The sequence below is a fragment of the Lacerta agilis genome, chromosome 9, assembly GCF_009819535.1.
Source record: "Lacerta agilis isolate rLacAgi1 chromosome 9, rLacAgi1.pri, whole genome shotgun sequence".
In the NCBI taxonomy this organism is placed as follows: domain Eukaryota; kingdom Metazoa; phylum Chordata; class Lepidosauria; order Squamata; family Lacertidae; genus Lacerta; species Lacerta agilis.
In genome coordinates, this window is record NC_046320.1 from 70,758,196 (window position 1) to 70,829,296 (window position 71,101).

Below are 71,101 nucleotides of genomic sequence, written 5' to 3' on the forward strand. Positions count from 1 at the left end.
GCCCAGCCGGTATAGCCAAAGGTCAGGGATGATGAGGGTTGTAGTCCAACAACATTAGATGAAGCTCTCCACCCCTCATCTAAACAGAACTTGCTGAGGCTCCAGAAACCACCTTTGACAACCCCCTTCCCAGCATCTAAAACTTACAAATGTGCTATTAAACCTCTAGAGCTTTGAAAAATTAAGCATGCCTGTGGTTTGACATTTAATTGTATTCCCTCAGGGCTCTGTGTCTTCTTTAAATAAAACCTTGTGATACAAATGCATCAAAATAATAGAGGGTTGTTTTTTTTTAAAGGGGGTGAAAGAAACAGCACAGAAATGATCTTGTTGCTACCTGTTTGTTTGAGGAGTGGTCATTCTGCCCCCTTCCCAAAATTCATTTTCTACCAGCAGCTCACAGCTGTCTATGGAGTCACAGGCCAATTCTGTGTCCAATGCAGCTGTCTACCAGCTCCATCCGGTACGCCGGCTGAGACCCTCCCTGCCCGCAGACTGTCTCGCCAGAATGGTGCATGCTCTGGTTATCTCCCGCTTGGACTACTGCAACATGCTCTACGCGGGGCTAACTTTGAAGGTGACTCAGAAACTACAATTAAACCAGAATGCGGCAGCTAGACTGGTGACTAGGAGCGGCCGCCGAGACCACGTAACACCCGTCTTGAAAGACCTACATTGGCTCCCAGGACATTTCAAAGTTTTGGTGCTGACCTTGAAAGCCCTAAAAGGCCTCAGCCCAGTATACCTGAAGGAGCGTCTCCACCGCCATTGTTCAGCCCAGACACGGAGGTCCAGCTCCGAGGGCCTTCTGGCAGTTCTCTCACTGCGAGAAGTGAAGTTACAGGGAACCAGGCAGAGGGCCTTCTCAGTAGTGGCACCTGCCCTGTGGAACACCCTCCCATCAGATGCCAAGGAAATAAACAACTATCTGACTTTCAGGAGACAGCCCTGTATAGGGGAATTTTTTAAATGTATAATATAATAATATAATATTTATTATTTGTACCCCGCCCATCTGGCTGGATTTCCCCAGCCACTCTGGGCGGCTTCCAACAGAAATCAAATACAAAAATATCACACATTAAAAACTTCCCTAAAAAGGGCTGCCTTCAGGTATTTTCTGAATGTCAGGTAGTTGTTTATTTCCTTGACCTGTGATGGGAGGGCGTTCCACAGGGCGGGCGCCACTACCGAGAAGGCCCTCTGCCTGGTTCCCTGTAGCTTTGCTTCTCGCAGTGAGGGAACCGACAGAAGGCCCTCAGCGCTGGATCTCAGTGTCCGGGCTGAATGATGGGGGTGGAGACGCTCCTTCAGGTATACTGGGCTGAGGCCGTTTAGGGCTTTAAAGGTCAGCACCAACACTTTGAATTGTGCTCGGAAACGTACTGGGAGCCAATGCAGATCTCTCAGGACCGGTGTTATGTGGTCCCGGCGGCCACTCCCCAGTCACCAGTCTAGCTGCCGCATTCTGGATTAATTGCAGTTTCCGGGTCACCTTCAAAGGTAGCCCCACATAGAGCGCATTGCAGTGGTCAAGCGGGAGATAACCAGAGCATGCACCACTCTGGCGAGACAGTGTGCGGGCAGGTAGGGTCTCAGCCTGTGTACCAGATGGAGCTGGTCGACAGCTGCCCTGGACACAGAATTAACCTGCGCCTCCATGGACAGCTGTGAGTCCAAAATGACTCCCAGGCTGCACACCTGGTCCTTCAGGGGCACAGTTACCCCATTCAGGACCAGGGAATCCTCCACACCTGCCCTCCTCCTGTCCCCCCAAAACAGTACTTCTGTCTTGTCAGGATTCAACCTCAATCTGTTAGCCACCATCCATCCTCCAACTGCCTCCAGGCACTCACACAGGACCTTCACAGCCTTCACTGGTTCTGATTTGAAAGAGAGGTAGAGCTGGGTATCATCAGCATACTGATGAACACCCAGCCCAAACCCAGCCCAAATGTTTGATGTTTTACTGTGTTCTTAGATCTGCTGGAAGCTGCCCATAGTGGCTGCGGCATTGCGGCAACCCAGCCAGATGGGTGGCATATAAATAATAAATTTTTTATTGTATTATTATTAAAGAAGCATCATTTTGCTTCTAAGATTGGGCAGGTATGATGCAGGTAGATCTCTGCTGCAAGTACATCTCTGCCCCTGTCCTTCAGCTGCTTCACTCTGTGCCATTTTCCCTAGACCAGAAATCCAGTCGGATGGGTGGTGGTGGTTGAAATAATAACATTATTATTAGCAATTACTCTGTGGCGGTGAGGGGGGTGTTTCTCGCTGCCCCCCCTTTTCCTTTGCAGAACTGCACACAACCAGCTCACGCCATCCGTTTGATTTGTTTATTTAACTTGCAAGCAAAGATCTGCTGTTTGATCCACCTGCTCTGCGATGTAATCACCTCTACGCAAAAAAAATAAAAATGAAACGGTCAATGACAGGATGGGACGCCAAAGCCACAAAGGTTTGCTGGTGGCCCAGATCCCCGGAAGGGGCTCCCTGGCACATCAAACGTTCTAGGCTGACCCTGTGGGGGGGGGGGGACCTGCAAGGATCCGTCGCTTGGGCAGAAGTCCAAACCTTCCCCGTTTCACACACTTGCCAGAGATTATAGGCAGGCAGAGGATGGGATGCACAGGAGGGAGGCAGACACGGAGACCCTGCAGCCATTTTGGAACGAGGCTGCCGCCATCTTGGATAACAGCATTCGCCTCCGAATCTGCCGGGTCATGTCTCCGTGTTGCGGCCAGCGCTGAGACTTTTAAACTATGGCAGTGGCCGGTGTTTGGGGCAAGGCCCCTGCGCCTCTGGTTAGAAGAATAAAGACGCATGGGATCGCCTTGCTGGAATAGAAGGTCTAGCCAGCAGAGTGGAAGTCCTCCAGCACTCCTGAGAGGAGAGGGGGGACTTGATTTCCCCTGGTTCCAGATAAAGCGCTCTTCTGTGCTTGCTCTAACTCGGCTGTGGCGGCCTGCTTCCCTGGGTGTAGGAGAAGCTGTTTGACGCATCGCCTTCCCAGGCTAGGGAAAAGGGAAACACGGCACGAGACAGCAGAGAGCTAGGGAGGAGAGAAGGCGGTGGGAAGACCAGCACCGAGCTCAGTTTTGCCCTCGAAATGGACCGACGGGCCAAGGCTCCCCCCTCTGGTGTCACCTTGCTGTGGGAGCTTCCTGGCTGAGATCTCCACTGTGTCCTCTGCTGCTGCAAGAGGGGAGGCCGCCACTGGGCTTGGGGGCTCCCCTTCCAGGCGACCCTCAGCTGGGATTCCCGGAAGAGCTGAGAGCCGAGGACAGCCGTTTCCTGGTTTGCTGGGCAAGTCAGGCTCTCCTCCCAGAGAGACGCGCCCAGGAACATCCCGCTCTGGTGCCATGGGCTCTCCTGAGCTGCGGCACCAGTCCCCAGGCGGCACTTCGGGAGGGGGCGGATCCAGCGCTTGGCTGGCGTTTCCTGCGGAGGTGGGCATGCCCGGGTCCCTCTGGGGTGCATCATATCTGGGAACGCTCTCCCCCACCTCTCCCGAGCCGCTGAACGTCTGCTGGTCTTCCGCAGCTGGGCGCCCAGAGAGGGTGCTTTGTTGTTCTGTCCCACCAGCTTTGCCGGCCTCCGCAGTCCTGTCCCCACCGGGGGGCGCCGCGCGGTCGAGAGCAGCGGGCTCTGCGCTTCCGGAAGCCTCCTCCCTCCCCGCCACGGGCTCCGCCTGCCGTGCGCGATCCTCCCCGCGGGCCGAGGGCCTGACCTGCTGGTGGCAGAGGGGGCATGTGTCCTGCACGAAGAACCACTTGCGCAGGCAGCCGTCATGGAAGAAGTGGCCGCACGGCACGACGACAGCCAGGGCCATCTCCTGAAAGGGGGCAGAATGAGGCGGTTAGCAGGGAAGAGCCTGGAGGGGCAACGGGCAGCGCGGCCCTGAGGCAGAGCACCTGCCGTGATTGCAGAACTTCCCTGGCATCACCGGTTAAAATATAGCAGGTGGTATATGGGAAAACTTGCCTGGGACCTGCTACCAAAGTGGAACAGGTAATCCTCAGCCTAGAGTCTTTCCGCCCTCTTCCAAAGCTGGAAAAACTAGGCTGTCAGGGACTCGACTAAGGAGGAATGCTGGCAACCGCCCCCCCTCTTCCTGAACCTTCCTGGGAAGAGGAGGACAGTATGGATTTAGAACAGTGGTTTGCAGAAGGTCAGAGGCTGCAGAGAGGAGAAGCTGGGAAATATTGGGAGAGGAGCAGCAGGAAGAAGCAGCAGCACCAGGGGAGAGACAGCTGACAGAATCAATGTCTTTAGAAAGCATTCCTAGCCGCCCCCCTCTCCCAGGACCCAGCGTGCATTGAAGGTAGTAGAACAGAAAGCTCAGATCAGCTGACGCAGGGATGACGTGTAACAGGAGAGAAGGAGGGGGTGGGACTTTACTCGGAGCAACGCCATTACCTGAGAGAGACGGCACTGCTACGTTCTCTCTGTGTGAATACTGAATAAAATACTTGGTAAGAACTCTTCTTGTTTATCTGCTTCTTGGCTACCACCACGGGAGGGATCGGATTCCCTGAGGGCTTTGAGAAGGAGGAGGGAGGACTCTGCCAGAGCCTTGCCCCTCCTTCCCAAAGCCCAGCGTCTCATTTACCCACCTTTGGGAAGGCAGCGCGAGGGCTGGCGGGCATCAAATGTTGTTGAGGGCCACCAAAAAAGGCCTTGAGGGCCACGTTGGGCCACCCTGCTATGGAGGAAACCGTGTAGGCTACCCACAAGTTAGTGGGGATAGCCTAACGCAGCGCTCCCCAACCTGGTCCAGTATTGACTCCAGATTGAGGAAGGCCCTAACCCAAGCCAGTCCCCCCAACTAAAAATAAACAGGGGGGGGGCACAGACGATCCAGAAGAGGGAACCGGGGGAGGGGGGTTGCAGCTCACTGGTGTTCACCTGGAAGCAAATGGCGCAGACGTCATTGTGGTCCGAGAGTTGCCTGCTGGTGGCCCTTGGCAGCAAGCTGATCTTCTTGGCCGCCTCTCGGCGGAGCAGGAAGCTTCTCCACCCAGAGTGGGCCCTCAGCCAGACGTTGAAGTAGCAGTGGATGATGATGACGGAGGCCCCCAGCCAGCTCCACTCGCCAAAGATGGACTCCCAGGTTCCGTAGGCCACCACGCAGACGGCCACCAGGAACTCCAGGACGCGGCTGACGGCGTTGATGTAGTAGACGATCTCGTCCATCTTCTCCATCGGGGTGTCCTGGAAGAGCTCGATCATGAACAGGGTGTAGATGAAGAGGGTACCCATCACCTGAAAGGAGGAGGAGCAGGAGGAGAACCGTTGGTTTCTCCAGCCAAAGCTGAAGGCCCCAGAGGTCTAGATTGGATCAAGCCCAAAGCTCATTCACCTGCAACCAACGGCTACTAGCTTCAAGTAATAATCATAAATAAATAAGAATAAAAATGTGCACCCCACCACCAAGACCATTCCATTGTAACTATCCAACCACCCAAAATTCCAACACCTCTTGCGACGGTTTGACCCCTTTCCGTTTTAACAGCACAAATTCTACAAACACCCTCCATATCTCCTCAACATCAATTCTCCTGCGTATTCCCCCTCTTACCTTAATGGCACGTGTTAATTTATAATTAATGGCTATATCCCACACCTCTTCGTACCATTCTTCCATTTTATATTCTGCTTGCCCCTTCCACTTCCTAGCTATAATAATTCATGCAACTGTCCATAAATTTGTAAGCAAGTCCTTCATAGCCTGCAAACCTTCCACTCCATCGTAAATTCAAAATAAGGTTTGTAGGAATTATAGTTTAGCCAGGCGCTGGCATACCACGCCTTTCTGTTTAGATAAGAATAATTAATATACAGTGTTGGCATACCACACTAAATTAGGTAAGCTACAGAGCTTCATTTGGCATACCATTTGGCTCTGTGGGCACCAAGTTGGGAAACACATGTTTAGGCAGAGCAGGAGAACAAAGGAATAGGTGGAAAAGTACTGGGGATCATGAGGTGTTTAGAGGAGGGGGTGAGTGATAGAGCTGTAAGCATGCATCTGGTCACGTACTCAATGAAGGGAGGAAAAGGTGTGTTATTAGGAGGGGCTTTCCATATTAGGTATCAGAAGGCACACCTTTCCTTATTTGGTCTTTGGAGTTCTCTGTGTATGTTAATGGTTAACTTAGCTGTGAGTTTTCAATAAAAGGAGCCCCCTAGAATGCTCTGGGCGGCCTTCCCTTCACATCATCCTGTTCATCGCGTCAGTTAATTTCCCACGATCAACAATATCTAATATTGGTTTTAATATCTAATATTCCATAACAACATCTGGTGACCGGCGACGTGATAAGCTGAACACTCACTCAAAGGCAGGGTACAGCCTTTTGGATCCACAGCTCAAGAGCTCCCGGTGAGTATGCAGACATTAGGAAATCAGGTATAGAAGCATGCAGAAAGTTTAGTCATTAAGATTTTTAGTCAGGCAGGAATTCAGGAAGCAGTTCTCATAGCTAAATCTTTTGTTATGGGATGTTTTCATGCAGGGATGTTATTGAGAAGATGGGTCATTCATCCAGTAGATTTCAAGGCACCCCCATCAGATTTCTCACTCCCAGAAAAAGGGGTCTCTCCCCCTTCGCTCTCAAAACTGCAGGCTGCAGCAGCGTTAGAGCCTCAGAGAGAATTTTTGGTCACAGGAGATCGGAAACCTACCCCTCCTACTGTGCCATTAGTCTCCGAGGCAACAGTTTTGCCAGCTAATTCTCCAGGAGCAATTAGAATGGGTTTTAGGACAGAGCAATTGATAGGGACGCTTACTGCTATGGAACTTGTTTCATGGGTTGTAGATGCCCAGGGGCAAATTCAGTATCAGTGGGCTCCTGTATCTTATCAGGTTTTGAGAGAGCAAAGGACTAGCTTCCTGGAAACAGGCTTGCTTTCTTCATTTACACAGGGAGATTCTCTGCTCCCAACAGAAGGGGATGTTAACCCTTCGCTCTCAGATTTGCATGTAATAGCATTTCAGAGAGCTAAGTCATCAGTTTCTTCTCTAAAGGAGTCAATGAGAGCTGAGGCACTGAGATTCAGGAAAGGGTTAAAAGCAGAGCTTCAGGTAGGAGTGTCTTGAAAAGGCAAGGAGGAAGCAGGGCAAGCAGACAGCTGGCAGGAATTGTCTAAAAGAATCTTGTTTATTGGTTTTGATATTATTGCTTTTGTTATTCTTGCTGCTGCCAGAAGCACATGGTAGCCAATCCCCCTTGCTACCTCTGTTTTGTAATACCTGGCCTTTTAAGAAAGTTATTTTGAAAGTCTCTGCTTCAGGCAAGCTTAAAGTAGCTTGGAGTTCTTTTATGCAGAAAGTTTAAACTGGATGCAAGAGAGAGAGGCTGGGTGCCACGTGGGCTCCCCATAAAGGAATTTTATAGGATCATTGAGACAGGAGGAGAACAGGTAATCAGGAAAAAAAACAGTCCATCTCAGATTTAAGAAAGGTTTTTGTTGGGCAATGCAAATGAGGGTCGCTGAGAAACAAAGGCAGCTTCCCCCTCCCCTTGTGTTCAGCGAGTGTGAGTGGGGGGAGGGCTAGTTTTGAAATGGCATGGTTTGGCTTTTCCCACTTGTTTGAATCTCTTTGTTTGAATTTCTCTTAAATTTCTTTTAGACTTCAAGGTTTTTTGATTGTTGCTATTAACTGAAAGGCACATTCAGAGAAATTTTCATTTTAGGGGACCCTGAGGCAAGGCAGAATAAGGTTTGGGAAACCTTCCTTTAAAGAGATTGCAGGATAGGTGAGAATGAGCTTATAGGAATGGTAGTGTAGGAATAGAATTAATTAGGAAGATAGATTTTCCATGGGGTTGTTATTCTTATGCCATCTCTATTAAAGGGACTCTTGCCAAAACATATTTATTAAATGGCAGGTCTTTTTGAGGTATGCTAATCTCTGCCAAGCAGTGGCCCCCAGATTGGCCCATTAAAGACTCAACTTCAGTCTGGGGTATCTGAGGAACTCAAAAAGCACATTGCAGTCCTTCCCATTCATGTTAACTTGTGGGGAAGGGACTTAATGAAGCAATTCAATGAAAAGTTAGTAAAAAGTTATTTATAGATGACTAGAGTTTAGTAAAAAGTTATTTATAGATAATTAGAGAACAACCATAGGTCTTTCTATGCTCACTGCATACCTATAGCATGTTGTTTTACAGACCCTATTTGAGAAAAACAGTTACAATTTATTCAGGAGAAGTAATTAATTCTTTTTTTTTTTTTTTTTTTAATTAATAAATTTTATTGTTCTTTAAAAATATTCTTACATAACTCACATATGTGAATGAATATATACAAAAAAAGAAAACACATTCCAAAACATATGTCTACATTCATTGTCCAAAGAAGAGAGAAAAAAAAAAAGGAGAAAAAAGAAAGGAAAAGAAAAAAAGGAAAAGGAAACAAGAAAGAAAAAAAAAAAGGAGAAAAAAGAAAAGAAAGAAGTCAGAGGGGGAATAGAGAAACTCCAACTGACATACATGGTTAAGCTTCACACACAAAAAGAACTTCCACTGCTTTAACAACGCTTCATATTTTAAATAAATTACCTTGTTCTATCTGTCGTTTGTACATACTTCACAAATTTTATAAATCTTCCAAACATCGCTTCACAAACTTTGCTAACTTTAATTCCTTTCATTATTCTAGACACAACCAATATCTTCTATTCTTATCTTGTTTCCCCAAATATTCATTTATATATTTCCATTGATTTTTAATTATTTCTTTGGAGGCACCTCTAATGTAATTCGTCAGCTTCGCTAGCTCCAGGTATTCTACAATTTTACTGACCCATTCGTCTTTTGATGGTAACTGATCTCCTTTCCAATATTTAGCCACGAGCGTTCTTGCAGCGGTTGTCACGTATAGAAAAATATTTATTCTATCTCTTGGTATTTCATTGGTAATTATTCCCAATAAGTATAGCTCTGGTTTTTTAGTATACGATATTTTGATCAGCTTTTGCACCTCTTCGTGGATCATCGTCCAAAATTCTTTAATTTTGGGGCAAGTCCACCAGATATGGAACAACGTCCCAATCTGGTCTCTACACCTCCAGCACTTATTGTTCTTGGAGTTACGTATCTTGGCTGTTCTTTCTGGTGTTAGATACCATCTATGGTGTACCTTCATGAGATTTTCTTTTATTTGGTAAGAGGCTGTAAATTTAATATTTTTCGTCCAGAATTGCTTCCATTTATCATAATCAATTTCATGCCCAAAATCTTTTTCCCACTTTATCATGTTGCTATTTTTTGTATCTGAGGTCTGCTGTTCACTTTTTATTAATCTATATACTTTGGATAATATTTTCTGTTTGCAAACAATTATTTCATCTATTCTTGTTTCTTTATTTTCGAACCCTCTATTTTTTAAATCCTGTTGAAATATCGCTCTCAATTGAAGATACTCTAGCCAGCTTATGCCAGTAGGTCTCAAGTCTGCATAATTTCTTAATTTTGGATTTTCTTTCTGCTCTTCCACTAATTCCTTATAGATAGGCCATCTCCTTTTAGTCGTGTTCTTAAAAGTTGAGGTGGCCTCCACCGGTGAGATACACCAGGGTGTTTTTTTCACTATTTTTGTTTTAATTCTTTCCCAAATTTCAATCAGCGCTTTCCTTACCAAGTGATTATTGAATCTTCTATGCATTTTTAATTTCTCATAAAAAAGGTACCCGTGCCAGCCGTAGAGCTTGTCCCAGCCTTCCAATTCTAATGTTTCTTTATTTTCTAATGTAATCCAATCTTTGATCCAGATCCACCCAGATGCATCATAATAAGTTAATAAATCCGGAACCCCGAAGCCGCCTACTTCTTTCTCGCTTAACATAATTTCTTGTTTTATTCTCGCTTTTTTCCCCTGCCAAATAAAGTCCGCCAGATCTTTTTGGCAATTCTTTAAGTACCTCGTCCCCACGATTACCGGTGCTATTTGAAAGAGGAATAGGATTTTGGGAAGTACCATCATTTTTATCATTGAAACCCGTCCTAATAAAGATAGCTGTAGTTTCTGCCATTTTTTAAGTGTTTCTTTAACATCTTTCCAGAGTCTGATATAGTTGTCCTTAAATAAATTTGTATTTTTGTTAGATATCCACAGACCTAAGTATTTAGCTTTAGTTTCAATTTTTAATCCCGTTACTTCTTCCAGTCTTTTTTTCTCCCATTCCCCCATATTTTTTGTTAATAATTTAGACTTTTCTTTATTTAGCTTGAAACCTGAATTTTTCCCGAATTCATTAATTTTCACTAATGCTTCTTGCAGACTTTCTATCGGGGATTCCACTGTAATAATTACATCATCTGCGTAAGCTTTCACCTTATAATTATAATTACCCACTTTTATCCCTTCAATTTTCGTGTCATCTCTTAATGTGTTGAGGAGAATTTCCAGGGTTATAATAAATAACAATGGGGAAAGGGGGCAACCTTGCCTGACACCTCTCTCAATTTCGAAGCCTTCCGATAGGTCATTGTTTATGATTAATCTGGCTGTTTGTTTGTTGTAAATACTCTTTATCCCGTTCAAAAAATTTTCTCCAATTTTCCACCTTTCCAGATTTTTCACCATAAAATTCCAGGAAATGCTGTCAAAAGCTTTCTCGGCGTCCACCAACAGCATTGCAATTTTTTTACTAGGGTTTAACTCTGCATATTCCCATAGATTGATTATTGTTCTGGTATTATCTTTAATTTGTCTCTCGGGGAGGAAGCCTACTTGATCTTTATCTATCACCCTTTTTAATAATCTTTTTAATCTGTTTGCCAATACCCCTGTAAAGATTTTATAATCTATATTTAGCAGCGATATCGGTCTGAAGTTTTTTGTTAATTTCAAATCCGCGCCTTGCTTAGGAATTAAAGTTATCAAGGCTTCTTGCCAGGAATTAGGAATCTTCTTTTTTTGCAAGATCTCATCCAATATAACCTTTAACTTTGGAATTATTATCTCTTTAAGTCTTTTGTAATATATTACTGGAATTCCGTCCGGGCCGGGAGATTTTCCTGTTTCCATTTTATTTATTACCTCCTCTATCTCTTCTATCCCGATTTCTGCATTTAACATGTTATATTCCTCATCCTTAATTTCTGGCAATTCTTTCCCCTGTAGATAGTTTTGCATTTCCCTTTCTTCCTCCCCTTTATCCTGATATAAATTTTTATAATACCTCCAGAATTTTGTCTTAATTTGTTCCGGGTCTGTTAACTCCACCTCTCCATCCAATATTTTATTTATCACCCTATTTACTTGTCTTTCTTTCGCTAACCATGATAACATTCTCCCTGGTTTATTAGCCTGTTCGAAATATCTTTGTTTAGTCCAGAGAATCTTCCTTTCTACCTCTTTATTTATCAAATCTGAGAGGTGGGATTGCAAATTCCTGATGCTCGATCTTAATTCTTCACTCTTCGGATTTTTAACCAATTCCAATTCCTTGTCTCTTATTTGCTTATTCATTTCTATAAAGTTGTTATTCTTCTCTTTCCTGATTTCTTTCATCTGTTGAATCCCAAATCCCCTCATATAAGCTTTACTGGTGTCCCAGATCACCATATTATCCGTTATTTGATTTTCGTTTATTGCAAAAAATTCCTTTAGTGTCTCTTTTGCTTTATTCACTCTTGCCTCCTCCCGCCAAAGTTCTTCATTCATCCTCCATCTCCCACTTGTACGTTTCCTAAATTTCATCTCTATCGAGACTGGATTATGATCGGAGATGGATTTATTTAAAATTTCAGTTTTTCCCACATTCAACATTAATTTTTTTGAGACCCAGATAGCGTCAATCCTCCCTCCAGATTTATGTGCTTCCGAGTAGAAGGTGATGTCTCTGGCACATGGGTTTTTGGTTCTCCAGGTATCATGTAAATTTAAATTAGTTACCAAATTAAAAAAAGATAGTGGAAGTTTACCAGAGTTGGTTGTTTTCTCCCTGTCCGTTCTGTCCAGGTCATTAGATATTACACCGTTCTGATCTCCCATAAATATTATATCCTCCCCTGCAAAATCCCAGAGTTTTTCCTCCAGGTTCCTGTAAAATTCCTCTTTCCTATTATTGGGAGCGTAGAAACCGACCAACACAATTTTTCCAGCTTCCGATTGTATCTCTACAATTAATATTCTTCCTTCCTCATCTTTAAATAATAACTGAGGTTGTAACCCTGGATTAATATACATCACTACGCCTCTTTTTTTCTCTACCCCCGCTGCTATAAATTCCTTTCCCAACCTTACATTCTTTAAGACCCTTGTATGAATTTGGGAAATATGGGTTTCTTGTAAGCAAATGATGTCCCATTTTCGCTTTTTCAATATACATTCCACCCTATTCCTCTTTAGCTTACTGTTTAGACCGTTTACGTTCCATGAGACACATTTCAACGACATGACTATAACTCTATCTTTATTCTCCTTTTATGTAATTAATAAAAGAACTCTAAAGAAAAAAGAAAAGGTGGGAGAAAAAAAAATGAAAATTGAAGGAAAAGGAAAAGGGGGGAGAGGGCACAAAAAACAAAACAAGACAGAAAAAAAGAGAATCCACGGCACCCAAATTGCAAAAGGGCGACGCCAGTTTAAAAATAACGCTTTCCCTGGTCCAATTGCGATTTAGTCAGTCGGAAGAAACCAAAGGAGGTCAAGTTGAGCTTGGTCCTCCGTTGTTCCGACCACCGCTTTCCTCGTCGTTTCAGTCGTTTGGGATGCTCTTTTCTGGTCGTTTCTCTCCACCCAGTTCCTCCCAATATTTCCTCCAGAAAATTTCGGTGTCGTCTACAGATTTAAAGAGTCTTCTTCTTTCCTTAAAAGTAAACGAGAGTCCCTCTGGGAACTCCCATCTGAACAGAATTCCATTTTTCCTCAATGCTGATGTTATAAACTTATAATTCTCCCTCTTTTTGAGCAGACGGGTCGGAATTTCTTTCATTATTTCTATCGTATTTCCATACATTTGAAGAGGTTCTGCTCTTCCTTTTAGCAAGAGCTTGTCTCTCAACAGTCTTGAGTTTAGGAAGATGAGGCAGTCCCCTGGACCTTTCCTGATTTTGGTTTTATTCACTTTTATTCTGAAAATTTTTTCTATGTCCAATATCAGCTCTTCTTCTGCCACTTTCAACCACTCCGCTATTGCTTTTATGATTATTCCTGAAATATCTTCATCTCGATTTTCTTTAATGCCCCTCAGGCGGAGAATCATCTCCTTCTGCCTCATCTCAAGAACAGCTAAAACGTCCAAAGTTTCTTCATGTATCCTCTTTAATTCATCTAGTTCCAATCTATCTTTTTCTTGGTATCTTTTAATTTCCTTTTGTTCTGACTGTGTCTTTTTAATGTTCTCTTCCTGTTTTTGCAGCTTCTCTTTAACCTCTTGCACCGTTGCATCTAGTTCCGTCTGTTTAGCTGTCATTTGGTTCACTTGGCCTGATAATTCCAGGATTAGGCTTGAGTTCTTCTCAATCTTGCTTCCCATTAGCTCCATCTTTCCATCCAGCGTTTTGATGTTCCCATCCAGCATTGTTAATTTGTCGCCTATATTTTTCTCCATTCTCTCCATAACTGTCATTAGCTCTTTCATCTCCATACTAGTGTCGTTTTCTATAATCGAATTCCTCCGTTGATGACCTAAAGCTGCTGCGTAGCTACTGGATACTGTTGTTTTTTTAGTTCCCATTGGTATATTGCTGCAGCTTATAATTTTTCAGTTCTTTTTTACTTTAACTTTATGATATTAGCCTGCTACAACACCCGTTTCCTTCTTTTTATAGGGAGTTCCCTTTGGGGATATTGCTTAGCAGCTGTCCATATCCACTCCTTATTTTCTTAAGTGTTGATTTCCCCCGTAGTTCTTGGGGCGACCACTGGGTGGCGTAGGTTCAGATAATTGCTTTGTTTCCAGCTGCAGTTTTGTTTATGGCCGCTTGAGGTCGCGCTTCTCTCTCTTTCTCTTGCCTCCCTCCTTCCTTCCCTTACGGTCTGCTTTCCAGCACCTCTTTGTCTCCTCCTTCCGCCTTCTCGTTCGACTCCCTTCCTCCTACGATGGCGGCCCTTCCGCTGACTCAGCTTTCTCGAGATATTCCGGTAATTAAAAAGGTTGTTAATTGTCTCACTCGCTCTTTCTCAGGGTAAAAAAGCTTGAATTTGTATGATTGCACGCTCTTCACCTTCCCGCTCCCCCTTTAGCGGTTTCCTCTCTTTCACTTTATCTTGCGTGCTTTGTTGGTTTCTGTTTATACCCTCCCAATATCGTTCAATCCGCAGGGGGATAGTTTACGATACTTTCGCTACAGTCTTAGTTGTTTTATAACAGGTATTTCACGTTGTATCACAGCCCCCCTTGCTGTTACTGTCCGTTTCCGCCTTGCAAATTCACCACGTCCTCTCCCTCCGATATCGCCCCTTTGTTCCGGGGCTACGCTATTGTTTATTTATGTATTTAGTTCTTCTCTATTCGGGGGAGTTTGTTCTTTGCAGTCTGTATTTTAATGGGGGAAAGTTCGGCGCCGCTTTGCCGAGGTTTGGGGCGTGTGTGTTGCAGAGGGGTTTATGCCCGTTTGCACGGCGGTCTCCCGGTTAAATCTTTCGCGCCCTTACAAGGTTTGTTTTTTGGGCAGGAGACCCCAAATCGTGCCGCCGTGGGCTTCTGCCCCCAGGATCCCCCCCTGGGGTCGGTTGACTCACGCTTCGTCGCCCGTTTTCGCCTCTATGCAACACTGGTCCGCCTCGAGATAGCAGGAGCGCGGATCCCCACCCGGCACTAAGCACGCCGTCCCGGAAGCTCAAGTAATTAATTCTTAAAGCATTGGTAATTAATGATATTTAGCATTTCACTAAATTTTTGTAAATATCAGGCAAGTAAAGATTGTTACAATGTGATTTTTCCTAATCCTGATTTGATTACAAGCAAACTTCCAGGTAATTTTGAGTATTGTTTTTCACCATTCCATTGTGTAAAAAAGTTTTACCACTAGGCATGATTTGGCCCAGGCTTTGAAACGCCATCTAGAGGTTTATCTGGCGCATTACAAGAATTTTGCACCTGGGTGGCTGGAATAAATTTTGAACAATTTGGCTTAATTTTAGTTTGCAAATTACTCCTGAAAAAAGTTCAGCTGCAGAAGTCATTCTTATATTTGGCTTATAAACATATTCTCATTCACAGATACTTCAAATTAAGGTGGCAGATTCTCTTTTCTTATTTTCAGTTATTCTTTTCTTTTGTTTAAAGCTTTGAGATTTAAAAGGAATCCAGCAGAACTGGTTTTCAGCAGACCTTGTTGGTTAACATCAGTAACACAGGCAGTATTTCAAAGGGTTAATGCCAGGATGGCACAGCATTGTCTTTAATCCTCATCTCCATAGCTGGCCAACAACAGGAAATTCAGAAGCACAGGCAGCAAAAGAGAAAAGTTTTTTGCTAATTTAGAATAGATTTCACTAGTGCATATGCTAAGTTTTATTGTTAATATTGTAGTATATTTAAAATTAGAGAGAGTGAGATAAAGTTTTGATATTTAGATTTAGTTGATATAGTGATCCCTCTGCCACTGAGGGAATAGGAGAGAATGGTTTATGCAGTTGCAAACAGCTTCTAACAGATTATGTGGAAAAAAATTCTTATCATAATTCTATCAGATCCTCATCTGTTTGCTTTTGATCTAATTAAGTTTATTCTATAATTGCACAGCATCCTTTGAAAGATGCTCTTATAATTTTTTATTGATCGAGGTACAAGGATTAACTGTAGTAACTTTAGCACTTCAAGAATTCCTAATGCAGGATATTAATATTATTTTAGATAGTATATTTGTCAGGTTATTTGCTTTTCTTTCAGGATCTATATCACACCAAGCATAGCTGAAAATCTTTTATGTTTGTTTCTAACATGGCAACAATTATTACAAGCATGCAGTTGCCAGCTTTATATTGCTCATATTAGATCGCATCAGTCCTTTCCTGGACTTTTATGACAAGGCAATGCTAAGGCTGATGTGGCCACAAAAGAACAGATTTGTGTTATCACACCATGGGACAGTCATGCTATGTTTCACCAACATGCAAAAGAGTTGGAAAAAGTTTCAGCTTCTTTAGAACATGCAACAGCTATCTTAGAGCAGTGTCTTCGGTGTTCTCAGACTGCACCATCATCTTCTACTGGTTTAAATCCCAGAGGGTTTACAAGCAAATGTAATTTGGCAACACAATATTTTCCCTTTGTTTTCGTTTTTTGGACGCATTCTCATTATATTTGGACAACAACTCAAGAAAGGAGAAGCCACAAGGCAAGTTCTCAAAACCTGCTTACTGTAGTCATAATTTTGCAGAGTTTTGTCAAAAAATGGAAATTTATTATTAATTTGGAATATATTGAGAGATTTCACAGCACCTTAAAGGCTGATTTGGTTAAAATTAAAAGGAAAAAAGTGGAAATGGTTTCCCCGCAAATCAGGAATGGTAGCTAAAGTTTCTAAGTTCTAAATTTAAACATTACAAATTTATTTAAACATTACAAATTTATTAATTCAAATTTATTAGCTCCAATTGGAAATCATTTTGGCCAATCCCAAACCACAGGGGAAATGGGCGGGGCTACGTTTTTGTGCTTACTTTTTCAGATTTAGTTTGGTTCCAGCTCACTGTGTGTGAAGAGCTCGCTGCGTGAAACCATGGAAAGATGGATTGGTGTCAGGATCCAATGTTCCACCTGACGCCCAACCTAGCATCACTGCAGATCCAGGATCCAAGACTCGCACTCAAACCCGATGCTCAACCTGGCTGCACTACAAATCCATGACCCCCAGAGGGACCAGAATCGCGTGTTGCTATAGCGTTCCAGATTCAAGACCCACAGAGAGCCACTACAGCATCATTATCAAGGCTCTCTCATCACATCATGGCAGCTTTTACTTGTCTACCACTAACTCGATGCAGACACATGAACATAACAACATTAATGTGTCAACAACACGTTTATAGAAGACACCACCCCTCCGTTGAGGAACAAGTTTATTTTGTTGAACTTTTGACACAGACATTAAGATATTGAGCCCTCACTTTCTGAGAGACTAAAAAGTATTCTTATTGCTAATTGTTTCATTGTTTGATGCAAAGTGTACATAGGTTTTTATATAAAGTTTATGTTTGTATAATGTTTCATATGAAAAGGTTTACAAGGTTAATGCAATTGTTGCACAAGTTTTGCCTCATGACATACATATTATGCCCATAAAAGCGGCATTCCTTACCCTCTCACAGAAGTGACTTTCCACGCTTGACACAGATATGCTGACACCCTTGCTCATCTAACTAATTTGGCCTTTTGCATTTAATAAATTAAAAAGGGGGAGATGTAGGAATTATAGTTTAGCCAGGCGCTGGCATACCATGCCTTTCTGTTTAGATAAGAATAATTAATATACAGTGTTGGCATACCACACTAAATTAGGTAAGCTACAGAGCTTCATTTGGCATACCATTTGGCTCTGTGGGCACCAAGTTGGGAAACACATGTTTAGGCAGAGCAGGAGAACAAAGGAATAGGTGGAAAAGTACTGGGGATCATGAGGTGTTTAGAGGAGGGGGTGAGTGATAGAGCTGTAAGCATGCATCTGGTCACGTACTCAATGAAGGGAGGAAAAGGTGTGTTATTAGGAGGGGCTTTCCATATTAGGTATCAGAAGGCACACCTTTCCTTATTTGGTCTTTGGAGTTCTCTGTGTATGTTAATGGTTAACTTAGCTGTGAGTTTTCAATAAAAGGAGCCCCCTAGAATGCTCTGGGCGGCCTTCCCTTCACATCATCCTGTTCATCGCGTCAGTTAATTTCCCACGATCAACAATATCTAATATTGGTTTTAATATCTAATATTCCATAACAACAAAGGTTACCTCTGGACTTTGGGTCAGCTTTAACCCAGTGATTTCTGTTATCTCCTTAAACACCCTTTGCTAGAAAAATAGTACATATTTACACTCCCACCACATGTGAACATAATTCCCTGTTTCCTGGCATCCCCTCCAACATAACATTGAATATTCCTTGTTTATTTGATTTAATCTGACTGGTGCTAAATACCATCTCCAAACTAATTTATAATAATTTTCTTTTATTCTTATGCCACTTGGGATGCACTAGCAAGCTGATCGGCAGGGCACTACGGAGAAGAAGAGGAGTTTGGATTTGATATCCCGCTTTATCACTACCCGAAGGAGTCTCAAAGCGGCTAACATTCTCCTTTCCCTTCCTCTGTGAGGTGAGTGGGGCTGAGAGACTTCAGAGAAGTGTGACTAGCCCAAGGTCACCCAGCAGCTGCATGTGGAGGAGCGGAGACGCGAACCCGGTTCCCCAGATTACGAGTCTACCGCTCTTAACCACTACACCACACTGGCTCTATGGAGAAAGTCCCCCTTCGATTCTTCCCAGCATCTGGAAAGCAAACGTATACTGCCTCTATACAGAGGGATAATGATGCTCGCCTGACACCACCATTATGTGTCTTTAGAGGCCAGGCAAAAACATTCCTCTTTGGCCATTAATTAATCTATAGCGAAAAAACAGAAAGACAGTCATGGGATATAATAACCAAGGAAAAAAGTACAAAATACTCAGCCGTGACAATCCCTGAAACGAGATGGAGATGTTGTAAAGATATAAACCAAACTTAACTAAACGCAACTCCAAAAAATTGGGGCGAGGGCCCCTAAACAACTAAGTGGAATTAGACAAGAATATATACAACTCAATATATAGCAGTCTTAATCATGTTTTTGTAGCATCTTGTCACAGGAGCCCGTGTGGCTTCGTTTTTTCAAAGTAATGAGTTTTGCTATCAAAATTGTTTAGGTTAGCTAACCTGAGTTCAACTAACATGAAATAGTTTGGGAGGATTCTCCCCCTACTGCTCTTTATTCTTTTGGTTTGACTTCCGTAGCTTTCTGTAGCTTCTATAATTAATTTCCCTCTGAGGAAACAGAATCTATCCAGTGAAACGGGAAAGAGCCGGCATCTCGTTAAGGTTTTTTGTTATGAGGGTTTTCATTTGAGTTGCATATATTCTTGTCTAATTCCACTTAGTTGTTTAGGGGCCCTTGTGGCGGAATAATGCCTGCTGATGATTCAGGTTCATCAGGGGTTAACCTATCACTCCCATTTTAGGTAGGTGTTCCCTGGGAGGCGGAGCTAGTTGGCATTCTAAAAGGAGGGGGAATAACCATTGAAAGGCTGTTTGGGGTTTGGCACTTGGGGGTGGAGGGTTAGAGAGAGAGAGAAAATGAGAGGTTAGGCTTTGGGGAATGGGAGGAAAGGTCATTACCATTGCTAAAGGGATGCAGGAAATATTATAACAAAGCTGAATTACATGAGAAGAAGATTTGTACCAGTAATAACCCGAGACTTCCAAGTTACCTAATAAAGTTAAATGTGCTTAAACATTCGTTGACTCTGGCAGTGTATCCGTACCTTAAGAGGTGTGACTAAGAGGAGAGAGCAAAGCTTTCCTGGGGAAGAGGAAACTGTTTGCTTCTTCTCCGGTCATACAGAGGGCTGGACAGTGAAGCCAAGTGTGCCACTTATTTGCCTAAAGGGGTGGCAAACTGCAGTAGTTGGGAACCCTGGTAGGGAGATCCCATAGGTGGCAAGAGGTTTTCAAACGTAGAGCCCTGAGGTACCCCAGAGACAACTCCCATATGAACACTGAAGGATTCATCCTAGTTGTCAGTGAAACCTAGGGAGAGTCACTGTTGGGGAAGTATTGGGAAGTATCACCCCAATTTTTTGGAGTTGCGTTTAGTTAAGTTTGGTTTATATCTTTACAACATCTCCATCTCGTTTCTGGGATTGTCACGGCTGAGTATTTTATACTTTTTTCATTAATTAATCTATGGCCTCAGGGGCCCCGAGTTATGGGTGCTCAATGGCACCCGTGGCGTAACGTGGCGCTGGCAGCATGGTGGTGCTTCCGAGACCTTGAAGGGGTTCGGAGGTCATGCATTCGAAGGCCTCCGATTCAACTTACAGTCACTTCCGAGGCTTCGCAGGGCCTCGGATGTTGTCTGGGAGCTCGGGTCGGGGCTCCGGCGGGACTTCCAATAGAAACCGGAAGTCTCACTGGATCCCCCGCATTGTGGGTTCTGAGCACCCAACGGAAAAATTTGTGGGGGCCCTAGATGCCCTCACTAGAATTGGCACCTATGTATGGCCTGTTAAGTGTGTGTGTGTGGGGGGGGACTGTTATCATGATTATTTTATTATGCTCTTCATCAACCATCCAGTACCCCATGAAAGCTTAATCCACAGCAGTGACCAGAGGAGGAATAACCACAGAGAGCAGCGTAGAGAGAAGAAATCCGCTCCACTTGCCTGTGGGGAGGAGTTGCGGTGGATCGCGTGGCCGCCCTCTCACTTCCGGGTGGGCGGGGGACTTTGTCCCTCGCCGCCCGGAGGAGTCCCGGCCGCGTCAGCAAACAGCCGGCCAATCGGCCGGCTGGGGGGCGTGGCCGGGACCCCCCTTTAAAAGAGAGGCGCGGTCGGAGGGTTTCCTTTCGGCGCGCTTTCCTCAATCTCCCACCCTCCCTCCCTTCCTTCAATGGCCTTGCTCTGGACTTCGGTTGGTCGCCTGCCCTTGTCAGGGGCCTGGTAGGAATTTTTCCACTTGGCAGATTGGCTTGGCCATGTGGTTTTCGCCTACCGCTTAGCAACTGTCACAACTTTTGTCAGGTGTTGCGGTTAGGCATTGGGTGACCTTATGTTGGGGGAGGGGAGGCCTGGCCATCGCCTGCCCCTCCAAGCTTAAGGGTATTCCGTTAAAGGAATCCGGGGGTGCGGATCTTGTCCGAAGCCCGGGGCGGGGCTAGGGCCATGCCGCGACCCCTTGGGAACCCAGGGGGAACTCGAGTTGGTCTGAATCGACGGGGCTCCCCCTACCCTTACTGGACTCCCTGCTCTGCGGGCAGGAGACAGATATAGTCAGGTCCACTCAATGCCTAAGCCAATTACCGCTCACATTCTGTAACCAATAGAGTTGTGGCCAAATTTTGCCCACTAACATAAACCTTATATCCTGTGTCCCTGTGTTTTATTTCAACCTCGAGGGGGCGGCCGCGGGGTCTCGACACGCAAATGCCCTGGTGCACCTGCAGCAGCGAAACCAGACGCCTTTATCTGCTCCAGTTGCAACGGAACATGTCCCTCCTGCATCAGTCTCTACAGCCAGGGCAGGCGCTATAATTTTCCAATGCTTTGACTTCACCCTCAAAAGGCACACTCCTTTGTGGTCTCCCGAGACAGATGGATCCCAGCCGCCATTACTGTTCTACACAGTGTTTGGAGTGTGTTTTTTAAAGGGAAACCGCTGTGAGCACGGATGCCCTTGTGGGGAAAGCGTCCCAGAAATAAACCAGCTCCGGCTACGGGCAAAAAACGGGATCAAGTGTACCTGCAGCGAGGTCAGCATGCAGCTGGAGACGAGGATCAGGAGCCAGAAGTCCATGTGGAAGAAGTGAGCGATCTTGTACGCCATGAAGCCCGGGAAGACCAGGAGGAAGAGGCACATGCTGACCCCGCGGAAATGCTTCCAGAAACTCCTGAAACAACAGCCAGACAGCTCAGTCGGTGGAGCACAAGGCTGTTAGGGTCGTGGGTTCGAGCCCCACGCTGGGCAACAGATTCCTGCATTGCAGGGGGTTGGACTAGATGACTCTAGGGGTACCTTCCAACTCTACGGTTCTGCGATTCTAAGAGACGGAGGGGCAGTTTGAGAGGCCCACGAAGGCTGCTGCAAAGTCCATCCCGATCAGCCACTTCCTTGGATGGACCAGGGGCCTGGCTGAGCAGAAGGCAGCTTCCTATTTAAATCTCCCAGATTCAGAACACAGCCGTACCTTGGCAGTCAAACGGAATCCGTTCCGGAATTCCGTTCGGCTTCCAAAACGTTCGGAAACCAAAGCGCAGCTTCCGACTGGCTGCAGGAAACTCCTGCAGCCGATCGGAAGCCCCGTCGGACGTTCGGCTTCCAAAAGTACGTTTGAAAACCGGCACACTCACTTCCGAGTTTTGATCGCTCGGGAGCCGAGGCGTTTGAGATCCAAGGTACGACTGTAATGAGGAACAGCATTTTACATTAGGGCAGGGCCGTAGCTCAGCAGCAGAGCATCAGCTTTGGATGCAGAAGGTCCCGCGTTCAACCACGGACAGCATCTCCGAGGTAGTGCTGTAGAAACACTCATTCCTGAAACCCTGCTGCCAGTCAGAGCAGGCAATACTGTGCTAGATGAGCCAGTGGTGTGACTCTGCATAAGTCAGCTTCCTATGAAGACTGTGTGAATAGGGCTTGATGAAGTTTTCAACTTTCAAATTCCCCAAAATGGGGGGTGCTAAAAAGTCATAACATGACGGGAATTTGAAAGGTACAGTATATTCTGGCGTATAAGACTACTTTTTAATCCAGGAAAATCTTCTCAAAAGTCGGGGGTCGTCTTATACGCCGGGTGGAAAATCTGTGGTTGAGTATATCTCAAACTCTATATTTTAACTGGAAAAGTTGGGGGTCGTCTTATACGCCCAGTCGTCTTATACGCCGCAATATACGGTATTTCGGCTAAATTTATATAATTCAGCTTTGCTTGGTACATAAAAGGTGTGTAAAGTTGCACAGAAATGATTTATAAATGATGCCAAGGACATGCAATATTGTTGTTGTTATTTAGCGTTACCTGACATTTTCAGAAGGCAAAATTAAAATCCTTCGGTTTTCTCAAAGCAGTTTATGTGCTTCTTCATCAAACATGGACTTAACAAGCTAAATCTGCACAGCCAAAAGCGTATTTTTAAGACCACTCACTGAAGAAATTTACAAAAACCAAGCTTCACCCTTAAAATGAGGCATACTGCTGTATGACGATTAAAAATGCATATATATTCAGGTGTCCCCCCCCCCCTTACACACACATGGTGTGTAGGAACTGCTATTTGAGAAAGAAAGGGGGATATCAAGCCCCACTGAGAGTATGGGGCCAGGCTGTACAGTACATTCTTCCAGATCTGCCTTCCCCAAATTGGTGTCCCCCCCCAAATCTTTTGGACTACAGCTGCTTTCAGGCCCAGCTAGCAATTGCCACGTCACAGAGCCTAGGGCTTGCCGATCAGAAGGTTGGCGGTTCGAATCCCCGCGACGGGGTGATCTCCCGTTGCTCGGTCCCAGCTCCTGCCCACCTAGCAGTTCGAAAGCACGTCAAAGTGCAAGTAGATAAATAGGTACCACTCTGGCGGGAAGGTAAACGGCATTTCCGTGCGCTGCTCTGGTTCTGCCAGAAGCGGCTTAGTCACGCTGGCCACATGACCCGGAAGATGTACGCCGGCTCCCTCGGCCAGTAAAGCGAGATGAGCTCCGCAACCCCAGAGTCGGACACGACTGGACCTAATGGTCAGGGGTCCCTTCACCTTCACCTTTATTCTTGCTCTCTAAGTTGTGTCGGCCACTTTGTGTTAGCCCACGCCCCCCTCCGCCGCGGCCGCCATTTTGTGACTGGCGCCAACGACACTTCCTCAAGCTTCCGCGTTGGGCCCAAAATGTTGGCGGCTCGTTTCTGAGCGCCCCTCAACAGTGAGGCAGGGCGTGCATGCGTGCAGGGAATGCCCCCAACCCCCCCACCACCTCCAGGCTATGCAGATTTATCACCACGAGGACACGGGTCGCGCCCCCTGTTCCCGTGTGTCCGCGCAGAGGAGAGAGCACTGTCACCTGTTCCGCGTAGCCCCCAGGCCCAACACGATGGGGTCGGCTATTTCAATCATGGACTGCAGGGTGGACGTCACCACGATGAAGAGGATGATGCTGAGGAGGAAGGTTCTTTCCAAGAGCTGTAACCCAAGAAGGCCGGTCTGGAGGGCAAGCAGCAGCAAGGTCACACCCTCCGTCACACCCCTGAAACAAGGGGGAAAGTATGAAGCTGTACATTGGATTTTTTTTTCCCCCTGTGGGGTGGTTCTGTGTTTGGTGTGGAGAAAATAATCTGGCTCTTAATACTGCTAAGACCAAGGAACTGGTGGTGGATTACAGGGGGGGGGGGGAAGGCGGGTATTCAGCCCCTGTATATCGGCAAGGACCGGATGGAGAGGGTGGCAGTATTTAAGTTTTTGGGAGTGATTATCGAGCAGGGTATGACTTGGAGCGCAAATACTACTGCTCTGGTAAAGAAGGCCCAGCAGAGAATTTATTTCCTCAGACTTTTAAAGAAGAACAATCTGAGTGAGAGACTGCTGGTGTCCTTCTACCGAGGCTCCATGGAGAGCGTTCTTACATACTGTATCTGTGCTTGGTTTTCCAGCTGCACAGCCAGGGAGAGGAAGGTTCTACAGAAGGTCATAACCACAGCCCGGAAAATTATTGGTCATCCTTTCCCATCTTTGGAAGAACTATACAGTACCCGTTGCCTTAAAAAAGTAAACAACATTTTACAGGATCCTCCATCTCATCAGGAAAATAGCCTTTTTGCACCACTGCCTTCGGGCAAGAGATATAGAACCATTAGATCAAGAACAAACAGATTGAAGAATAGTTTCTACCCAAGAGCTACAACCATCTTAAATGCTGTAACCAGATAATAGGACCTTGGAGAGTTGTGATGGGTGTGTACGTATGTGCATGTGTGGCTGACAATGTGTTTTCATTTTTTGTTTTTTTTCGTGTGCTGCTTTTTGTTTTGTTTTTATGGGATGGCATCCAATTTCGTTGTACTTGTACAATGACAATAAAGAAATCTTATCTTATCTTATCCAAAAAAATAGGATATGGAGAGAAAATCACCACAGTACACCTCTCTAGACTTAGCGGGTGTTGTTGTTGTTTTTTTAAATGCTCTCTTGTTCTAGATAAATTTGGGGAGTTTTGAGTGTTTTAGAACACCATCCCCAGGGAGGTCCACTGCATATTTTTGGGGCGCCAGGCAAAAACATTCCTCTTTTCTAAGGGATGATCCAGGCAGAAATTCCCAGGTGTCAAAAAAGGTCATTTATGTATGCCACAACTGCGGCCCGTGTTTCGTTATCCCCCAAATGAAAAATGAGCAAGGTAGCATATAGAATAACAGAACAAGAAGAACATACGTTTAAAGAAGATTGGAAAATGTTGGTTGATTATATGGGAGAAAATTGTGTACACTAAGATAAATTGTAAATAAGTTTTGATGGATGTAATAATGGAACACTGAATGGTTAAGTTATGTAAAATGTGCAGGGATTTATGCTATTGAAAAAGAACCATGGAAAGAGAAGAAGGGAAGCCACTGATACTTTCATCTTCTTTGGCAATTCCTCTTAGCCGAGTAAGATTGCCTTCCATTATCACATTTTTAACAATGAGTCTGTAAGTGACTGTGAAGGCCAATTCTGGATCCACACGTCCTTCACGGTGTGGATTTGCCAAGCGTGCCTTCCTCTTAGCACGTTTCTCCCTTGCGTCCTGAGTTCGAGTGTCTTCAAAGCCCAAGACACCTTTGATAAAGGCTGTTCTCCAATTGGAGCGCTCGCAGGCCAGTGTTTTCCAGTTGTCGGTGTTTATACTACATTTTTAAAGATTTGCCTTGAGACAGTCTTTAAACCTCTTTTTTTTAACCACTGATACTTTAGGTTGTTTAAATGAATACTCTAAAATGTAAAACAGAAAATTTAATAAAAATTATAGAAGAAAACAAAACATTCCTTTTTCCCCAGGCCTTGGGTTGATTAACATCCAATACCCTTTTAAGTCAGTCAGTCAGTCAGTCACTCAGTCTCTCTCTAGCGTCATCAGAGACCTACAACCTCTCCTAGACAATGACAGTTCTCTTTCTCAAGCTCTGGGAGGAAGACCCTTCATCGCCTACAGACAGACACCCAATCTTAAACAACTCCTCACCCACAATGATACAATGACAGGACTCAACATGGACACTGGTACCACAGCCTACAATAAACCCAGATGCCAATTTTGCTGCCACATAAACCCGGACAACACCATTACTGGCCCCAACAACATCAAACATACTATCTCAGGACTATTTAATTGCTCATCTTCCAACATTGTGTATGCCATCAAATGCCAACAGTGCCCTTCAGCTCTCTATATTGGACAAACAGGCCAAACCCTACGCCAAAGGATAAATGGACATAAATCTGATATCAGGAATCACAAGACAGAGAAACCAGTAGGAGAAGCGGACACAGGGCAATGGATTCAAACTACAAGAAAGAAGATTCCACCTAAACATTAGGAAGAACTTCCTGACAGTAAGAGCTGTTGGACAGTGGAATTTGCTGCCAAGGAGTGTGGTGGAGTCTCCTTCTTTGGAGGTCTTTAAGCAGAGGCTTGACAGCCATCTGTCAGGAATGCTTTGATGGTGTTTCCTGTTTGGCAGGGGGTTGGACTGGATGGCCCTTGGGGTCTCTTCCAACTCTAGGATTCTAGGATTCTATGATTCTAACACTTCAGTCTCCCAGGACATTCTATAAAAGATCTCAAAGTAGCTGTCTTAATACAAAGGAATTTCAGAAATAGACTGGAAAGAGAAGTTGCTGAATTGCAACTAATCACCAAACTTAAAACCATGGAGAGACCTTGTCAGGAATCCTCTCCCCTTTGATGTTGCTCATGAGAAACGACCAGCTCCAACGGTGAGCTATAAAACTATTTATTGTTCATTAAGAATTACAGTCTTGAAGCATGACTGCTTAATCAGTTTCAGTTTCCCGGACTGCTGAGTCCTCGCGTGCGTGCGCGCCAACAGAGCCAACTTCTCGGCACTCTGATATGACGCCGTCGTCGCCTCCTCCTCCCCCTTGGCTCACTCACTTTTCTGCTACTGACAATGTTTGAAATCTCCCCCTCCTCCGGAGACAATTCCTGATTGGGGCTGGGGGAGGAAGATGAATCTGTTGAAATTATAGGCAACTGCTCTCTGTATCCCAGCGACCCCCTTTTACTGGAAGAATCGCTATCTTTTGTCCCAGCTGCAGCTTGCCCCTCTCTCCCCCCCTGCTCCTCCTGAGCAATCCCTCTTTCCCTGACAGACCTGGTCAGAATAGACATTGGATTCTCATCTCATTATCCATGATAAAGCTATTTTTAGCCATCTCACCCCTTGCTCTTTCCGATAAGACCAATTGCAGTCGTTAACAGTCGTCAACAGGTTTTCCACACCTATCAGCCGATCACCCATTCCCACCACCCTTCTGAGTAATACCCCTCCCCATTCTCTCACTATATATACAGGGGTCTGGTGACTTCCGTTTCAGTGTATCTGAAGAAGTGTGCATGCACACGAAAGCTCATACCAAGAACAAACTTAGTTGGTCTCCAAGGTGCTACCGGAAGGATTTTTTTAATTTTTAATTTTGTTCTATCTCTCTCTCTCTCTCTCTCTCTCTCTCTGATGTGTTTGTTTTATTCTTGCTGTTATTGTGTATACTGTGTTTCTATTTTTATGCTGTGAACTTCCCCGAGATCTTCGGATGAAGGGCAGTGTGCAAAGTTAACAAATAAACCAAAGTGAGTATTAGAGGATCTAGGCAGCTGCTCTTTCGAGCTCTCTCACCTGTGCATCACATTGCCATCCTGGAAAGCGCTGTAACCTGCCAGGTAGAACTTGCAGAGTTTGAGGAGGCCCAGGGCCAGGTAGGAGACAGCGAAGGTGAGCCCAATGAGGGAGTACGGGGTGCTGCAACATTCGGCCACACTGCGGAGAGGGAAAACGTTACGACTCCAGGATCGGACCAAGCGGAGGCCGTCGAGCCCAGTATCCTGTTTCCTAGAGCGGCCAAACAGGGACATGGAGGAGAAAACCCTTCTCCGGCCGCTGAGAGTCAGGAGGCCAGTGCACCAAGCGTTCGCCGAGAGATTTATCCTTTAAGCATCACACTTGCTTGCAAGCCAGCCACAAGGCAGCAAATTCTGCACTGCAGGAAGTTATTAGGTTTCATGGGGCCTGTCTGGACTGCGCCAATGGCTCTGCGATCTTAGGATGAATATAAATTTAATAAACAATGGTAATAATCAAAAATTATCTGGTCCAGCATCCTGTTCTCACAGTGAAGAAGAAGAGACACACATAATAATTGAACTGTAGAGCAGGAAGGGAACCCCGAGGGTCATCTAGTCCAACCCCCTGCAATGCAGGGATCTTTTTGCCCAACGTGGGCAAAATGTTACCATGTTCCAAGAGCCCTTTCCACTCCTCCTGGCTCAACACAGCAATGGGCGTAGCTTGGGCCCTCGGAAGGGCTTTCCCCATGGGGGATGGAACAAGCTTGTTTTCTGCTGTAGAACCCAAACCAGTGGATTTGAATGACAAGGAAGGAGACGCGCAATCAAAATTAGGAAGAGGTTTCTGACGACAAGAGCTGTTGGACCGTGGAATGGACTCCCTTGGAGGGGGTGGACTCTCCTTCTCTGGAGGTTTCCAAGAGGTTGGAGGACCATCTGCCGGGGCTGCATTTGGCTGTGATCCCAGCATTGCAAGGGGCTGGGCTAGATGACCCTTGGAGGTCCCTTCCAACGCTACAATTCGATGACCCTGTGGGAAGTTGCTGCTCGCTTCTCCTCCCCGACCCACCACCTTTCTACCTGCTGAGGAAGATGAAGACCAACCCTTGCTGGGGCAAAGGGTTGCCAGAGGAGGAGGTAGCCAGGGCACAGATCTGCAGAGTGAACAGCGCCAGCCAGAAGACCAGGAACAAGAGCGGGACAGCCAGCTGCCTCCAAAGGGAAATCCCCAGCGCCACCAGGCGATGAACCTCCAGCACCTGCGGACAAAAAAGGGAGTCCAAAGAGGACCCCAAATTAGACTTAGAGGGAATGTTTGCCGGGGGCCCTTCCTGTCCATACAGAACTTTCAATCACATTCGAACCAGATGCTCATGCAATTCTCCAGGATCCTGGAGTATGGGATTGGGAGCCCACTGGATTAATAATAATAATAATAATAATAATAATAATAATAATAATAATAATTTATTATTTCTACCCCGCTGGGTTTTCCTAGCCACTCTGGGGAAGAGTTGGGTGCTTGCTTGGACTCCTGATAGGCTGGGCAGCGATTCCAACTGAACATCAGGAAGAGCTTTCTGATACTAAGAGTTGTTCGCCAGTAGAACTGTCCCCTTGCAGGTTTTTAAGCAGAGGTTTGATGGCCATCTGTCAGGGATGCTTTGGCTGAAATTGCCGCATGCAGGGGGTTGGACCAAATGAGTCCCCTCTAGCTCTACAATTCTATGAGGTAGCTGAACCCAATGGTCTGAGGTTCTTATGTATTCTAAGCTTCCTTAGGACTGCACTATAGGACCGCTGGACGGTTAATTCCAGTCAAAGGCGTCTATGGGGTTGCGGTGATCATTTCGCTTTCAGGCTGAGGGAGGCGGCTTTTGGAGTCCCGGCCAGATGGTCGGGGTATAAGTAATAAATTATATTATTATTATTATTATTATTATTATTATTATTATCCACAGCTTTCCGGGTCATGTGGCCAGCAAGACTAAACCACTTCTGGCGTGATGGAACATCGCAACAGAAACTGGAGGGCACGGAAACACAGTTTACCTTCCCGCCGGAGGGGTACCTATTTATCTATTTGCACTGGTGTGCTTTCGAACTGCTAGGTTGGCAGGAGCTGGGACAAATCAACGGGAGCTCACCCCGCCACGGGGATTTGAACCGCCAACCTCCCGATCGGCAAGCCCAAGAGGCTCAGTGGTTTAGACCACAGCGCCACCCGCATCCCTTCACTGAACTATGGAGGGCGGGTACGCACAAGGACAAGTTGGCAGGGAGCAGCTGCCAACCAGAAACCGATGCGATTCGGAGGAGCGATCCCCTTGGACCTCCCTCGTCACCTGAGCAACCTCCCGGCAGGCGACCGTTGCCCATTGGAGAGGAACCGCCAGGCAGGAAGCCGCGAGGTAAAGAGCCTCCATTGCGGTGAGAGCTGTGGCGAAGCTGTTCACGGCAGGCAAGGCCTGAAGCGGGAGGCAGCAGAGACGGGCGGCCAGAGGGAGGAGTGGAGCCCCAAAGAGCCACACCCGCTTGGTCTTCAGAAGGAGGGCGCAGAGGGTGGCAAGGATGACTTGACCTGGGCAGGAAGGGAGGAGAGAAGCAGGGGGTCAGGGGGGCGTCCCAAATGCAGGAAGGCAGGACAAGTAGCCAAGGAGCTGATAACTCTGAGAGCCAGTGTGGTGTAGTGGTTAAGAGCGGTAGACTCGTAATCTGGTGAACCGGGTTCGCGTCCCCGCTCCTCCACATGCAGCTGCTGGGTGACCTTGGGCTAGTCACACTTCTCTGAAGTCTCTCAGCCCCACTCACCCCACAGAGTGTTTGTTGTGGGGGAAGAGGGGAAAGGAGAATGTAAGCCGCTTTGAGACTCCTTTGGGCAGTGATAAAACGGGATATCAAATCCAAACTCCTCTTCTTCTTCTTCTGATAACACCACCTCCTTGTATGGATGTAGGATGGAGAAGGGTTTGCGAGTGTGTGTCGAAACCAGGCCACAGCACAACGGTAAAATGCACACCCAAGGCTCCACCCACCTTCGCCTCTGGCCCCGCCCACCTGGCCCCTGGAAGGCTGCCCAGTCGGAAATGTGGCCCCCGGGTTAAAAAAAAGTCCCCACCTTTTCTGCATATAAGCAGGTCAAAGAGCAGTAGAGGGGAATGAACAAGCCAGCACCCGCCCGCCCCGTTCCTCACCTGTGAGTGCCGTGGCGAAGTGGCTAAGCGCCACAGGGTCGTTGTACACGGCGCCATGGAAATCCCGCTCCATCTCGTGGCGGATGTAGTCTCTGGAATGGGAGCCCGGGAGACAAGTTTGTAATGCCAAGGAGGACGCAAGCCAGAGGAGGCACCAAGCAAGGACTAGCTCCCTGTTGCTTAATAAAAAAAACCTTGGTACCTCTACCTGTGAACAGTTTCCCTGCCCTCTCTTTCTCCAACAACCAAGGCCCCGTTCACACATGCTGTTGCTTCAATTTTGCAAACTCTGGGCTTGTTTCAACTCCCACCAACAGCGGAGATGGCCGTCCAAGTGTGGGGTGAGGTATCTGAACTGGATCTGAGCTACCAGTGGCAAAGGCCGTCACAGTCCAGGCCAGAAATTAGCAACTGCGACGCATTCTTTCGCCAATGTCAGAAACATTACTCCATCCTTGGCAAGCTGTCCATTTGGGGCTCCATTTTCCAGCCAGTACCCTGGCTGCATTTTTCTGCTGCTCCCAGTGCCCAGAGCTAAGAGTATCCTGCGATTCTGCAACTGAACTATGTGATTACAGAAACGGGAACCTAGCGTAGGACTCAGCTACTTGAGTCTTCCATTTTTACTTAAAAGCAAGTTTCAAGTCTTTAGGACTGCAGAGTGTCCACTGGTCGGGGCGGGGGCTTCAGAGTCTAGCCCAGGGGTCAGCAAACATTTCCAGCAGGGGGCCAGTCCACTGTCCCTCATACCTTGTGGGGGGCCGAACTATATTTTGGGGAAAAAAATATGAACGAATTCCTATGCCCCACTAATAACCCAGAGGTGCATTTTAAATAAAAGGACACATTCTACTCATGTAAAAACACGCTGATTCCCGGATTTAGAAGGATTTAGATTCCCGGATTTAGAAGGCGACTGGGCCGCATCCGGACCCCGGGCCTTAGTTTGAGGACCCCTGATCTAGCCTCTTTCTTTGCTTTCCCCATAAACAACAGAAGCACAACGGTATGCAAACACAGACCCAAGTGAGGGCGGTGCATAATTTAGACAGGTTGCAGAATCCAGCTTCTCTGAACGCAGAATTGTACACCCTTCCTTTTGGAGCCAGGCATACATACACTCCTGCAAGAATATTAGTCCCAGCGGCCCACCATGATTTTTTCGGACCCAGCCACTCTGGGAGGCTTCCAGAAAAATTAAAAACAAAACAAAACACAATAAAACACCAAACATTAAAAACATCCCTATACAGAGCAGCCTTCAGATGTCTCCTAGAAGTCAGATACTTGTTTATTTCCTTGACATCTGATGGGAGAGCGGGTGCCAATACTGAGAAGGCCCTCTGCCTGGTTCCCTGTAACCTCACTTCTCTCAGTGAGGGAACCGCCAGAAGGCCCTCGGAGCTGGACCTCAGTGTCCGGGCTGAATGATGGGGGTGGAGACGCTCCTTCAGGTATACTGGGCCGAGGCCATTTAGGACTTTCAAGGTCAGCACCAACACTTTGAATTGTGCTCGGAAACATACTTCCAAAATTTGACATAGGCCTTGGCATGTGGAAAGCACCACTGGAAACTCCCACCTGCTCCTAGGTAAAGGTAAAGGGGCCCCTGACCGTTAGGTCCAGTCGTGGGTGACTCTGGGATTGCGGTGCTCATCTCGCGTTACTGGCTGAGGGAGCCAGCGTACAGCTTCCAGGTCATGTGGCCGGCATGACTAAGCCGCTTCTGGCGAACCAGAGCAGCACACAGAAACACCATTTACCTTCCTGCCGGAGCGGTACCTATTTATCTACTTGCACTTTGACGTGCTTTTGAACTGCTAGGTGGGCAGGAGCAGGGGCCGAGCAACAGGAGCTCACCCCACCGCTGGGATTCGAACCGCCGACCTTCTGATCAGCAAGCCCTAGGCTCTGCGGTTTAACCCACAGAACCACCTGTGTCCGTCCCACCTGCTCCTAGCAGCCCCCCCAAATGTAGATGCACCTCGCAAAAGATGTAAAAATGGCAAGGACCCATCCATCAGCTCCTGCAGTTTAAAGGCAAAGGACCAGGAGGCTACAGCACTCCTAATTCCTTTTGAGAATGCCATTGCCAGGAACGTTTTTTGGAGAGCAGAGCCTGCTCCACAACCCCTGCTGGCCCCCATGACCTCGAGCCCTTCCTTTCTAGCAAGTCAACTCTATGATCCGCCACTTCCAGTTCGCAGAAGGAGGCGACCGAGTCCTTACCGAGCCGTCTGGTGGCTCACATAAAGCAGCAACGCTGTCAGGATGTAGAGGTACAACTTCACAAGCGTCCGGACTGGGAGCAGCAAAACCACCACACACACCAAGTGACCTAAAGCAACGAGGAAGAGGAGAGAGAAGCCAACATTTAAAACGCTCTTATGTCCACCTGTTTAGTTTTGCGGAAAAGCCCTTAGCTGCCTTCTGTCAAATGCTCAAGAGTCAGGCTGTTGTGCCAAACACTTGCCTGAACCCCTCTCCAAACCTGTGAATATTCTGCCTGGCCATGATTGCAATTGAACAAAACTGAACAACATAGAAGAAGAGAAGAAGAAGCAGAAGAGTTTGGATTTGATATCCCGCTTTATCACTACCCAAAGGAGTCTCAAAGCAGCTCACATTCTCCTTTCCCTTCCTCCTCCACAACAAACACTCTGTGAGGTGAGTGGGGCTGAGAGACTTCAGAGAAGTGTGACTAGCCCAAGGTCACCCAGCAGCTGCATGTGGAAGAGAGGAGATGCGAACCTGGTTCACCAGATTACGAGTCTACCGCTCTCAACCACTACACCACAGGAGAATGTTAGCCGCTTTAAGACTCCTTCGGGTAGTGATAAAGCGGGGTATCAAATCCAAACTCTTCTTCTCCTTTCCCTTCCTCCCCCACAACAAACACTCTGTGAGGTGAGTGGGGCTGAGAGACTTCAGAGAAGTGTGACTAGCCCAAGGTCACCCAGCAGCTGCATGTGGAGGAGCGGAGACACGAACCCGGTGTGGAGAACTAGCCCAGCGCCAGGTAGGGGTTAAATTTTTCTGACAGTTAGAACCCTCGGGGGCGGGCTTAGCCTGGGTATAAAACACCCCTCCCAGTGGACAGTAAGGCAGTTGAAGTTGGTGCTGGAGTTAGAGTTAGTTGGAGTTGGAGTTGGAGAGTTAGAAGGAGAGTGGAGTTAGTTGAGCAGTGTGAGTCAAGAGATAGAGCTGGGAGTTTAGAGTCTGAGGTGGAAGTTAGCAGAGAGGATAAAGAGATTGTGAAACGTGTTGTTATTGATATTTAGTTAACTATTAGAGGTAATAGGCCGGTAACAATTAGAGGTACTAGGCCGGTATAGGACAACTGTTATAAACTTCTTGAACAACCTTTTATTTATCAGCAACCACAAGCTTTGTACTCAATAAACAACTTTTTAGTTCACAATATCCTCGTCTGTGGTGAATGAAGTAAGCAGGATCCAGCTAGTAGTCTGAAGGGCTGCAGCTGGGGACCGTTTGTCGTTGGTGCAGCACTCATAGACCGTAAAACGTCCGGGGTGGGCTGTACAGGGCGAAGGGCCCGCGACACCCGGTTCCCCAGATTACAAGTCTACGGCTCTTAACCACTACACCACAATTGCTCTCTTAAACATGGCAGCAGGCAAAGAACTCGGCATGCCAATGAATCTTAATTATTTTCTGATTGAGAAAAAATGTTGAAAACTCAGATATATAATCTAATCGCCAAATGGCACCTTAAACCTAGGTTACGGTCAACACAATGGAATTTCTAGGCGTCATCCCCCCTCCCCCAAAGGTTGTTGTTGCAAAGCAGTTTACAACACATTTTAAAAATAAAACAAATTCATGCTCCAAGGGAAATATTTCAGATCCTTCTCCAAGTGACGTTCTGCTTTCACCAGTTGCCAACCTAGCACCCAGAGATCTCCCAGTGGTCGCAACGGGCTCCTTGCCAGTTGCAAAACGCACCCGGCGCCTGGCTAATTTCTAACTGCGTATGACAGCAGAAAACATGCGGCAACAGGCAGAGGAAACTTAAAATACCGGCTGATGGGGACTTAGAAAGGCCAGGGGGTTGAGATTGTCTGCAAAGGTCCCACTGGGTAGACAGAGGAGGCAGAAAGAACTGTGTACACATAACTTTGCAATGATTGTATAGCGAAAAATGTCAGTCTTAGCAGAAGATTAATCCAGTCAAAATTGCAACACACCATTTTTTCCACATCTGCAAACATGTTTTCAAACCCACAGGCCTGTCCTAGATTGTTCCGTAGTATCATAAACATAGACGCGTAACAGATAATAATAATAATAATAATAATAATAATAATAATAATAATAATAATTTATTATTTGTACCCCACCCATCTGGCTGGGTCTCCCCAGCCACTCTGGGCGGCTTCCATCAAATATTAAAATACATTTAAAATATTATCATCTTCTCATTGCTTTCTATGTAAGTAATTATTTTTGATCACTGCCACACCCCCGACGTTTAATTTTTTTCCTTCTTCTTCTTTTTAAGCTGAAGGTACATTTGTGACTTTCCAAACTTCTTGCAATAAAAACTTACAACGGCTAGCAACGTGAGCTGAATTATGTCTCATCAAATACATTCCAGCAGACAGACCGACCTCTGGAGCAGCCAGAATTCATAACCTGCCACAGGTATCAATGTCTTCAGCGGACATAATTTATTCCAGGATGTATAATTTCACTTTTTGTGTATGTGTGCGTGAACATTTGAGCATATACACAGATCCTGGAGCACCCAGAAGAGTAATATGCAAAAATGTCCTCAGTTTACACAACTTATTCCAGGTTGCATAATTTCACTTTGTGTGCGTGAGTGGGAAATTTTTAGTTACTTTGATGCAGAATCTGGAAGCTTGATTTTAAACACAGCATGTCGACAGCTCAGGACAGAAAGCAGACTGGGATTTACTGGTATATCAATGGATTATTTGCAGTAGTTTGGCACGTGTTTCTGACATCCAGTTCCTTAGCACTGCTATCAGCAAGGCGACTTTTATCCCCCTAAAAACCTTGATTTGCAATAACTCAGTTGTAATATTATGATGAATAATAATACAGTAATTGCATTTATAACCCACTCTTTTACCCCAAGGAGCTCAAGACGACATACATGCTTCTCCTCCTCATCATTAAATCCCCACAGCAACCCTGTGAGGTAAGTTAGGTTGAACGGCACCAAGGTCACCCAGGGTCGAGTGGAGATTCGAACCCTGGCCTCCGAGGTCCTGGTCCGATACACTGACCAATACACCACACTGCTTCTTAGGCTTGTGGATTCATACTGGCACAGGCAGGTCATCTCACGGTACAGAAGATAACAGAAGATGACCGAAACAAAATAAAAAATTAAAAAAAAGTTCCTTCCAGTAGCACCTTAGAGACCAGCTAAGTTTGTTCTTGGTATGAGCTTTCATGTGCATGCACACTTCTTCCGAAGACGACCGGTAATCGGTTCAATAACTCCCCACCAAAGTAATTTTTTGGGGCACTCTGCACATGCTCAAGTCAAGACCACGAGCGACGCGGCGACTTCCCAGGAGCGCCTCCCCCCCTGCCTGGCCTGCATCACTCACCTGCGTAATAGGCGTTCCACAGGTGATGTCGCCACAGGTAGGCCCCCTCGGTCCTCCTCGGGTGCAGCAGCAGCTCGGCGAAGGCCTGCACATCCCACCGGTAGAGCAGGTCCAGCAGGGCGATGCTGGGCACGCGGAGCGCCACGTTGGCAACCTCTTCCAGGCTGGGCATGGCAGCTCCGAGTTAAGGACACCCCCCCCCCAAAAAAAACCACACATACACACACACACACACCCAACTCCAGCAGGGACCTGAGGCTCTGCTGCCGAGGTCTTCCCTTACCGGTCTAGCAGAGCCCAGCGGGGGGTCTCTCTCCCCAAAAAGGATCTCTCCCCCCCCCCCGCCGCTTACTTCCTTCCAGGTGGGTGGTCTCAAGGGAAGGGCAGCGGCCGAAATAAGAGGGGCAGCAACCCAAAAGAAGAGGCAGAGGAAGGCAGGAGGGAAGGTGGAATGGGACAGGGAGGGAGGGGGGGTCAAATCGCTTTTTTGGGGGTGTTAAGAAGAGGGAGGGGGAAGGTCAAGGGGTGGGGAGAAAATGAGGTGGGGGGAGGGTGCCAGGGGGTGGGGGTGGGGGCGTCAGGCTTTGGGAGAAGAAGCAGGAGTTAGGGGGGGGGTCAAGGAAAGTTAAGGGCAGCTGGGTCTGGGTCAAATAACTCTCGGGGGGGCAGGTTCAGAGAAAGGGGGTGGGGGAGGAAAAGAGTGAGCACCTGGGGAGGGGGCTGCGAAAGAAGGCGCGAGGGGGTCGGGTCTCCTTCCGGGGGGGGCAGCCCCAGTAATGGGGTGCGGGGGCCCTCAAGGCTGGGGACCCTCCCCCGCCGAGGAGGGGGCAGGAAAACCCTCCTCTCCTGGTCAAGCGACGCCCCCCCCACCTTGCCATCGCCGTACTTTCACTTTCCCTCAAGCCCCGCCCCTTGCCCCTTGCCCCGCCCCGCCCCTAGTGAAGGCTCGGCGGCCATCTTGGCTGCGGGCACGCCCTTCCTCCCTGCCGCCCCGCGGGAGCCACGTGGCGCTCCAGGGCCAGGGACGCTAGCGCGCCTGAAGGCCGCGCCGCCATCTTTGGTGAGGGCGCCCGCTTTTTCTCCCCGTTAGGTAGAAAGAAATGCAACTTCGACCGATCCGAAGAGGAGTCACTTCCGGTTCCCATTCGGGTCTCCATCATGCCACTCACCCGCTCCATGTGCGGGGCAAGGACGGTGGGAATGTAGCACAGGGAACCCTGTGGGGGTATAAATATGAATTGCAATACAGTAGAGGGGAAATATCTGCACCAGTGTATTAGGGCAAGGTGAAATCAAGCAAGCAGTCGGCTTGCAATGCTAGCAGCGGCCTACTCCAAAGGGCTGTTATAAGCCATCCTGTCTCAGCTACATCCTCCTGATCTGCAACAAACTTAGTTGGTCTCTAAGGTGCTCCAGGACAATTTTTTTTTTATTGCAACATGTAGGTTAAGGTTTAAGTAATAGTACCACTATATTCTGCTCTGGTCAGACCTCACCTGGAATACTGTGTCCAGTTCTGGGCACCACAGTTCAAGAAGGATACTGACAAGCTGGAACGTGTCCAGAGGAGGGCAACCAAAATGGTCCAAGGCCTGGAAACGATGCCTTATGAGGAACGGCTTAGGGAGCTGGGTATGTTTAGCCTGGAGAAGAGAAGGTTAAGGGGTGATATGATAGCCATGTTCAAATATAGAAAAGGATGTCATATAGAGGAGGGAGAAAGGTTGTTTTCTGCTGCTCCAGAGAAGCAGACACGGAGCAATGGATTCAAACTACAAGAAAGAAGATTCCACCTAAACATTAGGAAGAACTTCCTGACAGTGAGAGCTATTGGACAGTGGAATTTGCTGCCAAGGAGTGTGGTGGAGTCTCCTTCTTTGGAGGTCTTTAAGCGGAGGCTCGACAGCCATCTGTCAGGAATGCTTTGGTGGTGTTTCCTGCTTGGCAGGGGGTTGGACTGGATGGCCCTTGGGGTCTCTTCCAACTCTATGATTCTATGATTGGGATGGTATTGCGGGGCAGTTTTTCTTCTGCAATCGCTGCTGCCTGTGGGTATATTTTCACACTGGAAGTGGAAAGCCTGCCAGTTATCAAGGGTCGGCTGCTCCCTGGCCAAAGTGGTAAAAATAATCCCTGAACCTGGACGATCTTCAAATCTTAGTTCTGAATGATTTAAAATCAAGCCTCTGTTCTTCTTGCTGAGATGGAGTTATTTCTCCCCTGAACCGTTTAACAGACGGGGTTATAATAATAATAATAATTTTTTATTTATACCCGGCGCATCTGGCTGGGTTTCCCCAGCCACTCTGGGCAGCTTCCAACAAAATATTAAAATACAATAGTCTATTAAACATGAAAAGCTTCCCTAAACAGGGCTGCCTTCAGATGTCTTCTAAGAATCTGGTACCGTAGTTGTTTTTCTCTTTGACATCTGGTGGGAGGGCGTTCCACAGGGCGGGTGCCACTACCGAGAAGGCCCTCCGCCTGGTTCCCTGTAGCTTGGCAGGCTTGTTGGGCTCACGGAAGACACCCTTTGGGAATAGTCCCAGCAAAGTCTTGGTTTCAAAGTTCCGTTCACGTGGATCAACTTAGCATCAATGGCAGGAGAATTATTTCCTTCGGGGCCAAAAGTGAACTTTAAAAGCCCAGCAGACAAATGAGAGGTCCCTGCCCCGAGGAGCTTACAGTCTGGAATTTGACATAGAGGAAGGCAGAGCAAGGTGGTGGCTGAATGCTAGCAAGGGTAGGCGTGTTGATGGGCTTCCATTCTGAAGCCATTCTTGCTTTTAAAATGGTTGCTTCGATTTATATTTTTCTTAAGACGAGGAAGAATTCGAGGCGTCAGCAGATCAAATAATCAGCATGGCTTCGTTTAGCCAGCAGGAGGCGCCAAACTCCCAGAAAATTACTGGTGTGTCAGAAACGAGCAAAGAAGATTCACTTCTCTGCGTGTGAGACGGTGCAAAACTCCAAATCACACTGTGGGCCAATTTCTTAGCTGAACTGACTCAAGAGGCTTGCATTGCTACATAAACAACCCCTTTTTTCTTCCCCCGTGTTCTCCTCCTCCAATTATTATTAATCAATTATTAATTATTTTCAATATTTTCCTTGTCTTTATTATGTGTTTTGTGTTTTTATCTTCTATTTTTATGTTGTGAACTGCCCTAAGATCAGATAAAATGTGGTATATAAATAATAATAATAATAATAATAATAATAATAATAATAATAATAATAATAATTTTACTGTTTTTATTGTTATGGTTCCACCTTTCCCCCAGAAATGGGACTCGAAGAATCTCACAAAGAAAGGGTTTTGTAGACTTCTATCCTGTCATCTTTTCTCTAAAATGTCCTGAAGTCTGCATAGGATTTGCTCCATCCCCTCGATTGTTTTGACTGCCCTTTTTGGAACCTTTCCCAATTCTACGATATCCTTTTGGAGGTGAGGCGTCCAGAACGGTGCACAGATTTCCAAATGATGCCGTGCCACCAAACCCTCCAACATTCCTCAGGTGAAAATTGGGGGCATTTCTCAATCCTCCTCACCTGACCCTCCTTGCCCCCCCACCTTTAACTTTGTCCCTCCCTCTACACCAATGGGACTCAGCACACACACTCTCCACCCTGAGAAAACCCCCTTAATCCTGATTTCATTTTATTTTACTGTTTGGTACGGTTACGGTAGATTTACAAAAAGGAAAACCCACACCGATAAATAAATTTTAGGAAGGGGGAAGATGAGATGGGGATGCACAACGCCTTCCCCCTCCTTTTAAATCAAGACTCCTTGCTCTTGGTTTGGCTCCTCCTTCTCCTTGCCCGCTCTTCAGCATCTGCTACAATGCCAATACAGTGGTACCTTCTGGTTACAGACGCTTCAGGTTACAGACTCCGCCAACCCAGAAATAGTACCTCGGTTTAAGAACTTTGCTTCAGGATGAGAACAGAAATCGTGCGGCGGTGACGCGGCAGCAGCGGGAGGCCCCATTAGTTAAAGTGGTGCCTCAGGTTAAGAACAGTTTCAGGTTAAGAACGGACCTCCGGAACAAATTAAGTTCTCAACCGAGGTACCACTGTAAAGACTTTAAACCTACAAAGCAGGGATCACCAACCTACGGCCGGGAGGCTGCATATGGCCTGAGGGACTCGTTTATCAGGCCCGTGGCGACCCCCACTGCCCGCCGCCCGCTCTTACCAGCCCGGCACGGAGCGGTGCAGTGCAGGGACCCACGTCTGGGGCAAAGGAGCACCGGAAATAGCTTGTGCACATGCGCTCGGGCCAACTCCAACCCAGATGTGCACCGGAAATAGCGTTTGCGCACATGTCACACGTGCACAAGCTATTTCTGGCGCTCCTCTGACCTGGAAGTGTGCCGTAAATAGCGCGCGCTCCCCCACCCTCCGGGCCACTGCGCAATCGTCGCTGGAGACACCGGCCTGAGGCTAGGAAAGCTTGGAGACCCCTGCTATAAAGCCTTCAGTGGTTCAGGAATGCCATACCTCAAGGACCACCTATTTCCAAATACACCTACCCAGACCCTGAGATCACCTTCTGAGGCCCTCCTTCATGTGCCTCCTCCCTGAGAGGTCCGGAGGGTGGCAACATGAGAACAGGGTCTTCTCTGCAGTGGCTCCCTGCTTGTGGGATGTTCTCCCCAGGGAGGTTCGGCTGGCGCCTTCATTATACACCTTTAGGCACCAGGCGAAAATGCTCCTCCTTAACCGGGCCTTTGGTTGATTTGATTGACATCCTATGCCCTTTTAAAATGTGTTGGGGGGTGTTATTGGGTTGCTGTTGTTGTTATTTTGATTATGTACATTGTGGTTTTATATTCTAATTTTATCCTGCAAACTGCCCTGGGACCTGTGAGTATAGGGTGGTATATAAATTCTAATAATAATTATTATTATTTATAGTTAAAGCTATGGTTTTCCCAGTAGTGATGTATGGAAGTGAGAGCTGGACCATAAGGAAGGCTGATCGCCGAAGAATTGATGCTTTTGAATTCTGGTGCTGGAGGAGACTCTTGAGAGTCCCATGGACTGCAAGAAGATCAAACCTATCCATTCTGAAGGAAATCAGCCCTGAGTGCTCACTAGAAGGACAGTTCCTGAAGTTGAGGCTCCAATACTTTGGCCACCTCATGAGAAGAGAAGACTCCCTTGAAAAGACCCTGATGTTGGGAAAGATGGAGGGCACAAGGAGAAGGGGATGACAGAGGACGAGATGGTTGGACAGTGTTCTCAAAGCTACCAACATGAGTCTGACCAAACTGCGGGAGGCAGTGGAAGACAGGAGTGCCTGGCGTGCTCTGGTCCATGGGGTCGCGAAGAGTCGGACACAACTAAACAACTCAACAACAACAAATCATCATCATCATCATCATTATTATTATTATTATTATTATTTATAAATAAGGTGCCAAAGGGAAGAGCCTGAGAGGGGCAGCCATGGAAAGGCCATGGGATGCTCTCTTGCAGCTGCCACAGGTGCTCAGGACAATCGGTGTCCCATTCTTCTTCCCCTGGTGGAGAAAATAGGGACATTATGGGATCAGATCAGAAGCAAGATAGCTTTCCTAATTGCAGGACTATCCCTGGAAATTTCATAGAATCCTCGAATCCTAGAGTTGGAAGAGACCACAAGGGCCATCCAGTCCAACCCCCTGCCAAGCAGGAAACACCACCAAAGCATTCCTGACAGATGGCTGTCGAGCCTCCGCTTAAAGACCTCCAAAGAAGGAGACTCCACCACACTCCTTGGCAGCAAATTCCACTGTCCAACAGCTCTCACTGTCAGGAAGTTCTTCCTAATGTTTAGGTGGAATCTTCTTTCTTGTAGTTTGAATCCATTGTCCCGTGTCTGCTTCTCTGGAGCAGCAGAAAACAACCTTTCTCCCTCCTCTACATGACATCCTTTTATATATTTGAACATGGCTATCATATCACCTCTCAACCTTCTCTTCTCTAGGCTAAACATACCCAGCTCCCTAAGCCATTCCTCATAAGGCATCGTTTGGGACCACGCACGACAGGTTTGTACAACGGCATTATGATGCTGACCCATTGTATTTCCGATTCCTTTCCTACGGGTCCCTAGCAAACTGTTTAAAACAGTTAGCTAGCTACAATGGTTTCCAAGAGAGAGAGAGAGAGACAGAGAGAGAGAGAGAGAGGGGGGGGGGGGGGGAGAGGGAAGGAGGGAGGGAGAAACAGACCGACCGACCTACCAACAGACAGACAAAAGCACCGTGCGTGATTTCTCTCTGCAGGGCTGAGGTCCAGTTCACTTTCACACACTGTAAAAGCAGGAGGATGGAAAAGCAGCGATGTGTGCACTGGGGTGACCCCTCTGTGACCCCCGAGAATTAAAGCATGTCTCCCTTGACTGAGCTTCACTGTTGCAATCCATCAGCTCTGGCATCCTGTGAAAAGACAGCGCAAAAGCAATTAACAAGCCTGCAAAGCGGGCAGAGGCTGAGACAAGGGGGCTCAACGCCACGCGGGTGTGTGTGTTTGTGTGTATTGCTTATGACCAACACACTGGCAGCCTGAGAGGGAGCTTGCCCAGCCCTGCATCTCGGTGGTCTTTCAAACCGCTGGCTTTTGGGAGCTGTTGCCTGCCTCGAAGGGCCGTGGCTCAGAGGCAGAGCATCCATTTCGCACGCAGAAGGTCCCAGGTTCAGTTCCCGACAGCATCTCCAGGACCAATGCTCTTGACTCAGGATCTGTCAGCTTCCTTTGTAATGATGGCTGCCTTCCTCCCATAAATTGCAAAGGGGGTGCATTTCCAAAGGGGTGGCAGCTGAGGGGTGGAACTCAGGCTGAAGCGGTGGGACTCAGGCTGCACCAAAACCGAAATCTGTTCCACAGTCATAGCTATTTCATTCAATTTTGCTTTAGAGTTTTAATTGATGCAGGAGGCAGTGCGGAGCAGTGGTTAGAGTGTTGGGCTAGAACCTGGGAGTTGTTGTTGTTGTTCAGTCGTTCAGTCGTGTCCGACTCTTCGTGACCCCATGGACCAGAGTACGCCAGGCACGCCTATCCTTCACTGCCTCTCGCAGTTTGGCCAAACTCATGTTAGTAGCTTCAAAAACACTGTCCAACCATCTCATCCTCTGTCGTCCCCTTCTCCTTGTGCCCTCCATCTTTCCCAACATCAGGGTCTTTTCTAGGGATTCTTCTCTTCTCATGAGGTGGCCAAAGTACTGGAGCCTCAACTTCAGGATCTGTCCTTCTAGTGAGTACTCAGGGCTGATTTCTTTGAGAATGGATAGGTTTGATCTTCTTGCAGTCCACGGGACTCTCAAGAGTCTCCTCCAGCACCATAATTCAAAAGCATCAATTCTACGGCGATCAGCCTTCTTTATGGTCCAGCTCTCACTTCCGTACATTACTACTGGGAAAACCATAGCTTTAACTATACGGACTTTTGTCCGCAAGGTGATGTCTTTGCTTTTTAAGATGCTGTCTAGGTTTGTCATTGCTTTTCTCCCAAGAAGCAGGCGTCTTCTGATTTTGTGACTGCTGTCACCATCTGCAGTGATCATGGAACCCAAGAAAGTGAAATCTCTCACTGCCTCCATTTCTTCCCCTTCTATTTGCCAGGAGGTGATGGGACCAGTGGCCATGATCTTAGTCTTTTTGATGTTGAGCTTCAGACCATATTTTGCGCTCTCTTCTTTCACCCTCATTAAAAGGTTCTTCAATTCTTCCTCACTTTCTGCCATCAAGGTAGTATCATCAGCATATCTGAGGTTGTTGATATTTTTTCCGGCAATCTTAATTCCGGTTGGGGATTCATCCAGTCCAGCCTTTCGCATGATGTATTCTGCATATAAGTTAAATAAGCAGGGAGACAATATACAGCCTTGTCGTACTCCTTTCCCAATTTTGAACCAATCAGTTGTTCCATATCCAGTTCTAACTGTAGCTTCTTGTCCCACATAGAGATTTCTCAGGAGGCAAATGAGGTGATCCGGCACTCCCATTTCTTTAAGAACTTGCCATAGTTTGCTGTGGTCGACACAGTCAAATGCTTTTGCATAATCAATGAAGCAGAAGTAGATGTTTTTCTGGAACTCTCTGGCTTTCTCCATAATCCAGCGCATGTTTGCAATTTGGTCTCTGGTTCCTCTGCCCCTTCGAAATCCGGCTTGCACTTCTGGGAGTTCTCGGTCCACATACTGCTTAAGCCTGCCTTGTAGAATTTTAAGCATAACCTTGCTAGCGTGTGAAATGAGTGCAATTGTGCGGTAGTTGGAGCATTCTTTGGCACTGCCCTTCTTTGGGATTGGGATGTAGACTGATCTTCTCCAATCCTCTGGCCACTGCTGAGTTTTCCAAACTTGCTGGCATATTGAGTGCAGCACCTTAACAGCATCCTCTTTTAAAATTTTAAATAGTTCAGCTGGAATATCATCACTTCCACTGGCCTTGTTGTTAGCAAGGCTTTCTAAGGCCCATTTGACTTCGCTCTCCAGGATGTCTGGCTCAAGGTCAGCAACCACATTTCCTGGGGTGTATGAGACCTCCATATCTTTCTGGTATAATTCCTCTGTGTATTCTTGCCACCTCTTCTTGATGTCTTCTGCTTCTGTTAGGTCCTTTCCACTTTTGTCCTTAATTGTGGTAATCTTTGTACGAAATGTTCCTTTCATATCTCCAATTTTCTTGAATAAGTCTCTGGTTTTTCCCATTCTGTTATTTTCCTCTATTTCTTTGCATTGCTCGTTTAGAAAGGCCCTCTTGTCTCTCCTTGCTATTCTTTGGAAATCTGCATTCAATTTCCTGTATCTTTCACGATCTCCTTCGCATTTTGCTTGTCTTCTTTCCCCCCCTATTTGTAAGGCCTCATTGGTCAGCCACTTTGCTTTCTTGCATTTCTTTTTCATTGGGATGGTTTTCGTTGCTGTCTCCTGTATAATGTTACGAGCCTCCATCCACAGTTCTTCAGGTACTCTATCCACCAAATCTAAATCCTTGAACCTGTTCTTCACTTTAACTGTGTATTCATAAGGAATTTGATTTAGATTGAATCTTACTGGCCCAGTGGTTTTTCCTACTTTCTTCAGTTTAAGCTGGAATTTTGCTATAAGAAGCTGATGATCTGAGCCACAGTCAGCTCCAGGTCTTGTTTTTGCTGAGTGTATAGAGCTTCTCCATCTTTGGCTGCAGAGAATATAATCAATCTGATTTCGATGTTGCCCATCTGGTGATGTCCATGTGTAGAGTCGTCTCTTGTGTTGTTGGAAAAGAGTGTTTGTGATGACCAGCTTGTTCTCTTGACAGAACTCTATTAGCCTTTGCCCTGCTTCATTTTGATCTCCAAGGCCAAACTTGCCAGTTGTTCCTTTTATCTCTTGACTTCCTACTTTAGCATTCCAATCCCCTATAATGAGAAGAACATCCTTCTTTGGTGTCATTTCTATAAGGTGTTGTAAGTCTTCATAGAATTGATCAATTTCGGTTTCTTCAGCACTGGTAGTTGGTGCATAAACTTGGATTACTGTGATGTTAAAAGGACTGCCTTGGATTCGTATCGAGATCATTCTATCATTTTTGAAGTTGCATCCCAGTACAGCTTTCGCCACTCTTTTGTTGACTATGAGGGCCACTCCATTTCTTTTACGGGATTCCTGCCCACAGTAGTAGATATGATAGTCATCCGAACTGAATTCGCCCATTCCTGTCCATTTTAGTTCACTGATGCCTAGGATGTCAATGTTTATTCTTGCCATCTCATTTTTGACCACATCCAGCTCACCAAGGTTCATGGTTCTTACATTCCAGGTTCCTATGCAATACTTTTCTTTACAGCATTGGACTTTCCTTTCGCTTCCAGGCATATCAGCAACTGTGCGTCCTTTCGGCTTTGGCCCAGCCGCTTCATCAGCTCTGGATCTACTTGTACTTGTCCTCCGCTCTTCCCCAGTAGCAAGTTGGACGCCTTCCGACCTGAGGGGCTCATCTTCCAGCGTCATATCTTTTATATGCCTGTTGTCTTTGTCCATGGAGTTTTCTTGGCAGGGATACTGGAGCGGCTTGCCAGTTCCTTCTCCAGGTGGATCACGTTTGGTCCAAACTCTCCGCTATGACCTGTCCATCTTGACCTGTCCATAGCTTGCCTGAGTAATTCAAGCCCCTTCGCCACGACAAGGCAGTGATCCATGAAGGGGAGAACCTGGGAGGCCGGGGTTCAAATCCCCACTGGGGGCTTTTGAGAAACAGCAGAGGGAACTGGGTATGTTTAGTCTGGGGAAGAGAAGGCTGAGAGGTAATATGACAGCCACCAAATATCTGAAGGGCTGCCCCATGGAAGCTAGAGCAAGGAGAATGCAAATGAGAAAGGTGATTCTGACTAAGCATGAGGAAGACCTTTCTGATGGTAAGAAAAATAGAACCATAGAATCGGAAGGGACCACAAGGGTCATCTAGTCCAACCCCCTGCAATACAGGAATATTTTGCCCAGCACAGGGCTTGAATCCATGACCCTGACATTAAGAGTCTCGTGCTTTACCAACTGAGCTAAAGAGCTGTTCGACAGTGGAACAGACTCCCTCAGAAGGTGGTAGGCTCCCCTTCTTTGGAGGTGTGTAAGCAGAGGTTGGCTGGCCACCTATCATGAAGGCTTTAGTTGAGATTCCGGCACTACAGGCGGTTGGACTAGATCATCCTCTGGTGTACCTTCCATCTCTGAAATTCTGTAATTCTATGATTGTGGACAATACTTGGCGGGCCGATGGTTTGACTCAGCGTAAGGCGTAAGCTTCCTGTGTTCCCTTTAGAAGTCACCATGTACACCACTGCTTTCGTTATCATTCAACAAACTGCCTTCGCCTGTGCGATAGAAGCCAAGAGACTATGGTGCAATCCTGCCACCTTGGACCTAGTTTGACTTGCCATCCCATCCCAGCATCTGCTGCCCAAGACTCTTTGCAGAGCAAAAGTGAGAGGTGTGCACGTTGCATTTTGCTGGCCGGACGTTTGAACCGTCACCCCGTTTCCCCTCCATGCCAATGGCCTTATCGGTTTACGGCTAATTACTCATGGCACTGAGGTGCTAAGCAGAGCAGCCGGACGGATAAGGGAGGAACTGACGCAATTGTTGTACCCTTTTCCGTGGGGCTCAATCAGGTACCTGCGACGACAAAACATATTCCCAAGATCCCCCACGACTCCAGTAGAGGACTAATTGTTGAGCATTCATCTTGACTTATCATAGAGTCACAGAACCGCAGAGTTGCAAGGGACCCCAAGGGTCATCTAGTCCAACCCCCTGCAATGCAGGAATCGCAACCTGTCAGGCTGCGCTTGCCTTTGATGTTGCTCGTGAGAAACGGCCGGCTCAAGCGGTGAGCTTAAAAGCTGTTTATTAATCATTAAGAGTTACAGAGTGTTGAAATCATGACTACTCCCTTTCTTTCAGTTTTCCGGACTAGAATCTTCCCGCGCGCGCCAGCAGAGGAAACCTCTCGGCCCCCTAATATGACGTCGACGCCTACGTCTCTCCCTCTGCTCACCCACTTGTCGGCTACTGACAGTGTGTGAAATCTCTCCCTCTTCCTGAGACGTTTGCTGATGAGGGCTGGGAGAGCTAGAGGAATCTGTACTGATTATAGGTAATTGCTCTCGATATCTCAGCACCTCCCCCTTGCTGGCTGAATCACAATCTTTTCTCTCCTCTGCAGTTTCCTCCCTTCTCTCCCCCCCCCCCCGCTCCTCCCAAGCAATCCCTCTATCCCTGACACAACCTAAGAATCCCTGACTGATGGCCAACCAACCAATGGCTCAGAATCGCAATACCTCAAGGACTGCCTCTCCCCATATGAAGAAACCCGGGGCCTGTGATCATCCTCTCAGGCCCTTCTTCATGTGCCTTCTCCATGGGAGGTCCGGAGGGTGGCAACATGAGAACAGGGCCTTTTCTGCACTGGCTCCCCATTTGTGGAATGCTCTCCCCAGGGAGGCTCGCCTGGCGCCTTCATTATACATCTTTAGGCTCCAGGCGAAAACATTCCTCTCAGGGCTTTTTTAAAAGAAAAAATGGTGCCGGTACTCTCCGTGAAGTTTTTATAGTAAGTGCCACACTTTTAACATTTGGAAAAAAATGTTCCAGTACTGCGTACCCCTGGTTCTTCTTCAACCAGGCCTTTGACTGATTAATATTCTGTGGCCTTTTAAGTGTGTTGTATGTGGAGTGTGTATTGTTTCATTTTGTTTATGTTCTAACTATTCATTTGTGCTTCTACCCTGTATTTTTATTGAAAAAGGTAAAAGGTAAGGGACCCCTGGACGGTTAAGTCCAATCAAAGGCAACTCTGGGGTTGCGGCGTTCATCTCGCTTTCAGGCCGAGGGAGCCGGCATTTGTCCACAGACAGCTTTCCGGGCCATGTGGCCAGCAGGACTAAACCGCTTCTGGCGCAACGGGACACCGTGACAGAAACCAGAGCGCACGGAAACGCCAATTACCTTCCCGCTACAGAGGTACCTATTTATCTACTTGCACTGGCGTGCTGCTAGGTTGGCAGGAGCTGGGACAGAGCAACCGGAGCTCATCCCATCGTGGGGATTCGAACCGCCGACCTTCTGATCGGCCAGCCCAAGAGGCTCAGTGGTTTAGACCACAGCGCCACCCGCGTCCCTCATATTTTTGTTATTAGGATGGGGAAGGAGAAGAAGTAAAGAGAAAGGATTACGGGGTGTTCTCCAAAGATCCTGTTCCACCAGCAGAGATTTCTGCTTGTGGACTGGAGCTCCCGCTTCCTCTCCTCTGCACCGCCAACCCTCAAAATCCACCTTGGAGGGCTGGTGGAGCCTCTGGGGCAGATTTGGTGTGTGTGTACAGGGAAGAGGACGAGCAAACCTGGAGTTGAGTGTCAACCATCTTTCCAGGAACCCCCAGCAAGACTTCAGTGACCCAGGATTTGCAAGAGCATCGGAACTGGTCTGGCAAGAATTTTGTCCAGCTGCATTTCTGTGTTAGACTGTTGCTTGTCAGTAAATGATCCACAAAGGTGGGAAGGGACTGACCCTTTCGTCCTTTCCCAACCTGCAATCTGCCCCCACAGGTGCTGCGGTCCAGAGAGCAGGTAAACCGTTGCTTACCAAATGAAGGAAACAAAGGACAGGGTTTGCCATGCCCTCCTTGCGAGCTTCCCAGAAGCCTCTGTTTTGCAGCTGTTGGGAAATGGATGTTGGACCCGACAGAGCTTAGGTCTAATCCAGCCAGGCTCTTCCTCTTAGGTTCTTAATTAGATTGATTGTTCAGTGTCAACACAGCTGACACCTTCCCAGTGGGAACCGGCTGAGGCAGAGAAATGGAAAGAAGTTTTTTGGGGGTTTTTTTCCTGAAGTGAGAAAGTTACAGACTCCGCTAACCCAGAAATAACACTTCAGGTTAAGAACTTTGCTTCAGGATAAAAACAGAAATCGTGCTCTGGCGGCGCAGCTGCAGCAGGAGGTCCCATTAGCGAAAGTGCTGCTTCAGGTTAAGAACAGACCTCCGGAACGAATTACCGGTAAGTACGTAACCAGAGGTACCACTGTAATAGAACTTAAGAGATTCAAACGAATCTAGCAACTAGCTTCCTGCTGTGTAAAAGGGTGTGTGTGTATGAATAAACTCACTAGCGTGAGTTGTTGTTGTTGTTCAGTCGTGTCCGACTCTTCGTGACCCCATGGACCAGAGCACGCCAGGCACGCCTATCCTTCACTGCCTCCCGCAGTTTGGCCAAACTCATGTTAGTAGCTTCGAGAACACTGTCCACCCATCTCATCCTCTGTCGTCCCCTTCTCCTTGTGCCCTCCATCTTTCCCAACATCAGGGTCTTTTCCAGGGAGTCTTCTCTTCTCATGAGGTGGCCAAAGTACTGGAGCCTCAACTTCAGGATCTGTCCTTCTAGTGAGCACTCAGGGCCGATTTCCTTGAGAATGGATCGGTTTGACCTTCTTGCAGTCCATGGGACTCTCAAGAGTCTCCTCCAGCACCATAATTCAAAAGCATCAATTCTTCGGCGATCAGCCTTCTTGATGGTCCAGCTCTCACTTCCGTACATTACTACTGGGAAAACCATAGCTTTAACTATACGGACCTTTGTTGGCAAGGTGATGTCTTTGCTTTTTAAGATGCTGTCTAGGTTTGTCATTGCTTTTCTCCCAAGAAGCAGGCGTCTTCTAATTTCGTGACTGCTGTCACCATCTGCAGTGATCATGGAACCCAAGAAAGTGAAATCTCTCACTGCCGCCATTTCTTCCCCTTCTATTTGCCAGGAGGTGATGGGACCAGTGGCCATGATCTTAGTTTTTTTGATGTTGAGCTTCAGACCCTATTTTGCGCTCTCCTCTTTCACCCTCATTAAAAGGTTCTTCAATTCCTCCTCACTTTCTGCCATCAAGGTTGTATCATCAGCATATCTGAGGTTGTTGATATTTTTTCCAGCAATCTTAATTCCGGTTTGGAATTAAGCGTGAATTAGGAAGCATAATATTTAACCAATATATCCTCTCCTGCTGCCCACAACATTCCCACAGAAGGGAGTCCAGGGTTCACTAGACCATCAACCCCCTGCAATGCAGGGATGATTTTTTTTTTTTAAGGGGGTGGGTGTCCAGGGAAAACGTCTTTGGCAAGCCCGTCTGTCATTGAACCCAATGTGTTTTGACTATCCACAGTTCTCGCTTTTAGTGCAGCTATCCCTGGGATGTGACCCCCTCGTAAGTTGAGAGTCACCTGTACTCAAAAGCTTTCCTTCCTCCAGCCGTGGAAGCGGAGAATAGCCATTATGGCTAGGATGCAAAAGATGCCAGAAGTGAAATCTGCAATGTGTAAAGCTGTCTTCAGAAGCAGCGATGATTTTGAGGGCTGCGGGCATTTGTAGGAAATTTACGTTTCCCATCACCCTTCTCTCCAGGGGTCCTCTAAATCCCATTATTCCTAGGAAGGGTTATAGGGCCTTCCTGAGCCCAAGGTGATACAGCAGAAGCGAGAATCCCATCCCAGGGGGAGAGGGGAGGCCCTGCTAATTTGAATTCCCCTCCACACTCTCCTTCCCTGGGGCAGCTCCTTCTGCTAAACACGGGACAAAAGGTTTTGCCACCGCGCAGCTATTCAATCAGTGCTCACAATTAACAATCCTTTCTGAGTGCTAATAGAAATCCACCACTGCCAGGAGTCCCATTGTTCTACTAGTGCAGTCAAAAGCATGAAAAACGGGGGGGGGCAGTTTGCAGTAGATGGGGACTCAAAAGCTAGCAGGTTTCTTTCTGGGGCTTGGGGGCTCCCTTCAGGCCCAAGGCAAAGGGGGAGAAAAAAGGAGAGCGAGAGAAACTGGGGAAGAAATCAGACATCACAAGGTGTTTTCTTGTCTGTGTGCATGGTTGCCTGCCTTGGAGCCGGTCCTACCATTAGGCAATGTGAGGAGGCAACAGATGCTGGCCCAGCAGCAGTGGCAGGAAGGTAGCAGCCCTGAAGTGCTGGAGGACAGAGATCTTTGTATGATGCAACCTTTCCTAATGAAAAAGGACATTAAAATAGCCCTGCTTGGTCAGGCCAGTGGCCTGTCCTAGCTCAGCATAGAATCACTGAATTGCAGAGTTGGAAGGGACCCAAACGATCCCTTTCTGAGCAGGGCCGTCTCGTCCATTGGGGCTGGTGGCGCGGCGCGCCAGGGCACAATGGCCTGGAGGGCGCCTCCGCCCTTCAGCCCCACTGGCAGCGCCTGCCGGCAGCGCCCTCCACTTGCCCTGAGGAGCAAGGGAGCTGGCCGGCCACGCCATGCCCTCCGGCTGCCCAGCGGAGCGTGGGAACGCGAGCCGGCCGCCCTTGCCTCCCGTCCCGGAAGCACTGGAAGGGCACGCAGAGCCCCGCTCTGCTCCAGCACCACGCCCCTCATCCCTCGCTCACCCACCCCCCTCCCGAGGGGCGGCAAGCGCGGGAGGGAGGTGGCAGAGAGGCGGCACAATTCAAAGTGTTGGTGCTGACCTTTAAAGCCCTAAACGGCCTCGGTCCAGTATATCTGAAGGAGCATCTCCACTGAGGTCCAACGTCAAGGGCCTTCTGGCGGTTCCCTCGCTGCGAGAAATGAGGTTGCAGGGAACCAGGCAGAGGGTCTTCCTGGTAGTGGCGCCCGCCCTGTGGAACGCCCTCCCATCAGATGTCAAAGAGAAAAACAACTACCAGACTTTTAGAAGACAGGCGGCCTTGTTTAGGGAAGCTTTTAATGTTTGATGGATGATTGTGTTTTAATATTTTGTTGGAAGCCACCCACAGTGGCTGGGGACGCCCAGCAAGATGGGCAGGGTATAAATGAATGAATGAATGAATGAATGAATATTATTTAGTCCAACCCCCTGCAATACAGGAATCTCATCTAAGACATCCATGACAATCCAGCGTCTGTTTACGAACCTCCAGGGAAGAATAGTCTGCAGCCTCCAGAGGGAGTCTGTCCCACTGTCAAAGAGCTCTTACTGCCAGAAGATTCTTCCTGATGTTTAGTCAGATTCTCCTTTCTTGTGACTTGAAGCCATAGGTCTGTGTCCTACCCCTCCGGAGCAGGAGAAAACAAGCTTGTTCCCTCTTCCATGTGCCAGCCCTTCACATGGGAAGGGCAGGTTCACATTCCTGCCTCAGTGATGTCTACGCTGGCTTGGTCGTGCCCACAGCATGCAAGATGGCAGGATCCCCAAGGGCGTGCTCTGTGGGGAGCCAGCTTCAGGCATCAGGCCCGTTGTCAGACCAACTCTGCGTGGCAAAGGTGTCTGCAAACATGGCATAGAGGCTGGCAACGTCAACCCTGCTGTCCCTTGCAGTCAACTGCAGTGCCTGAAGACAGACGGTCAGGTCGTGCATCCGTAGCAGTGACCAGAGGACAAATGACCGCTGGAAGGAGCACAGAGTGAAGAAACGCCTTGGTGCATCTGCAGCAGCACAACCAGATGCCTTCATCTGCCCCGGCTGCAACAAAACATGTCTCTCCTCTATTGGTCTCTGCAGCCACAGCAGGCGCTGCGACCTTCCAGTGGTTTGACTTTACCCCGAAGGCACACTCCTCCATTGTCCCCGGAGACAAGTAGGTGCCAACAACAGCGACACTCTCGGGACTGAATTGGGTTGGTGGACACTAAGAAGCACCCCTCCCCCAGGAAACAGTTATGGGACAGTGAGAAAGGGGAGTTACCTTTCCAAATGGAGCAAATTGACTCTTTTATACTGCACACCAGCCAACTTCTAGACTCTCCAAAAGACCGAGACTGAAACACCTTCTTCCCATGGCCTGGAAGCCATCAGACCTCCCCCCCCCCCCTTGCAGGTTAGTCGTGCGAGAAGGGAGTTAAGCAGCTGCCGTTTGCATGGCGTTGAAGGGAGACAGGAGAAAACTGGCATCCTCGGCAACAGAGGAAGGTCCCCGGAGACAGCTTGTCTCAGCTGGAGCCACCACGCGGAGCTAATTTCTGTCTGCAAGCCGGAGTGGGGAGAAAATGAAACGCTGACCTATATTGCAGTCTGGCCTCTAGGATGGGGGCAAGCAGTCTGTAGTGAGATGGATTGGGTAGCAATTGGCTGTTTAACTGTAGAGAGCGGGTGGGGGTGGGGTGGGGAGAGACACCCACCCAGTAGCTCAGGAGCAGAGCATGCAGAAAGTTGGAGTCTTAAGTCCATCTCCAGCTAGGGCTGGGAGGTCCTTGTCTGAAACCCTGGAGAACTGCTGCCAGTCAGTGCACAAATTGCTGAGCAGAATGGCTCAATGGTTTGGCTCAGTATAAGCAGCTATGTTCCCAAGCAAATCCGTTCTGAAACAGACCAGAGATGGTATTCGGTTAAGAGCTGGAGTACCTTAAGATAGCACAGCTGGAGGGACCCCCATTCCTTGCCCATTTTAAGGACCCCCGCTTTCAGCAGCGAGTTTGTCTTTCCCCTGCTCTTCCTTTAGCAGAATTCTTGTTGCTAATTCAAGCAGCAATCCCAGCTCAGCATCAGAGAAACCACCACACAATGCACTCCAAGGCACTTTGTTGCTGTCCACTTAGCTCCAATGCATGGAAGGGACCTGTGACTCTGAAAGTGGTGCAAATGACTGCCAGAGAGCACAGGGGGAGCCAAAGGATCTTAACCAGTGTGCAGAGCATATCCACCCCCCCCCCCAATAAAACCTTAATGACTGCAGGAATATGAGGCACGGTGTGTCTATGCAGATTTCAGTGCTTGCACCTTTTCCCTCTCCTGCTGATCCTCACCGGCAACTTTCGGTTGCACCTGCGCAAGTTGCTCCTGGCTCCTGTTGCCATGGAGATTTTGACAGGCAGTTTTGAACACAAGACGGATGCCTTCCTCTCTCCCTGTATATCCAGGGAGACACTTCACAACATCTGGGCAAGGACTGGAGGAGAAAAACAGGGACAAGGCTGTCCACAGCTTGTGGGAAAAGAACAAAAAGGCAGGTCTTAGCTGCCGCATGGTTTGTGCCACAGGCTGCCAACATTAACCCCACTGTTTATTGGGATCCCTTGCAGATGACCACAGTGCCCGGAGGCAGGCAGGCAGGTCATGCACCCATAGCAGTGACCAGAGGAGGAATGACTGCTGGGAGGACTGCAGAGAGAAGAAACACCCTGGTGCATCTGCAGCAGCCAAACTGGATGCCTTCATCTGCCCCAGCTGCAACAAAACATGTCTCTCCCATATTGGTCTCTGCAGCCACAGCAGGCGCTATAACTCTCCAACGCTTGACTTCACCCCCAAAGGCGCACTCCTCTGTTGTCTCCCGAGACAGATGGATGCCAGAAAGTTAATGCAACTTATTAGCCTTCAAATACCTGACTTTGCAGCAAGTGGAGAGAGCCAGTGTGGGGTGGTGGTAAGAGCACTGAAGTAGGATCTGGGAGACCAGGTGTGTTTCAGATTCCTTCATTGCAAGGGGAAGAGGAGGTGACCCTCAGGGTCCCTTCCAATTCCACAATTCTACGAAATCTATGCTTCTGTGAACACCCTTCTCCCAAGCAAGGAGTTTTGTGGTGCTCAAAGGCTTGCAGAAATTAAGTATCCAAAAGTGTGTGTGCGTGTGCAGCTAGCGCTAGGTTAATGAATTTCATCTTTTCTTCTTTGCATTTCCTGGGAATCTTCACCAGATGTTCTTTGCCTCTAAGAGTGATCCATCTCTCCCTCTCCCTCTCCCTCTCCCTCTCAAGGTAAATCAACCCACATATTAAGATGTCAAGTTTCTACAGATTAATAAAATGATTTTTGATGTTTGAAAAGCTCCTCTGCGCGCCCCCCCCCCATTTCCCTGCAAATTACTGTTTTCAATGCATCTGCTCCCAGAGCTTCTCAATAACGGTAATCAAAGGACATGATTGAGCTTTGGAATTTGCCTGTCAAAGCCAGATGCCCTGAAACGAGGTGTGTGGCACTGCCAAAAGGATGCCACAGGGACCTTGCCTTGCCTTGCCTTCATGGAAAGAACCTGTATTTTGCAGAGGTGTCTCAGTGCAATCTAAGTAGGGTGGGTGGAACTGCCCTGATTATTTTTGTGCATGGCAGCTGTAAGTCAGCCTGACGAGAGTCAATTTTGCATCAATTATAGTTTGTTGTTATTTTTGTTTTTCAGTGAACGGTGATCTTGCAGTCCCACACACCAAACCGGGGAGGATAGCTTCCACTCGGACTGATTCTGTTGTTTTTAATCAGACATGTCTATTAATTTTTTGATTATGCTCTCTCTCTCTCCCCGCCCGCTGCTTTGTGGATTCTCTTGACGTGCTCTATTTTAAATGTGATTTTGTTTTCAGGGACACCTGCAGTTTGAACCCCCCATCCTAATTTTAAATTGGAGTACAGTATATCTTTCCATAATCTTTTTATCCTGGGGTGCTGGATATAGAAGGAACCTCAGTTTGGGGCTGAAGGAACCTCAGTTTGGGGCTGTGTATGCTGGTTTGTTTTATTTATAGCCCATGATACTTTGAGAAATTAAGCAGGGCGTCTCAGAATATCTGCACCCAGCTTGTGATGGCCCGGGACAGGGGCGTACTCAGGATCAAAACTAGGGGGGGGAGGGTAAGCCATGGTCGTTCAGGTTCAAAAACAAAAACAGCTTCAAAAAACAGAAAAACTTCCCCCCCCCCAAACAGAAAGCCCCAAATGGCTGAAAAACTCAGTTTCCCAGGATCCTCAGTCCTCGCAAAGGAACTACTCACTATGCAAGGGAACTCAGTTTCCCAAGCTCCCTTGCAAAGATGAATCCCGGCAAATTCAGAAACTGTTCCTCTCTTGCCAGCACGATGTAGCGTGGATACAAATAGCAGGTAGAAGAGGAAGGATGAGAACCCAGGCTAAGACCATGGTCAGCCCTCGGATTCGCCCCCTGACACTGCCCAAGTCTCAGCCTGCATCCCCATTTGACCAAGCAGGGTGCAGGCTAGGATCCGATCTCTGCTAGGCATGCCAGCTCTTTGTCAGCATGAGGGAGGGGGAAACAGCCGGCGCAACACACACACACACACACACACACACACACACACTAGCCAACTGTGCCTGGCAAGAGGGCAAGAGCTCAATTGTTATTGAGATTTGGGGAGGGGGAGAAAGACCAGTCGTTGAGCTTTTTTTCAGGAGGAGAGGTTTTTTTTTCCTTTTAGGCTGCCGATAACCATTTAAATTTTTTTTTTTGCTTCTGGGGGGGGGGCAGCTGCCCCCCTGGGTACGCCCATGGCCTGGGATTCAGACTCAGATGCTGAACATGAGGAATCCCAGCCTGCACATGATTCCCCGCCTCCAGAACCAGCTGAGCCAGGGCCGGGGCTTCAGCCTGAAGGGTCCTCCTAACCTGTGCTGGATCCCCAGGTGCAGGCATCAGCGGAGTCTGCTCTGGCTCCTGATGGGAGGGAGGACCCATTGCCTGCAGGTGCTCCACTCCCAGCCTTGTCAGAGGAAGCTGAGGTGGCCCCTGGGTCCGGTAGCCCACCGGCCTCTCCTGAGCTGCAGAGGTTCAGGGCAGAGAGGCGAAGGGAACCGAGTGCTTGCAGGAGGAGTACTCGCCTCCAGGCCAGAAGGAGAGGTGAGTCTCCAGAGGATCGGGGCTGCTCTAAGCATCAGGGCAGATAAAAGCCAACCAGCCACAGCCCCAAGTTGCGTGAGCAAACATACTTGCTAACACGCTTCTGACTGTAACCCTGTTCCTGCTCCCTGCTGGACTGACCCCGTTGGACTCCTGGACTTAGGATTGGACTAGACCTTGCTTTGCGGACAAACCCCTGGGGCCAGCACACAGCTTGTGCTCCTCTAACAAGTTTTTAGTGGAGAAGAAGAAGAAGAGTTTGGATTTGATATCCCGCTTTTCACTACCCGAAGGAGTCTCAAAGCGGCTAACATTCTCCTTTCCCTTCCTCCCACACAACAAACACTCTGTGAGGTGAGTGGGGCTGAGAGACTTCAGAGAAGTGTGACTAGCCCAAGGTCACCCAGCAGCTGCATGTGGAGGAGCGGAGATGCTAACCCGGTTCCCCAGATTATGAGTCTACCACTCTTAACCACTACACCACACTGGCTCTCCACACTAGAGACCCATGGTAATGTAATATACTGGTTGGAGTGTTGGAGTAGCACTTGAGAGGCCTGAGGTTTAATCCTTTTCCCCCGAGCCATGACATTCACCACCTCGCAGCTTAATCTACCCGACAGGGTTGTTGTGGGGATAAAAATTGGTTTGGTTTTTTTTTGCAGCTTATCACTCTGAGTTCTCTGATGGAAGGATGGGATATGCATTTCACCAACACTTTGATGACAAAATATGATCTATAACGAAATTTTAAAAAATGTTTAAGATAACCTTTGTTAAAAGACCAAAAGCTTTTTTATTAGGCATTTCAGGTCAAGGTTTGCCAAAAGAGAAGAAGAAACTTTTCACGTCTGCTAAAACTGCGGCTAGGATACTCCTAGCCCAAAGATGCAAAAGCGACGAAATACCAACCAAAGAAGAATGGAGAGAAAAATCTGTGGAATATGCTGAAATGGCGAAGCTAACAGAAATACTTTAAAAAAGATTGGGAACCATTTACGGTATGTTGTATCTACAGAATCAATGCAAAGAAATGGACTCACTGGCAGGGTTTGAGTAAACACTTACAACTAACAAAACAAACATAGAAATTATAAATATGATGTTAAAATTGTGAGAGTATAACAATATTTAATTTAAGGAACTTAAGATCAAGATATAAAGCAAGCAGGAGAAGTTAATATGTTAAAAACCAGAAGAGGAAGTTGAGGGAAGTCAGGGGGGCGCAGCAGGAATTTGGGAATTGTAGTATTTTTTGTTCTATGATATGTTGCTATTATGATAAAAATGTAAAATTCAACAAAATGATTTAAAAAACCACACACTTTGATGAACAAAGAGTTATGGGACACCAGGAGCTACTCAGGGCGTAAAATTGGGCACTATTGAATGATACCAAAAAAACAAACAAAACATGCTAGCCAGGTATCAGAAAGGCCACCTCCTTCCCTTCAAACCCTTAGGGTGCTGAGATTGGCACAGTTTCATAGTTCCTCCTGTGGGGAATAATGATGCAACCAAAATAAAAATTCATGTGTTGCTAGACAAGCAAAGGGTTAAGACATGGAGTTCCCCACTAAATTCCTAAAGAGGGCGCTCTGTGAGGTCATGCCCCCTGTTTGCCCTGGTGGGTAAATTAAGAAAAGCAAGATATCCTCACTACACCCTCCGTGTTCAGAACTGGAGAGAGAGGGTGCTTGTTTTGTGCTCTCCTGAGCACAGACTCCATTTTGATCTCCACCATGTCTTCTGTAATCTAAACGTAGATTCTGCCCGAGTTATTTTCCCTGCTGCTTACTCCTGAATCAATTCCGGAGCTTTTGTGTAAGTAAAAACTATTTTTATTCTTACACTGCAGACTTCTGTGTCCTCCTTTTGTTTAGAGCAGGGGTGGCCAACTCCCAAGAGACTGAGATCTACTCACAGAGTTAAAAACTGGCAGTGATCTACCTCCTTTTGGGGGGTTCAGTTTAGGAAGGAGGAAGGCCCATTGGGGGGGGGGGTTGGGTCAAAGTTGTTGAGTTTTTTCAGGGAGGAGGTAAAATGTTGAGCTTTTTTTAGGGGAGCCACAGTTTTTCAGCTTCTTTGGGGGGGAGCCAATGATCTACCAGTGATCTACCACAGACGTCCAGTGATCTACTGGTAGATCATGATCTACCTGTTGGACATGCCTGGTTTAGAGGGATAAAAAGGAGAAGGTCCAGTCTGCTAAAGCACCCTGGGTAATTACTAATAAGGTTAAGTAACCTTGCCTCAGAAGTTTCCACATTTTATACTGTGAAGGGATCGTAATTTTAAACTCCGCTAACTAGAAATTCTTCTCACACAAGTGAATGAGAGAAAGGATAAATAATAAACAATATTGTATCCTGCTCTCCAAACCCATCCAAAATCTCCACCTTCAGAGTGTCTGGAGGTGGTTGGAGGACGGATGGCGGCTAACAGATTGAGGTTGAATCCTGACAAGACAGAAGTACTGTTTTGGGGGGACAGGAGGCGGGCAGGTGTGGAGGACTCCCTGGTCCTGAATGGGGTAACTGTGCCCCTGAAGGACCAGGTGCGCAGCCTGGGAGTCATTCTGGACTCACAGCTGTCCATGGAGGCGCAGGTTAATTCTGTGTCCAGGGCAGCTGTCTACCAGCTCCATCTGGTACGCAGGCTGAGACCCTACCTGCCCGCGGACTGTCTCGCCAGAGTGGTGCATGCTCTAGTTATCTCTCGCTTGGATTACTGCAATGCACTTTATGTGGGGCTACCTTTGTAGGTGACCCGGAAACTACAACTAATCCAGAATGTGGCAGCTAGACTGGTGAGTGGGAGCGGCCGCCGAGACCACATAACACCGGTCTTGAAAGACCTACATTGGCTCCTAGTACATTTCCGAGCACAATTCAAAGTGTTGTTGCTGACCTTTAAAGCCCTAAATGGCTTCGGTCCTGTATACCTGAAGGAGTGTCTCCACCCCCATCATTCTGCCCGGACACTGAGATCCAACGCCAAGGGCCTTCTGGCGGTTCCCTCACTGCGAGAAGCCAAGTTACAGGGAACCAGGCAGAGGGCCTTCTCGGTAGTGGCACCCGCCCTGTGGAATGCCCTCCCACCAGATGTCAAAGAAAAAAACAAATACCAGACCTTTAGAAGACATCTGAAGGCAGCCCTGTTTAGGGAGGCTTTTAATGTTCAATACATTATTGCATTTTAATGTTCTGTTGGAAGCCACCCAGAGTGGCTGGGGAAACCCAGCCAGATGGGCGGGGTATAAATTATTATTATTATTATTATTATATCATCATCATCATCATCATCAGAAGTACAGGGCCTTCTCTGGGGTGGCTTCTAAGCTTTGGAACTTCCTCCCCACAGAGGTGCACCTGACACCTTCACCATAAAACTTTTGCAGAGAGCTGAAAATGTGCCTTTTTATCCTGGCTTTTGACACTTGGAATCATAGAATTGTAGAGTTGGGAGCTGAAGTGTCAGCTAGTCCAACCACCTGCGATGCAGGAATCTCAACTGAAATGGACTTCCTCTGCCTAACTAGAGGTCGGTGTGGCCTCACCTGTGCAGGTGAAGACAAAAGCACAGGGGCCAGACTCCATCTTTCTCTCTTTTCAACTCGCTTTCAACGGAGCAACATGTGCATAGGCAAGTTGCTCTCTTGGCCTCCAGCCAAGAGAGGAGAAGGAGCTATCGCCCTTAAGGAATAATCTCCTAATGTATATTATATTTTCTAAGCTAAAAGTCTGCCTTCTGGGATCCGATTGTGAACAGATGATACTTGTAAGTAAACTCTTTATACTTTTATAGAAGACTGTGTCATGTCTTATTTTAGGAGGGAATTAGAAGGGGGAAATACCAGGACAGTATTATTACAGAGGTTCTAGTGAACCTGAGCAAGCAATCTGCTGTGTGCGTTTAAAAAGGGGAATGAAAACTCTAAGTTCTAGGACTTGTTAACACAAATTGGAATAGGATATAATAAACAATATATCCTCTCCTGCATCCCTAAACATTCCCACACGTCCAAACTCGATCTCAGCAGTTTCATAAACTCTTCCACCTCCTTTCTTCAAGACTATCTAATTTCAAAAGGACTCATTTGAGTCAAGAGCTTCTTTCCTCAAAGGAAGCCAGGTGGTTACCTTTGGCTCAACTGGTCATTTTCTTCAATGGGCTGCCTCCCTCCCCCATCTGTCCCACTTAACACATTTCCTCCCCGCCCCCTGCCCCCGCCCCCAACACCACCACATCACTCCCAGCATGAGTTCATAATGAAAATTGTTTTCATTTTCATTTCAACTTATTGAGGGGAAAGGGTTTAATTGGAAAATATATACCGGTATATATGAGGTGAGCCACTCCTCCCAGGGATGTTTCAAATTTGCAGGACACTCTGTGTGCATGTAAACACTCAACAGTTCAGAATCTGTCCCCTCCTCTTCCTTTCACCACCTCTGGCGCCAAGAAAGCGCTTTGATTAAGAAAGATGACAGGCAATCAAGATGAGGTTAGTAAGTCAGCTCAACACTGAGCAGTGGTGGCATTGCTAACAAAGATTGGTGGGGAGGGGGAGGAAGAGAAGGGGGCCAAGACTGATTCCCCGGGTGAATTGCTCCTCATTTAGCAACTGCGCCTTGCTGACCTCTCTACTTGGGCTGGTTTGTCGCAGGAAAGATCTTTCCTCATTCCACTTTCCTTCTCTGCTTGAAGCTGCCTCTGATTTCACTTCTGCTGCAGAGGTACGACTGGTGGCACCGTTTAGGGGAGGATTTCGGGGGCAGGGGCTGAGGGCCCCATTCAGCTGAATAAGCAGGAGGTCCCTGGTTGCAGCCAGACTGCCTTGCCGCATTTTGAAGCAAGTGGCATAATGCACATTATTATCTAAAGATAACATAAGTAGAACCCAGTGGCCCATCTAGTGCAGCATCCCTTGCCCTAAACCTGCCTCTGCCAAAAGGAATCCTCCTGTTAGATAGTGACCCTGTGTGGCTCCCTCCTTTTCATCTACAGTGCAGCTTGGCTCACTGGCTTAAGTAATCTGGAGTGGCCTCTTCGGCACGTGCCTCAATGTGACATAGACTGCATGGGCTCGCCTGAAAGTGGGGTGCCGATGTGCAAGTGGACATTATCTGTGGGGTGCAGCTGGATATGATCAAGATCTTTTGTGCAACAGATGCACATGACACAACACCACATTTTGGTTCTTGTTAGAAAAACAAACCAGCCTTTGATGAAATCTCATTTTATTTATTAAAATTCCTCACTGCGCGCGCATGTGTGTGTGTGAATCATTCTCAAAAGCAAACACCAACAGGCAGCTTGTTGACTTCGCATCTTCTTTATTCAGAAGCTGGAGGGAGCCAGTTTCCTCTCCAAGCCTTCTGTTGCAGGCTTGTGCCAGTTTGTTTTTGTGTTGGAATCCAGGATTTCCTTTTCAATAAACAGCAGGAGACAAGATTGCAAAGCGCTCACAAAAGAGGTTGCTACCAAAGGGAGTGTGAACAAAGGAATTTGGTATCAGTTAATGCGACTTGCCTTCTTCTGGGAAAGATGAATTTCGGCAGATGTTGGATTCCCCCCCCACACACACAACAGTCCCAAAGTTCTGCGCTTTCTTTTGTTTATCTGCCTGCAAGTATTAGGCATATTTCATGCCACACACTTCTCATGAGATACATAAAAATGTTGACTTTGAGGATGGCTCAGTGAGTAGAGCATGAGACTTTTAATATTAGGGTTGTGGGTTTGTGCCCCATGTTGGGCGAAGACCTCTAATATTTGATTCTCTTTTGAAAGAGACACTCATTCACTGATTTATTATTATTATTATTATTATTATTATTATTATTATTATTATTATTTCATTATTTATACCCTGCCCATCTGGGTACCTCAAACACAGACATCAGCTTTGATATGGCTTGTCGTGTATACAACAGACCTGTAAAGTAGGCCATTTTTAGCCTCATGTTACTGATAGGAAGCTGGGGTTGAGAATCACTTGCTTGGTGCTGCACAACGACCCCATTGTAGCAGTGTGATAAATGGTAAAGGACCCCAACAGTTAAGTCCAGTCGGGAACGACTCTGGGGTTGCGGCGCTTATCTCACTTTACTGGCTGAGGGAGCCGCTGTTTGTCCGCAGACAGTTTTTCCGGATCATGTGGCCAGCATGACTAAGCTGCTTCTGGCGAAACCAGAGCAGGACATGGAAACACTGTTTACCTTCCCGCTGGAGCAGTACCTATTTATCTACTTGCACTTTGACGCGCTTTCGAACTGCTAGGTTGACAGGAGCTGGGACCGAGCAACGAGAGCTCACCCTGTTGTGGGGATTCAAACCGCCGACTTTCCGATTGGCAAGCCCAAGAGGCTCAGTGGTTCAGACCACAGCGCCACCTGCGTCCCAGCAGTGGGATATGTCCCTTATTATTCCAGCCACACACCACACTCCCACCCCTGCCCAACAATATGGATGCAGTGAAACTAATCTATCTTATGCGGTTGTTGAAAAGATAACGGGCATTATTCAGGTGGAGTCCTTTGAGCACTCAGAAAATGAGATGGAAATGATTATGATTTTTTTTTCCAGTTTACAGTGGAAGGCCACCCCTCCCCCCCCCAATAGCAAAGACAGCAAGAAAGTTCAAGGGAGAGAGAGTGAGAAGGGGTGTCTAGGGGACAATGCAGGTTTTACATTTGCATTTCAGAACACACCCCCACTTAAAAATAAAAAAATAAAAATGAAGTTTTTAGCAGTGGTTCTCATGGGCATTGCAGGAGAGGGCGGGAAGAGTGGCGGGAACATTCGAGGGCGATCAAATAAACATATAAACATTTCAGTGCATTGGCTATTGTTCTATAGTTCTCGACAACATATTGTTGTGAACAGGGATTTTCAACTCTGACAAATATGAAAGATCAGAAGAGAGAAAGGCTTATTTCTGTGGATGGGGCGATGAGAATTTGTTTTTCTCAAATTACACCTGATATCAATGAGATTGCATGGCAAAAGCCAGATCACACCTTTCGCCGAGTTTGTATACATAATTAAGGTTTATATGCAAAAGGCTCATTTATAATTATATGTTGGGAATCATTCATTTTTTTATAGCTGCATTGTTTTATCCTTTCTGGATGTCCCATTATCATATTATAAAGTGGCTGTTTTAATAATATAAATCGAGCACTGCTATGAGATCTTCATTTTTTTGTTTGTTTTCAAATGTTATTTCTTAGCAATGAAAAATTCAGTGTGGCACAAGCAATTTTTATTCTGAAAGTGTGGCCCAGAGAAAAAAGTTTGAGAACCACAGGTTTATAGTACAGGGTGGGAAATATAATTACAAAGACAGGTACATGGGGGAATATTGCAAAACTACGAATGCTGCACATATCTTACATTCATTAAAAAAATATTCCTGCTTTACAGATGAGTTAGCAAATATTGCTTAGTAGTGTCTACAGTGACTGGCAAGCAGTTCTCAAGGTTTTTAGGTGGAGAGTCTTTCCACCTCTACCTGGGATTGCTGGGGATGCAAGCTGTCCCTGAGCTATGTATGTCTGATTTGCTTGAAAGGGCTTACAAACAAAGCACAAAAACCAGAGCAACAGGAAAATCCCAAGAGCAGCACTAACAACCAATCTATTAAGCACCTCTCTTCAAATGGAATGACTTCAGTTGCCAGTAGAATACAGATAAAGTGGAATAGAGCCTTACTTCTTGGGGCAGGGAGTTCCACACACACACACACCACGGTGCCACCACAGGAGAAGCCCTGTCTTGAGATGCCAACAAACCTGCCTCAGGCAATGGCACACAGCAGAGGGGGTGCAACAGCTGATCTGAATGGGAGGGCACAATCACATAAGCAGTGAAATGGCTTGGCCCCACCCCTTTCCCTCTTGAACAACAGTGGGAAACATTTTCAATCTGAGGAAGCATCACATGCCAGTTCGGTGGGACTAGCAGTCCAGGCAGACACAGCCCAGAGGTTTCTATGTGGACTTCATAGAATCACAGAATTGTCGAGTTGGAAGGTGGCACACAGGGTCATCTAGTTGTTACCCCTGCATTGCTGGAATCCAGGCAAGCAAGAGGCAGTTCCACAATTTAAGGACACACTACATCGGTGGCGCTGTGGGTTAAACCACAGATCCTAGGGCTTGCCAATCAGAAGGTCGGCAGTTCAAAATCCCCACAACGGTGTGAGCTCCCGTTGCTCGGATCCCTGCTCCTGCCAACCTAGCAGTTCCGAAAGCATGTCAAAGTGTTAGTAGATAATAGGGACCCGCTCCGGCGGGAAGGTAAACGGCATTTTCGTGTGCTGCTCTGGTTCGCCAGAAGCGGCTTAGTCATGCTGGCCACATGACCTGGAAGCTCTACGCTGGCTCCCTCGGCCAGTAAAGCGAGATGAGCGCCACAACCCCAGAGTCATCCGCGACTGGACCTAATGGTCAGGGGTCCCTTTACCTTTACATCGGGTAGGGGGGCATGAAGTAGAAGGAAGCATGGAGCAGGGTGGGCCTGGAGAGAAGTAATACCTGAGGTCCAATAAAGGAGACCTGGGGCACGCATTTGACCCCTGGGCATGAAGTTACCCACGCTTACACTTAAAACTCGGTTTCTCATCATGGGTTTGAGCCCATGCTGAGCAAAGATTCCTGCATTGCAGCTGATTGGACTAGATTACCTTCGGTTCCCTTCCAACTCTATAACCCTATGATTTTATGATTCCATTAATCTGCTGTATGCAGAGTCAGACCATTGGTCCTTTTAGCACAGTATTTTCTACACTAACTGTCAGAGGCTATCCAGTGTTTCAGACCAGAAGACTTTTCCAGCCGTACCTGGAGATGCCAGGCAATGACTTGAGACTTCCCTGATGCAAAGAGGATGCTCCACCACTAAACTAAGGCAGGCTATCCCCATAGCTGCTGGGTTTTTTTAAAAAATTGTTGTTATTCTTAAGGCTGACGGGGACTTGATTAATAATTGGGGACACCACACAGAGCAGCCCCTTGTGGGTTTCATAAAGCCGTGTTTTTCAACCACTGTTCCGCGGCACACTAGTGTGCCGCGAGATGTTGCCTGGTGTGCCGTGGGAAAAATTGTGTTTATTTGATTCTATTCAAGAGAATTACTTTATATATAGTCAATATAGGCACAGAGTTAAATTTTTTAACATTTTCTAATGGTGGTGTGCCTCGTGATTTTTTTCATAAAACAAGTGTGCCCTTGCCCAAAAAAGGTTGAAAAACACTGTCATAAAGAACCAGCCTGCCTTTCTCGCCTTACAAAAGAGAGGCCGGGGCAGGCATTCCAATCACTGCATGGGAAGACGAACGCTGATGCTGGAATTCCAGCAACCATGCTTCGTGGACAGCTCCGCGGCTCTTCACAGCGCACCAGAGATTCCAGACAGGGGGAAAGTGCATGTGTGAGAGAGGGCAAGACTTGTTACTCTGAGCTCCTTTGGCCTCTTTTTTCAAAAACCCACTCACTCACTCACTCATTCAGAACCCAGGAACTCAAAAAGACCAGGGCCGCAGAGCTGCCTTTTCCTGCCCTTTGGAGTCACGGGACGCCCTTGGAGAGGGAAGCGCTACAGGCGTGCCTCTCACTTTCCTCCGATCTCTGCGTCCTTTGCTCACCTGCCCAAGTGCACCTGATCCGTTTTCTCCCGCCTGCAGCTCCTCCGGTTCGCCCACTCTGGTGGGTGGCTTCTTTCCCCGGAGTAGGGGTTGGGGTTGGGAGGAAATATTAGCAACCGCTCCATTCCAGCTACTACGGTCAAGAGCTTCGGATTCCCTGTCGAGAAGGTTTGGCATAGTCCCTCTCCCCTCCCACCTCCCCACCTCCACCCACTCCCCTTCCGAGAGAGAGAGAGAGAGAGAGAGAGAGAGAGAGAGTTGACAGCAACCCTTCTCCATCCACCACTCAACCCAACGCGCCTTCTCACTTCGCTTTCTTCCGTCGCCACTGCGCGGATCTCGCCGCGGAGGAACCCTTCAGCACCATGAACAGCTCCCAAGCGGTCTTCTTCGCCGGGGGACCCCAGTGGTGGCGGGCTGGAAACGCGGTCCTTCCCCTCCTGCTGGCCGGGTTGTGCCTGGCGAGCTTGGCCGGGAACCTGCTCCTCTTGGCGGTCCTCATCCACGAGCTCCGAAGAGGGATGATCTCTCCCGCCAACGCCTTAGTGCTCAACCTGTGCTCGGCGGACTTGATCCTGGTCGTCTGCTGCCTCCCCACGCGCATCGCCACCTACTCGCGGCGCTCCTGGGTCTTCGGCGGCTTCGTCTGCAAAGTGACGGACTGGCTCCTCCACAGCTGCCTGGTGGCCAAAAGCCTCACCTGGGCGGCGGTGGGGCAAGCCAGGTACAAGCATGTGGTCTCCTCCTCCTCCTCTTCTTCTTCCAAGTGCCTGGGCTTGAGCTGGCAGCGCTTGTTGGGGCTGCTAGCCTCGGCTTGGCTGGCGGCGCTGCTCCTGCCTCTACCGCACCTGCTCTTCACCTACCTGGAGGCAAGCGGCGCCCCGAGCGGGCTCCTCTACTGCGTCTTCCGGAGCCCCCCCTACGCCGCCAACTTCATGGACGTCTTCAGTAAGGTCTACCCTCTGATCGCCTACCTGGCGCCCGCGGGCTTCACCTTCTCTTGCTACTGGAGGGCTCTGCGCGCCCAGAAAGGGGGCAGGCGGAACCGACTGGCCAAGCCCGGAAGCCCCCAGAGCAAGAGGGTGACCTGGGTGCTACTGGGCCTCACCCTCCTCTTCCAGGCCGCGTGGCTGCCGGCCTGGGTGGCCTGGCTGTGGGAGAGGCACAGCGGAGGGGGCCCCCAGACGCCCCCGGCTTTGATCTTCGCTGCTGAAGTCCTGCTCTTTCTTGATGGCGCCCTCAACCCAGGCGTCTTTTTGGCCACCTCCGGGGAATTCCGGGAAGGGCTGAGAAGCCTCCGGAGGGGGCTGAGCTGCAGGGGAGATGGAGCCCGGAGGCCCAGGAGGGCCAAGCCCGGCAGCGAGGAGACCCCCCAGTCTTTGCAGGACCTGAAGGAGGAGGAGGACGACGGGGAAGCGGCGGCGGCGGCGGCGGCGCAGGAGAAAGTTCTGCCCGACGTGGAGCACTTTTGGAAGGACCGGAGGAACACCGTCGCCGGGGAAGAGAGCGACCCGGTCCCCTGGGAGCACCAGGGTGACCCTTGAAATAGGGGAGGGAAGGGAGAGCCGCTTTTCTCCGGTTTGTAGGACTTGTTGCTGCTGCTGTTTCTCGGCACCTCCCGTTGTTTCCAAGCCCCCCCCCCCTTTTCAAAAAGCAAACGAGCAGGTGGCTTCCTTGAAGGAGGCGGAATCATTGCATTCCAAATGCCTGAACCACCGCTTTCATTTGATCTCTTCTTATCCCCCTTTCCCCTCTTGAAATGGGCACATTCTGACGCCCCCTGCAAATTGATTGATTGATTGGATATATAGCCCACCTTTCCTCCAAGGAGCCCAGATGTTATGCATAGTTTTTCTCTCCCCATATTATCCTCACAACAGTCTTGTGAGGCAGGTCAGGCTGAGTGAGTGACTGGCCCAATGGCCCATGATCCCCCAGTGAACTTCATGTCTGATTGGGGATTTGAACCCTGGTCTCCCAGGTGCTACTAACCTGACACTCTAACTAGGACACCAAATTGGAGAGGGGGGGGGGGAGAGAACTTCTGCCCTGAAATTAAGCTGCATTGTTGTCCTGAGTTTTAATCTCTCTTCAACCATGAATCACCCACTCTTCTCTTTTTCTCTCCCACCCCATGGCTAATTATGGCTTGTGGGTGCAGTGTGTGTGTTAAACCCCCAGTGTTGTGACCCTGATCCACATCTGATATTCCCCCTTACTCTAAGTCATATGGGACAGTCATGAATTTTTCACCTCACCTTGTGTCTGGCCCTCACTAGGGGCCTTGGGTGAGATAGTCTCTCTCCCCCCCTACACACACACACACACACACACACACACACACACGAACCAACTCCAAGGGCTGAGGTCCCTTCAGCCCCCCCCCCATAAAATATTTGAGGAGGCCGCCCCTGCCCCAAACTCGATGGACATTGCCATTCAAATGGAGTATGTGTGCTGCATCTTGTGATCGATTATGCAGGGCGGGGTTTACCTGAGGGCCCCCCATATTTTATTCAAGTTGGCAACCCTTCTCTCTCTCTCTCTCTCTCTCTCTCTCTGTGTGTGTGTGTGTGTGTGCGCGCGCGCGCACGTGTGGGTGGTGGGTGGGTATCACTCACTCACTCAAACCCCACAATATGGAACATGGGATTATTCTTACTGCTATTGGCCTACCTTACAGGGGCTGGGTTGCCATATATTCTGAAATACTTCCAAACACTGCAAAGCACCCCATAAGTGCTCCATGCTATCTATACCCCCCAAATTCCACCTTACTCCCTTTCAGTGGCGTGTCCTCTGAAACCAAACTGCTGATGCTCTCTTGCTGGAAGATGACCCTGTTCCTCTTCCCATTGACAAATTATCTCCAGTGAGATAGGGAGGCCCATGGCGACCTAATGTGTTGCCTCTAGTAGCTTCCCACCCCTAACAAAGCAAAACATGCCCCAACCCCTATCTCTTCCCAGGTGAATGTTAAGTGTAGGTCAGGCTGAGAGTGAACTACGCTGAAAAAAGAGAAACTCAGAGAAAGGTTATCTGGTGCTTGTAGATAGGGGACGTGGTAGGGAAAGGATTGTTATATCTAAATCCGCACCCCCACCCCCCAAAAAGTATTGCAAAGAGGCTTCTATCTTTATTGCTTGTCTGGCTGTCAATAGTAATGGTGGCTTTTAAGCAGTGAGTGACTGTCCCTCTCATAAGAAAGACACCCGCGTATATGGTGTCAGATATTTCATTTTATGTATATTATACCTTCTAGGAATGGCTCCAAGTTTATGGAAAGGGGGGGGCGTATCCTGCTCCATCCATGAGCTTTTCTGTTTAGGTAACTTACAGCTTAATAAACAAGAACCATCATTCTTTGCTAGAAGGAATCACCATCTTTAATATATTCTTCATTGATGAATTTTGGGGGTATGACAGTAACACTCTCTCTCTCTCTCTCTCTCTCTCTCTCTCTCTCTCTCTCTCTCTCACACACACACACACACACACAAACAAACAAACAAACACACATGGCTTTAAAAACAGAGACCAAAACCCATCAGTATTGTGCCAAAACCAAGGTTGCAAGACATATCAGCAGGGCTCTCAGCTAGTACATGAAATGTCTGGTCCCAGGACCCCTCCGTCTTTTCCCTTTTGTAGTGTGTTGGCTTGCAGGACAAGGAGATGGCCCACGTTAGCTATCCAGAGATGGTGCGGAATATTACTCCAGAGCAAGACTTGGGAGCCTTTATCATCCCAAGGGCCACATTGCCTTCTGAGAGACCTTACGAGGGCCTCATGGTTGATGAGGCTGGAGGCCAAAAGTGGGTGGAGAAGGAGCAAGTGCATTTATCCTCCACCCAGACAAGTGGGAATTCAAGGGCACATTGCAGCTGGTGAAAAAACACTCGAGGGCGGTGAGAGGTGTGGCCTGGAGGGGGGGTGGCCTATGAAAGTTCCAAGGGCCAGAGGACAATATTTGGTCCCCGAGTCTGAGGTTGTCTACCCCTGCTCCAGAGAGAAGCAAGATGCCCTCTCCCACAGATATAAGA

At 47.6% G+C, this 71,101-nt stretch overlaps 2 protein-coding genes across 2 annotated transcripts in view; one reads left to right on the top strand and one right to left on the bottom strand.

Annotated features, from left to right (window-relative positions):
* Positions 1-2,138: 2,138 nt before the first annotated feature.
* Positions 2,139-36,546, bottom strand: LOC117053364 (RING finger protein 145-like). The gene is made up of 10 exons (XM_033161046.1): positions 36,342-36,546; positions 32,965-33,073; positions 30,736-30,827; positions 29,887-30,122; positions 28,622-28,800; positions 27,594-27,734; positions 23,765-23,947; positions 21,461-21,608; positions 4,915-5,271; positions 2,139-3,841 (listed from the first exon to the last, which is right to left on the bottom strand). Exons 1-10 carry the CDS (start codon positions 36,511-36,513, stop codon positions 3,059-3,061), a joined length of 2,400 nt encoding a protein of 799 aa, XP_033016937.1. The 5' UTR covers positions 36,514-36,546; the 3' UTR covers positions 2,139-3,058.
* A 30,877-nt stretch (positions 36,547-67,423) lies between these two features.
* Positions 67,424-71,101, top strand: part of LOC117052619 (G-protein coupled receptor 151-like) — a 4,243-nt gene continuing 565 nt past the window's right edge. The window contains exons 1-3 of the mRNA XM_033159590.1: positions 67,424-68,433; positions 68,939-68,951; positions 70,710-70,892. Coding sequence (XP_033015481.1) covers positions 67,424-68,433; positions 68,939-68,951; positions 70,710-70,892 — 1,206 coding nt within the window. The remainder of the gene's footprint in view (positions 68,434-68,938; positions 68,952-70,709; positions 70,893-71,101) is intronic.

Excerpts from the sequence above, each read along its gene's own strand:
- LOC117053364 (XM_033161046.1), bottom strand. The coding sequence starts at position 36,513 with ATGCCCAGCCTGGAAGAGGTTGCCAACGTGGCGCTCCGCGTGCCCAGC. Across the intron at positions 27,735-28,621 it reads GTCTTCATCTTCCTCAGCAG|TGTGGCCGAATGTTGCAGCA; the intron begins GTAGAAAGGTGG and ends CCCTCTCCGCAG. Across the intron at positions 23,948-27,593 it reads GATGGCAATGTGATGCACAG|GGGTGTGACGGAGGGTGTGA; the intron begins GTGAGAGAGCTC and ends CCCTTGTTTCAG.